We start from the raw sequence: 72,089 nt of genomic DNA, 5'->3' as shown, positions 1-72,089 counted from the left end.
TTGTTCAAAGCCCTGTCCAACCTGGCCTTGAACACTGCCAAGGATGGGGTGTCCATAACTTCCCTGGGCAACCTGTTCCAGTGCCTCACAACTCTCATAGTAAAGAAGTTCTTCCTTAATGTCTAATCTAAACCTACTCTCTGTCAGATTAAAGCCATTCCCCCTTGTCCTGTTTCTATGTGCCCTTGTAAAAAGTCCCTCTCCAGGTTTCTTGTTGGCCCCCTTTAGGTACTGGAAGGCTGCTATAAGGTCTCACCTGAGCCTTCTCTTCTCAAGGCTGAACAAGCTCATCTTACTCAGCCTGTCTTGATAGGAGAGGTGCTGCAGCCCTCTGATCGCCTTTGTGGCCCTCCTGGACTTTCTCCAGCAGGTCCATTTCCCTCTTATGCTGGAGGCCCCAGAGCTGAACACAGTACTGCAGGTGGGGTGTCATGGGATTGGAGCAAAGGGGCAGGATCACCTACTTCAGCCTGCTGGTCATGCTCCTTTTGAAGCAGCCCAACATACGGTTGGTTTTCTGGGCTGTAAGTGCACTGACAGGTCACGCTGAGCTTCTCATCCACCAACACCCTCCTCAGGGCTGCTCTGAAAACAATCTCCGCCCAGCCTGTATTTGTCCTTGGCTTGTACTTCATTTTCTGTGTGTGTGCTTGTACCTTTCCCCTTCCCCACTTCAGGGTCTGCTACATTAATTAACAAGAAATTAAATTTTCCCCAGGTCAAGTCCGGTTTGCTGGTGATGGTAATCGGTAAGAGATGTCCTTGCCTTCTCTTAACCTACAAGGTTTTTTTCCATCTTATTCTCCTCTTCAGTCCTGTGGAGGAGGGAGAGAGCAGCTAGGTGGGTGTAGAATATTTGTCAATTTTACTTTCCATCCAGATTCATTGAACTTAAAATTGACTGAGGGACTGGAAGCAAAACACCATATAGTGGCTAAATGTGGGGACCAATTTAAATTGTAATCTGAAAGTTCATTATTCCTTTCAGTAAAGATCTAAACAACCACATGCAAAATGTAGCTTTGTAATAACCCTGAGTCTAAATGTCAGTGCAAATAAATCTTCAGGTGATGGTAAATCAGAAAAAATGGACAAGCTATTGATTATTTTGTTTCTTGTGAGCGGGTGAAATTTGCAGTAACTGAAAATGCTTAAGTTTTATAGGTGAGTACTACAAGATACTTCCAAAAAAAAAAAAAAAAAACATTTGGAAAGACAGCAGCTATGCTCTGCCTGTAACGTGGATTCCCTTTTCTTCATTGAACTGTTATAAAGGAATTCTGAAAATGCATTTTTGTTTTTGTTTGTTTGTTTGTTTGTTTGTTTCCCATGAGGGAATAGACAATACAGGAAACACCCCTTACCAAAAGTTTGATGGAAGCTACTAAAAGCTATCACAAGTTCCTTTACAAGTTGAGAGATTCCTTGTTGACCTCAGAATGCATAAAATATTATGGCCTATAAAGCAGCAGTAATTGAGGCACAGCTGTTGGGGGTTTCTAAATTTTTGTGAACATACAAAATCATTAGTGGCACAGCTATGGTTCAGCTGGTTAATTCTTTGGATGCCTTTCTGTACAATTTGTTTTATAGAACGCAACATACAATCTCTAGTTAAGCAATAAAACATCTTGAATTGGATATTCTAACATCTTAGGTTGATACTAAATGTAATGATTACCAATATACAGCTTAGTACAGGCTCTGGTACTAATGAGGACACTAGATAAGTGCTTAATCAGCTGCACATAGATTAAAACCTTGATTGGCTGGTAAATTAATAGCTTTTTGCATGATCAGATAAAGAAGTGAGCTGTAAAAGCAGAATATGTTGAAGTTTAACTTAAAAAATAAACGCATGAACTGCAATAATAGCCTTGAGGTTTTCATGTACAGGAAGTCTTATATTACATGAAATTTCACATTTGCTTGGTTTAGTATTCATTTAGCAAAAGTACCACCAAATCTTTCAAATGAGATGAAGATGTTGGACTGTGTGTGAGGTATAATACCCCTGCCTCCAGCTTCAGCCGAGATCTCACCAGGCTAGCAGTCAGCTGTGCAATGATCAAACTTCTGGAAAAGACCACTCTTGTAGGATAGACAAAAAATCCTCTATTTTCTCTGACTCAAGGCTGTAACAGGCAACAGTGACCAATCAAGATGAAGCTGAAGAAAAGCAAGCTAAGAGCAACTCCACCTTTTTATTTTTTCCAGGGAACCAAAGGAATTATGATGGTTTTTGTTTCTCCAGAAATGAGACCGGAGTGAGCATTGCCTGGCCTGACTTCCAACACAATCGTGGAAAGAAGCAAAAATAACTCCTAGTAGCAAAGGTGAGGGCTGGTCAGAATTAGCAGGAAGAAGTGCTGTGAAGTTTTATTGAAGGTTAATTTGATGCTGGAAGGAAGAATTACATGCTTTCTGTACTGTTGCCTCTCTCCCAGGAGCAGTAGCTTACCTCTTGCTGACAGTAAATATGCTTCCTCTAGAGGAAGCATACAAGAGTAGAACGGCTGCTTCAGCCATACTCTCTATAAGCAACCCATACCATATGGGCCCCATACCATATGGGCAGCTTCTATTCATTGTGGGTTTTCAAGGGAGCTCTCCAGATCAGTCCCTGTTGTGTTGCGGTTAGTTACAGTAAGAAGAGGACTTAGTGATACCCACCCCTGCCAAAAGGAGTGGGAGGAAGAAGGTGACTGAGCCAGAAAAGAGTGGTAAACATGAGGAAATATCCACTCCAGTTGCAACAGCTGCAATTGCCCTCTCCATCTGGGCTGTGGAGACTGGAAAGGCAGTTTCCAGATCAATCACCTGTAGGAAAGTTGATTTTTTTTACTCTTTTTAACCAGAAGATGAATTCTTTTTTTTTTTTTTTTTTTTTTTTTTATATATATAATGATATTTCTCACAGTGTTTAGAAAATGTTCCAACTGTTGTCATGGAAGTAGCTTTAAAGAATGTATCTTATTAGTTTCTCCCTTATACACTTTGACAGCAGATATAACAATGTCCTCATTCGTGCTGCTTGCTTACTAAGAGTCTTCAAACTCAGCATGCAATGAGCCCTACTGATCTGAAACACTGAAAGGGGAAATTATTATTGGTGTTTGAAGTATCTGTTTAAATAGTGATCTTATTCACTAAGGATACTTTGGTTTTAGTTTCCTAATTAATACTGCCTTGGTCCTTTTACAACATTTATTTTTTGAATCAGGCCTGAAAACAGTTTTGTGTAAATGCAAATGGCTTCTAAGTAAAACAGGGTACTAAAATACTTCTTCTTAGTATCATAGAATCATAGAATAGTTAGGGTTGGAAAGGATCTTAAGATCATCAAGTTCCACCCCCCCTGCCATGGGCAGGGACACCTCATACTAAAACATGTCACCCAAGGCTCTGTCCAACCTGCCCTTGAACACCCCCAGGGATGGAGAATTCTTGAAAAAGTATGTATTTGATTTGCAGGGGTTTTATATGTAACTAGCATATTTCCTTTGGCATAGTTGTCATACGGTTGTTAGAGGAATAGAAAAGTAGAGGATAACTAAAAGAAAAAAAAGAGTTTTAACACTAGCCTACACTGATGTAAAAGATCCCTTTATTATGGAAAGATTTGTTCTACATCTTAAAGGGCCACCTCACTCAGTTGTTAGGCCAGTGGTATGAGGTTCAACAAGGCTAAATTCTAGGTACCCCCATGCAGTGCTACAGGCCTGGGGAAGAGTGACTGAAAAGCTGCCTGGTGGGAAAGGAGCTGTGGGTACTTTTCTGCAGGGGGCTAAACATGAGCCAGCTTGTGCTCAGGCATCCAAGAAGGCTAACAACATCCTGGCTTGTATCAGAAACAGCGTGGCCAGCAGGACCACGGAAGTGATCGTCCCTCTACACTTGGCACTGGTGAGGCCACACCTCAAATCATGTTGAGTTTGGAGTCCCTCACCACAAGAAAGACTTTGAGGACCTAGAGAGTGTCTAAAGAAGAGCAAGGACGCTTGTGAAGGGTCTAGAGAATCTCTTATGAGGAGTGGCTGAGGGACCAGCAGCTGTTCAGCTTGGAGAAAAAGAGGCTCAGGGGAGACTTCTGAAGTACCTGAAAGGAGGCTGTAGTGAGGTGGGTGTCGGTCTGTTCTCCCAAATGATGAAACAAAATGGCATCAAGTTGTGTAAGAAAAAATTTAGATAGGAAATTAGGAAAAATTTCTTTGCCAAAAGGTTTATCAAGCATTGGAACAGGCTGTCTAATGAAGTGGTTTGGTCATCAACCCTGGAGATATTTAAGACTTGTAGTTGTGGTGCTTGGAGGCATAGTTTAGTGGTGAACTATTCAGTGTTAGGTTTAAGTTTGGGCTCAATGGTATTAAAGGTCTTTTCCAACCTAAATAATTCTATTCTATTCAAATGTTTGTATTATTCTCACAAACTTATACTGAAACATTAACTGGAATTGTCATGACAGCAAAATCACTCTACTTGATAGACTCTCATACTGTTATTCATCCATGCAAGATCATTTATACTAATGGAAAAGATAGGTATATGTCTGATGGAATGAATTACTGCATGGAAATACTAACATGATCAGGTGATACAAGGACAAAACTTATTTAATGTGTTTTTTTATGAAATAAATAAACAAGCAAACTCCTTTTTGGAAGACTAATGAATATTTTTATTGGGATTGACCTTTTATAGCCCGCAGTATCATAATAAGAGAAAATATCTTGTATTTTATAATAATAGGTGTTGTGGTTTAAACCGAGCCACACAGCTCATTCACTCACTCCCCCCCCCACCTCCCCACTTCTGGAGGGATGGGGAGGAGAACTGAGAGAATGTAACTCCCACGGGTTGAAATAATAACAGCCCAGTAACTAAGGTATAGCACAAATCACTACTGCTGCCACCAGTGATAATAATGATAAGAGAATATAAGAAGGGAAGAGAATACAATACCACCTGCCAAACGAGTTCGACCCCCCCAAAGAGAGGCCATGCCCTTCCGGGTAACTCCCAGTTACCTCCCTGGGCATGATGTACTGTGGTATGGAATACCTCTTTGGCTAGCTTGGGTCAGGTGTCCTGTCTCTGCTTCCTCCCCGCCTCCCCTCGTCCCTGGCAGAGCATGTGTCATGGTTTAAACAAAGTAAGCCATAAATCACGCAGTCGCTGTCTCACTCCCCTCCCCCCTTCTTGCCCTCCCCCTACTCCCGGAAGGATGGAGAGGAGAATCAAAAAGAATGCAACTCCCACGGGTTGAGATAAGAACAGTTTAGTAACTAAGGTATAACACAAATCGCTACTGCTACCACCAGTAATGATAATGGTAAAGGAAATAACAAGAGGAAAGAATAGAACACCCCACCAGCAGCCGACCGATAACTTGCCCAACCCCACAGTCCTAGCCCTTCCAGGGTAACTCTCCATTACATCCTGGGCATGATGTGCTGTGGTATGGAATACCTTTTTGGCTAGTTGGGTCAGGTGTCCTGTCTGTGAGTCTTATGCTCTGTCAGGGAGGAGTGGAGGCTGGGAGGAAGCAAAGTCCTTGGTCAGACCAAATATTTGTGTTATCAGCTCTGTTACCAGGCCAAAAGTCAAAACACAGCGCTGCACCAGCTACTAAGAAGGAAAAAAAATGACTGCTACTGCTAAACCCAGGACAATAGGTTATGATACACCACTCTGGATACAGATACATCTTCTGCTCTGGGACTTTATACCTACTGTTTACCAACTAACCCATTTAAGTTAGAGAAGGACATTCGTAGCAGATAATGGAATGTGTCCAGGAATACTAGCCTCCAAGGCATTTGAAGTTAAAACATTGAGTATGAAATATTGGCTGTTTTCAGCAGAAAATACAGTACTCTGTTGTTGACATGCAGATTATTTTGCCTTTTCTAGGGTTTGGGATTTTAAATATTTTTGTATCATTTTCATATTAAGTATCCTTACACCTGGATGTGTGGCCTTTGGCTTGTAAGTAAATATTTTCCTTTACTGCTTTTATTCTAAACTTAAGATAGAGTATTAAGATAAAGAACAGAACATGATATTGGTTTTTTTGTTTGATTTCTTTTGGTTAAATCTTGGAGTTGGGTCATTTAAGGTGGTAAAATAATACAATAAGGATCAAGAGAATATAGCTTGCTGAAGTCCTGTATGTGGGTCTCAAACATCTTGTAAACCGTTCTTTAATGTTCCTCTAAGTAGCTGCTTCTGTAAGAAATTCATTATCAGCCCCTTTAAAATAAGAGCAACTTAAAGTAATAAATCTGTGGGATTTCCTAGCAGGAATCCTTGTGAATTATCAGTAGTCTTGTAATCCTGAATTCCAGAATAGTACTGCATATTCTTTGTAGGAGCTTAACTGCCTTCTCATTGATATGAAATGGCAGAAAGACTAGATTCAGAGGTCATAGGAATGATATTTGCAGAAATGTTTCTCTTACATTTCAAATACCTTTTTTTCCTTTTCTCCAGCCTTTCCCTCATTATAATAGGATAATTCGTGATGTGCATCTGGTACCTTTTTCTTTTCTTGAGAAGTCATTATAATGCTTCCATTTCTAACCTTCAATTTATGTTCCATTGTGTCCTACAGAAATAATTTCCTATTGCACACATTCCCCAGTTCAGATACTTTTATTATTGTGCCCTTTTCAATTCACTAAGGACACCTTTACATTCTGACAGAAACATAATTCTTCAAAACATAGGTGACCTAAATCTTAAGGAGAAATGTAGTATCATTTCCCAAGAAGATTTCTATTTCATTCTGTGATCCTGGAAGATCATTCTTAAGTATCACAGATATGAAATTGTTATGAAATGAATTTCCCATGAAAGTGACCTCTCGCCCAGGAGAGATTAAACTTTTGCTTTATATGTGTCATCCCTTCCAAGTGAGAATTATGTCACAGTGAGCTGGGAAATTATATTGGGACATATTATTTTATATTACACTGGGTTGGAAAAAGAACACTAAGACATACTTTAAAATGGATTAAATAATTTCTACTTCTGTTAGTGTTTATGAACATAATATATCTAAAAAAAAAATACAAGAAATGCTTGGAAATCATTTGACGTACAAATATTCCAGATTGCTAGGACTGCAATACCACTGCAGACAACAAAAAATAATAATAAGTAGAGTTTTGTTTCTTTAGTTGTTCATAATAATGAAGTTCAGTGATGTGATCATAGGATCTTATTTTTCCTGTGCATTTCTTTTTTGGAACACAGAACAAAGTCTTTTCTCAAAGTGGTTTATGTTCAAGTATGACCCTAAACTGCTTTCTGAACACCACTTGCCACTTGCACCCTGATTGAAAACTGAGTTGAATTTTTTTAGAGTTTTCTGTGATCGCAATGTCTGCTTCCAAACTAACTTGTTAGCAATTTCATTCCAAAGTCCAAGTCTTGCTATCCCTATGGTATAGGTTAGGATACAAGAGGAAATTTAGTTGGAAACACACCATAGGCATCTTTGTAGCCATCTTGATTCGGTCATTTTTCTACCTTGGTTGTTTGGGGTTTTTTTTCAGTATTATGGTGATTATACAGGTTCAGAACACTGCTTTCCCTTGAACTCAGCTGAAACAGGGAATGTTTAAAGACTAATGTATAAAAGCACTAAAGATTGGATCTCATACCAAGAAGAGGTAATACACAAAACAGACTGTTCTTGCTGCCCTTTGAACAGTCACTGAGAGCAATATCTGAGCTTGTTTTTTGCCTATGGGAATAGGGGTTTATTATGAGTTGATTAAGTTACTTAACCTACCTTGCAGGTAATCCAAATGATCTACTGCAGTATTTTCTTTCAGGAATTAACTGGTTTTTGTGCACTAAGTAAAATTTCTATTCTGGGTTCACTTTCCTTGTTCCCTTTCAGACTCCTTTCAAAGGTTTTGTTTTCTTGCTTAATTGCCTGCTCGTGTTTTAGCCTGACCCTGTAATAGTAGAAGTCAACTGATAGTGGAAAATATTTATGTACACAATGATTGTGAGAGATCTGACATGCTTTTCCTCTTCCGCTAGAAGATGTTAAGCCAAAATAATGTTGCTAAAATTGGTCCTGATCTTCAGACAGAATGTGTAAGTTTTTCATACATCTTTGTTTCTTCCTAATTCTTCGTTCCCCTAATTGTTCTGCTATAGTCATTTAATGATCCAACTGAAATAGTTTATCAGCATTGCAGTGGGGTATGAAAGTGTGTGTAAGAGCACAGGAATTAAGGCAACCCTACAGACAAAAAGAGACTTTCATTGGCCAAAGCTTTAGGCAAAGAAAAGTTGGTTATGTTAGAAAAATCTATTTCTTCTTGCTGTATTAATATAACGCTCTAATCACTTTTTGATAGTTTGACATGCATATTTTAAGCTAAAAAGATCCACTAGAAATAAGTGGAATTCAACAAAATTTGGAGACAGATTATGTATACCTGAAACTAATTGGGTTTCCTCCTATTTGCTTTTCTGTGTTTTACTTATTCCTCTTCTGTTTGCTAATATCAATAGTGTTAATCACTCTATTTGTATATCCATTATGAGGGAAAAATATTTGTACTGATCACCAAGATGTGAGACTATTGATTTACCAGTTTAGGTTGTTTCTCAAGAAAAAATCCTCACATGGTAAGAAACTGAGTGAAAGATATAGGTAAGTTAAGTTTAGATTTATAAACTTGTATGATTAATGTTGTCTTAATTTGCTTACTAAATATATGCAAAACATGCACATTTTATTACAAAGTAAAATTCCATATGGACTAAAGGTGCCATGCATTTGATTGAAGTGTTAGATGCAGACATTATTGGAGTATGATTTGGTGTATTCATAGTGTTCCAAAATGTTTGTAGATTGTGAAGAAATTGGAACAGCAATGTAATTACATTCATGCAGATTAAGTGGTCCATGCTTTCTGAATGCTTTATATGTAGCTCTAATATAGCAGAATTCAGAACTATACAATATTGGACATTGTTGTGCTTTAAGCCCAGGCGGTAACTCAGAACCACAGAGCTGCTCACTCACTCACTGCCCCTACTCCCAGAGGGATGGAGAGGAGAATTGAAAGAATGTAATTCGCACGGGTTGAGATAAGAACAGTCCAGTAACTAAGGTATAACACAAATCACTACTGCTACCACCAATAATAATAATGATAAGGGAAATAACAAGGGAAGAGAATACAACTGCTCACCACCCGCCGACTAATACCCAGCCTGACCCGAGCAGTGATCTGGGCCTTCCAGGTAAATCTCTCCAGTTTATTTACTGGTCATGACGTGCTGTGGTATGGAATACCCCTTTGGTTAGTTTGGGTCAGGTGTCCTGTCTCTGCTTCCTTGCGGCTTCCTCTCCTCCCTGGCAGAGCATGAGACTCAGAAAGTCCTTGGTCAGACTAAACATTACTGAGCAACAACTAAAAACATTGGTGTTATCAGCATTGTTCCCAGGCTAAAAGTCAAAAACACAGCACTGCACCAGCTACTAAGAAGGAGAAAAATGACTGCTACTGCTGAACCCAGGACAGTATCCACCCTTTATTCCATACCATTTACATCATGCTCAGATCCCACATTTTTCAATATGCCATAGATTTTGTCTCATATGTATATATATATATATATTATTTCCAAGACAGACACAATGAGTGCTACTTTACTTATGGTATTCTTTAGAAGTAAACCAGAATTGTTCTTCTCTGAAGTGCTCCCTGTTTCATTAGGGGGATTCTTGATGCAGTTGCTGAAGTAGAATTTAAGCCAGATGAAATTCATTAACTGTATAGATATATATGACATCTGAGGAAAAAAAGTATTCTCCTCTCTCATATTTTGGGCAAACTTATGGACTGTTAAAATGACCATGGAAAGAGGTGAACAAGAAATGGAGATGAATACTGACACTTGTGATGAGCAGCTGTGTAAGATTCTGCATCTGCCAGTGCATGTTTTGCTGAAGGAGGGGTTTTTAAAAACCAAACCAAACCAAACCAAATCAAACCCTACAGGCACAAACAAAAAAAAACCTAGCTCCTCTTACACATGTTTTCTTTTTCTGGATAAAGCCTCAATAATTTTACATCTTTTTGACTCTGCCTTTAAACATTGCTTTATTCTCTATAGCTGGTTAAGTAAAGGCGTTAAAAAGAGCTGTTGGTACCTTTTCACCAAGTTAGCTGGATCCCCTGACCCTGGACTCTTTCCAATTAGTCAACATTTTCTGTGTACTTTGACCCCAGTACTAAGCACTTTTATAGACATAAATTCATAAGCATCGAACAGATGAGATTCATGTCTGTTTTCTTGCTGTCCTTTATATGTCTAGTGTTTGGCTGCTATTAGGATGAGTTAGAGTTGCATTTGGCTGTCAACCTGTTTCTAGAGAGTTGTTGGCTAGCTGTTTTTTACTGATTACTATTCCCGGGCAGAGGACTTTGGCTTTGTTCATTAAATTCTTGTTCACACATATGTCCAGTGTGAGTGAATTTCACCTTTGCCCTTGAGCATATTAGTTGCTCCCCTATTTTGGTGTCATCTGCAAAATTGAAGAGAGTGTAATGAGGTAATTCATTCTGTCATCTGGGTTGTAGATGGCATTGATGAAGAGTACTGGTCCCTTGTTAGGGCAAGCATTGAAGCTTGAGGAACACCACTGAGCTGCCTGCTAGACAGAGGCTGAAATGGCTCTCTGAATCTTATGATGTCTCTCTGAACCTTATGATCTCTGTTTTCTCCGCACCTTGTAGTCTGCCTCTGCAATCCATATCTCCTCAGTCTGGCTAAAAAAACACTAAGAGATAACATTGAAATATTTTTTTTGTGTCAAAATAAGCAATATAAAGTAACTATCTGCCTTTCACTTATCCAGTTGATTGTCTTACAACATAAGGCAATAAGGTGAGTCAGATACAGGATTTGTTCATGGTAAATCTATGTGGCTGCTTCCATGTCCTTCATGTGCCTAGAAATGGCTTTGAGGCTGTCTGTAATCTTCTTGGGGATGGAGGTGTGGCTAAGTGATCATACATTCCAACATTGGAATTGTCTTTAGATTGGATATAAGGAGGAAATTCTTTCCTGTTAGGGTGGTGAGACACTGGAATGGGTTGCCCAGGGAGGTTGTGAGTGCTCCATCCCTGGCGGTGTTCAAGGCCAGGTTGGATGAAGCCTTGGGTGGGATGGTTTAGTGTGAGGTGTCCCTGCCCATGGCAGGGGGGTTGGAACTAGATGATGTTGAGGTCCTTTCCAACCCTAACTATTCTATGATTCTATTCTATTGTTCTTCTGGAGTCCAGGGTCTTTCTTGTCCTGTTAGTTTCCCTGTCTTTCCTCAAGATCTTATATTCTTCCATATGTATTTCATAACAGCATAGGTTGTCAGTGGCTATCACAACATCCCTTACCAGTTCTTTGCATGTAGTAGAGCACCTTCTTAGTTGGCTTACACCTACTTTCTTGTGGTGGGGGGTGAGGGGAAATGCAAAACTTCTGGATTGCTTCTGCTGCACAGTACTGGTTTCTTGGTAGATATCAGAGTGATTAAAGTCCCCTGTGAGAGCCAAGACATGTGACTGGAACATCTTCCAACTGTCTGAATAATGCTTTCCTAACTACTTTTTGGACAGCTGCCAGAGCCTTTCATTAACAACAGCTCCCTCTTTGACTTGTCACAGACCCTGTTTCAGATTTATCATGCCATAGGAGAACTCCACATATTTTTGTTTCCTTATATAGAATGCAATAATTTGTCTTCCCTTTTTTTTCAGAAAATTATGTACCCATCTGTCTCACAACTGCATTAATGAAAACTATCCTATTTTGTCTTTTTCATTTGCTGTCCCAATTTTGTCAGGTATCATATCTGATCCTTGCCAGCAGTCTGCTCTTTGAAGGCGATTGTGTATTTGTAGAAGCCAAAACCATTTGCCAGCTGCAAAGCCATGTGTTGAATGACAGAATATATCTGGTTCTGCTGTAGCCTTTCTCTTTGATTTAATTGAGACTCTCCCATAGACCCCTGTCCTCTTCAGCTGAGTCCTCAGTCATATAACTGCCCTTGACCTTAACCTTCCTGAGCAGGACTGTTCATGCCTATGTGGTTGTAATAGTGGGTAACAGAAAGCAGCAATTTCATAGCTAGCTGAGTTCCAGCAGTCTCTGCAAGGCTGAGGATATGGGCCTTGGACAAGTACTAAAACTCCTTGAAACAGAAAGTGTGATACGAAGATCGGCTTGTGTGCAAGGCTGCACCTCTTTCTGCATACTGACAAATGCTTACAGCCATAATTTTTTTTTTTTTTAATATGTACACATTCTTATCAAGCTAAACCAATTATTTCACTGACCCTAGTGACAATGAACCCATTTACAAGATCTGATTTTTCTTGCCATGCCTCCCCAAATAGAAAATGTATTTTCTCCCACTGTTCTCCTTCAGGAACTGAATGATGCCTTTCACATGACTGGAGACTTCTCTGACTAGAAATAACTTTATGAAAATTATTTTTGAGGACAGATGAGTTGCTTCTTACTGTTTACACTCTTTATATGCCAGTCTCGTAGACAAAATGACATCTTAGGTATTTTAGAGATTGTTGTTTCAATCCAGGACTCCTAAAATGCAGTGGCTGTTCTTCCTTGGAATCTTTTACCTTATTGCAGCTTGTACAACAGTATAAAAAGCATATCTAATTTCCTGACACTTCAGTAAAAGTGCAGCTTGGCCTAGAAGTTTGGATTAAAAGGTAACTGAGTTTCAGGCATAACAAGTATGAAAGGCCAGTTTTTGTGATTCATATTGGCCCAGACTTCTGTTTGATGTCGGTGGAAGCTTAGGGAGATAAAGGACTGAAATTTTAGACCTTGTGCTACTTAGCCATCTACATTTGAATATTTTCCTGTAAGTAAGAGGTCTTTCAATCTGTTTAGGTAGCAGAATAACTGGACTGAACTTGTCTGCCTATGGAGCTTTGAATTCTCTGCATTTAGGAAAATGTCTGGTTCTTTTAGCAGGTGAAGTAAAGATTTGGTTTCCTATAGTTAAGAATCAGCCTCAGAGTTTTAGCTCTTGATCCTAAGTAAGTGGCTTAAAAGCCAAGAAAGTAGGAAGTCTTTAAAAGTAAATTTTTAATGGGAAAGACTAGAATATTCAGACACTCTGTCCCCATTCTGCTGTCACTGAGTCTTGCTCAGGCTTTTGTGAGCTGAATTAGGAAAGGGAATCCTTCTGGGAATCGATTAAAAATCAGAGAATTAGTTATAAAAATAATTATTTCAATTTTTATTTATTTATATATTTTTTTTTTAATTAGGAAAGATGAGGAATAACTATGCTATGCTCCAAAACTGTACTTCTGTGTCTGAGACTGGAATTTGCCTCACTGTTTTTAAGCAGAAAATGACTACTTCTTTATCCAGCTCTACAAAACCACTCTGGTAGTCTTCAAACACTGACTTATATTCCAGCTACATAACATTCCCACTACAGCTTTGAAAGAAAACTACTCTTGTAAAAACTTTTTCTGTTTTTATACTTGGCTACCTCTGTCAGCTGAACCAAATACCCTGTAGATAAGCCAGATCATTTCTGCAGTCATGGTACAAGAATGTCTCCCCCACTGTTCACTTACAAATACTGTGAGAAAGAATTACCTATAAAAAGAAACCTGAAATCCACAGATTTTCAAATGAAAAGTGAGTGTCAGGACTGATATGTATGCAAAAGCTAACTGCTGTATGAGTCCTGTTAGCTACAGAAGTTGAAGGATGAGCTGGTTGCTCAGGAAATTTCCAGGAATTTTTTTTTCTACCCAAAGAATCAACAATCGGCATTTTCTTATAGTGTGCAATGTTTTTTTTTTAATTCTATGTGATTAAGAACTTCAGACCAGCAAGATGCTTACTTAATATCTGTAATGTTTTTCTTCTAGTTGACTTAGCTTTTCCCAGAAATATGGCAAACTTGATCCTGTTTGTTAGAACACTGTTGTCTATTAAAAACTCTATTCTGGAAACTGTAGGTCATTCTTGCAGTCAGTCACAAAAGTGAGATCTGAAAGACCTGATGGCCACTAGTGTGCAGGTAATAATTGGTCTTTAGTGAATAGTTGTCAATCTAATTGCTAAAAAGTGCATTAACTTTTATAGGCTAGGTAAGTTGTAGAGTTTATTCTTTACCCTGAAAAACTACAGATTACTTCATATGTGATTCTTCTGTTAAATTTTTTGGGGATAACATCTGTGTTCTCTTTGTCTATGAAGCTTTCATATTGTATATGCAAAGTTAAAACTTGATTGAATACTGGGGTTTATAGAAAGCCTCACTGTCAAGAAGTCCATTATATACAGTATAGCTAGTGGGACTGTATATTTCATGAGATAGTCTTCAGATGCTATATGTCAGTTCCATGATATTAAATATTTTTTAACTACTATTTTTAAAGTAATCACCAGGAAAGTTGGAAGTAAGCAGGTGTCTGTGTTCTGTGTGTGGTTGGAAGTAATTTGCAGGTATCCAGGAAGTGGGGAAAAAATATGCCTTTAGCAGTAAAAATGCCTTTATATGCCAGTTTATTAGGTTGGAGTGTTTCCAGAAGATTATAATGGCAACTTTCTTAACTATAATGAGGAAGTTTTGATACCTCATTTGTGAAGTTTGGTTATTTTGATATTAACTTATTGCCAACCTATGGAATTTTGCTAAAATACATTTAAGGGACTCTTCATTAGAGGCTGTAGCAATAGGACAAGGGGAAATGGGTTTAAATTTAAACAGGAGAAGTTCAGGTTATATATAAGGAAGACGTTCTTTACTGTGAGAGTGGTGAGACACTGGAATAGGTTGCCCAAGGAAGCTGTGAATGCTCCATCCCTGCCAAGGTTCAAGACCAGGTTGGACAGAGCCTTGGGTGACATGCTCTACGGGGATTGGAACTAGATGATCTGAAAGTCTTTTCCAACCCTAAGCATTCTATGTGACCGTAATATTGCAAATAGAAATTATTTGGATATGAGCAAATTGATTATTCAGTGGTGAAAGGCAATTAATGTGCTGTAATATATATGAATATGTAAGATAGATGACATAAGATATGAGTAGATTTAAGAAATAGGGGTTTTGACACTTTTGCATAGAGTGATACGCCTCCATACTTTTCTGCTGTTCTAAGGAGTTTTGTGTAAGTTTTGTTATAGAGAATGCTGTCTTGATTTTGGACATTTTCATTATAATGTCTCTTAGTCTATGACTTGACATTAGTTGTTAATAATTTTACAGTGTCACACATACTGAAAGTAACTGTAATGGAGTACTTAAGACTTATCTAATAAGGCTGTAGGGAAAAAACAGCAGACAAACCATAGGAATTCTATTTGCTAATCTATCTAATGCATGTACCTCTTGGATGCTAACGTTTTACCATTTGGTTAAATATGCTACCAGGTCTGAGAGTTCAGTCCTTCCTACAAGATCATTGCTTTGATCTTAAGCTTTGAGTGGTGAGTTTAAGATGATTTAAGATCCAAACACGACTTTTAGTGTTAAAAACTTTGTGAAAATCAAAGATTAAAGTGGACAGAATAGCTCCTGAATTTTGAAAAATTGCCTTCTGTTAGTTATTCTGGATTTTTTTATTTTAGCTGAATGGGCAGTAGAATTCCAGTCTTAATATAGAAAGGTGGAGATCCAGGAACCAAGAACAACAGCAGGACAGTGATTAAGGAGGAGAGAACTGTCTTGTTTTCTGGCAAATGTTTTCTAGATTCCACACACTCTGGAATGCAGTAGAATCAATGTTTCACAGAGTAAAAGCTTATATTGAAACTTGTATTTTTCTGTTGAAAACAGTGGAGGTGATGTCGCTTAATAAAGGACCAAAGTGTCTAGATGTGTTATAACTGGAGACAGGATGTCTGATTGGAATGACGAGCAAGGAAGCAGACAAAGAGAAGAAACCATTGAATCCCACTACGCCAATCATAACTGACAGGGCAAAAGCTCAGTTAGGTCTGCTGAGAAGTCTTTGTGTTTCTTAGGAATGGAAGGAAAATTTTTCCAGTTTGAATGCTAGAAAAAAATGTTTATTCAGGAAGTATGCTGTAAATTTAAGATGAATGATCTGATGTAAATGTATAATTTCTCTTAGGACTCTAAACAGACCAAAAATAAAAAATAAAAATCACAACCTAGGAATTTTCCATTTATACTGAATGAAGACACTTCTTGTGGTGCTCTTAATCATGCTAATACCTGAATGATGAATTGTCATGGAACTTGCATGAACATCAATATAAAAATATATTGAATTATCAAAGCAAAGTCCAAAATACATCTCCAAAGGGCAGTTAGTCTTTATCAATATCAAAGTAGATAATGTTTTTCTCCTTCCCATCTGAAGGTGAAAAAGGAACTAAGAATGTTTCCAAAACTATATCCAAGACTTAATCTTCCTTGACCTGCTCCCTCATCTTTTTTTATTTAGCTTTAGACAGAGGAGGAAGATGGCTTGAACTCTCACATTATAGCACTTGTGTGTGTGTTTTGGGGTTTCGGTTTTTGTTTTCAAATAAGAGAAAAGCTGAAGAATCACTGAGGAAACCTGTTTGAAATTGAAATTGCTAATGAGAAGTAACCATCTTAGGCACATGAGCAGGAACAGCTCTGAGACTGAATGAGTATGAGCATGGATGCAGAGAGGACAAAATGTTTCCTTATTCTTACAGCATACTGAAGTGAAATATATTTGGTCAAAATGAAGTCCAGTTGTATTGGAATCTTGGTTCATATACAGATTATAGAAGAGCAGCCCTCAGGTCAATTTGCAAGCTAATCAGGGTCAGAGAAATAATTGAAATGTGTGCATGAAATTAAGGAGCTGGGCAATAAAAATAGACATACTATAGTGAGATATCAAATCTCATATGAAAAGAATCATATATTTCTAAGGCAGTAGACAGACAAGAATTGATAGTATTTATAAGGCAGAATCCATGTGGGGGTAAAATAGTGTTGTTAAAATAAAATGAAGCTATGTTTGTAATTTTTTATGTGTGTGTTAGATCCCCAAAAGCAATCTCAGTTAAACATCTCTGTAGCATGAGACAACCTTATAATTGTAATTCCAGTTTCTTCAGTGTTCATAAGACTTTCTATTATATTTGAAAGACTCTCCTGTCAATCTACTGTATCCAGATGCCTTTTTGAGTTGCAGGAGAAAATAATGTGCAATGGAAACTGTAGATTGCTTTTTCATGAGAAAACAGTGTATTTAATTAAATTCTTAAGCTAACATTAATATATCTGTTTTATAGAAGTACCACAGAATTTATTCATAGCATTTGCATAGCTTTCAAAGAAAGAACTTGCTTCTTTTAAACTGCAGATTGGAAGGTCTACTTATGTTCAGTGCAGTGGTGTTGAAAGTTCTCTGAATTGCTATGAAATTAGTTTCATTTTGTGGATTCTAAAGAATCAGAGGTCAAGGAAGTTAGGCTGGTTTGGGAATTCATCTAAATTTCTCATGACTTGGTCAAGCTTTAGGGATCAATCCAGCTCGCAATATGCCTTCAAAGTCTCACTTAGAAGGACCAGGACATATAAAAATAACCGATGGACTTTGACTTGCAGAAAAATGTTTAAACATTTAGGTTTAGAAGTGATGTAATGTTGAACAACATTGTCTAATTATAAGTCCAGTGGGATCATCAGTGTTAAGAATTAATGAGATATGAAGGTAAAGAACAGGGAAAGAGAAGAAAATGTAAAAAAAAACCCACTAATTTGTGTCTTAAAAAGAAGAGCTTGAAATCAACCTGATTTCTAGCAGGATAAAAGCTAATAATTAAGAATAATTAATACTCTTCTCCTTGTAGGGTTCTCAAAGAAGAACTGTTGTCCTGGATGTGAAACCCAGTACGATGGGTCATATGTGGAGGGAGGGAAGTAGATCCCAAAATGCCTTGAAAATTGAAGGGCGTTTAATTTCCTAAAGGCATGTGAGACTCATAATAGGATGCAGAAGGAAGGCCATTTTTGGTTTGTGTAATAAGTATTGTAGAAAGCTTTAAGTGGATTGTGGGACTGTGAGAGACTTAACATGAGAAAGTAAAAGAAGCTGGAGAAAGGGAGAAATTTAGGGGAACTGGAGGAAGAAGCATGGGAAAATGGAGAGACAGGAGGAGGTAAGATAGGAAGGAAAAGAAGTTCAGTGTAAACATCTGGTCAATAAGTTTATCTGGCTAAGTACTGCATCTGATCGCCAGAGTCTGTCATATCTGCATGTTAGGAGTTATTCCTGTTTTCCACAGTGAGAGAACTGTCTATTCTTTTTATCTGTGCATTGAGGTCTATATTCCAGTAACTGTAAAGAGTGTGAAAGTTTCCTATGTATGTGTACTTCACTAGCTAATTTCAAGCCAATTTAGCTGCTGAATAGGATAAGAGGTCTTGGCAGAGAGGCACTGGAGAGATGGTAGGTTTAGGGGCCAGACAGTGGAGAGACGAGCAGAATAAGACTCAGCTATGTAGCTGGCCAGGTGGTCCTTTCAGTTTCTGGGGCAGACTGTCTGACAGCTTATGAAAAATCCATGTGTCTGGGCCAGCTATGGCAGGGTAAGAGAGGTGTGTAAGTATAAAGAGGAAGTCTGAGTAGCAGCAAGAGGAATGTGTCTGCAAACCCTGAGGGTTTCTACAGCCAGGTGTTAGCAAGTGGGGAGATCAGAGGATCTGGGGCTAGCTACTGAATAAATCTTGTTTCTAAGGCCACCTGCATATATCTATATATATGTGTGTATTATATATATATATATGTAGAGACAGGGTCATCTAGCAACATCCATCCTGATCTATAGAGGAGAAGCATGGCCAAGCATCTGCTCTATTTGTTTTTGAGTGCTGTCTGTTTTCAACTCATACTGATCTGTGGCTGGTTTTGTGCATGCACATGCCTGCTGGGTGGGATGTATATTCAGCTGCAGAAACTGATGTTACTGCTATAATCTTCCCGCTCATAAAATAGATAGTAATGACAATTAATAGTAGTAAAGAGTAACTGGAAATACAGGAGGAAAATAAAACCACAAACAACTATAGGTTACCATAGTTATTAAATGTAGGTGAATTTAATAGGTTGTGAATACATGTATATCAAATGGCAGAAAGTCTCCTGATAATGGCTTGTATTCAGAGGTAGTGATGCAACACTCTCCACTGCATAAGGGCTTCAGTTCAGTTATAATGTTCACAGGAACCTTGCATAGCTGGTCTGTAGTCAATTTAGAAAAGGGAGTTTATCAGTGTAAAACTTTATCTTCCAGATAAACTAATTTGGCCAGATAGATCCTGTGTGAGGTCAGCGATTTAGAAATTTTTTTTATTTCCTTCTTTAGTTGCAACTTTTACTTTGCAAACTCTGATATATTTATCCAGGCTTGTGTGAGAACAGAATAAGTCTTATGTTCTAGCTTCTCTCAATTGCTAGAGCACTTCTGGATGCATTTTGCCATGGCAAGGGTGCAAGTAGAATTATAAATCTGTTTCCAAACTATTTCTTTGCATCAAACTTGTGTTCATAATTACTGAAAGAAACTGATGCTGACGCTCCTGTAGCATGAAACTGAACAAATAGATGCATTATCTTCAGATGTCTAAAAAACCAACATAAAATTAACCTAACTTTTTGCAGTTTTTCTGCTTTACAGTTTTAATTATATCTTTGCTCTGTATCAAATGAACTCCAATCCAGGGAAGGTACCCATACTGTGAAGTAAAATTTTGGTTTAGTGAATGTTTCTACTAACAGGCAACAGAACTTAATAGCTGAAGGAACTGCTCAAGGCAGCCAACTGAAGTTAAAGTAGTGCCCCACATAAGCTTAGTTTTCTTTCTGTGTGAATGGAGCTCACACAAAAGACAATTGGGTTGTATCAACAGTGAGCAGACTAGAAAGAGAAAACAAGTTTTTATTTCCCTATTCTGTAATCTTTAAAGTTTCTGATTTACTGTTTGTGTACTGTTGAGCAGGATCTTGGAAGAACAAGGAAATGAATCGCTACAGCCACTATTTCTCTTCAAACAAACAGAAAATAATTTATTTAAATGTTCTGAACTGTACCCACACTCCTTCACAAAAAGCAATGCAAAAATGCTTTCTGATTTGCTACATATAACAGATGGTGTGAAAGAAGTCTGTTATACATAATATTCAGCTGCCAAGCCTCTTCTTATAAAAGGATTGAATAAATATCCAGTGCAGATGATATTTTATGAAACAGATAATCTCCTTAAAATAGAATTTTTTTAGAGCTTTCCATTTCCTGTAAGTATAGAAATGTAAACAAAGTAAGAAAAAAATATTTCAGCTCTGTTTTATGGAGGCAGCTATATGAGCTATTTTTTTAAGTGTTTTTAATTTTTTCTTTAAATTAAGTAGAAAACATGATGAAGATTTAGATGCAACATTAGAATGTTTGAGTTCTGTATTGTTCCTTTCATTACCTAACACTTTTTTTTTTTTTTTACTGTATCTCATAGAACACTGTTTAGGGTTTTTTTGGTTCCAGGGGGTTTTGTTTGTTTTTTGTTGTTGTTGTTTTTGTTTTCCTTCCTAGATTCTTACTGTCTTAAATACTTTTTAATGGGGGTTAAGAAGCTTGTCGGGATGACCAGATTTCTCCAACTGGAGAACGATGGTGCTAACATAGTTAGCATATGATGTTCAGGTTTAATTTGATTTTGGTTTGTTTGGGGTTTTTCTGTGTGTTCAGTTTGAGTTTTGTTGGGTTTTTTGGGGTGTTGGGATTTTTTTTCCCAAATACGAGAATAATTTTGGCACAGATTGTTGATAGCAAATAGTCACCTCATTCTCTTTTGTTTTAATGGTTCACAACTGTCATTCTGATTGCTGTGATCCATGTGTAAACTGTAGTGAGAATAATAGACCTATACATTCCCAGCAAAATTGTTGAGAGTTTAAACACTCAGCAGTTATCTGGTGTGTCATCTTCCATTGCTTCCACAATATCTGTCTCTTGAATGATAAATAAGAGGTTTCCTCAAATATTGTGATCAAAACTTCCAGGTTGTGGTTTTGTTGGGTTTGGGTGGTTTGTTGTTTTTTGTTTGGTTGGGGGTTGGTTGGTTGGTTGGTGGGTTTGGTTTGGTTTGATGATTTTTGGTGTGTTTTGTTTGTTTGGTTGTTGTGTTGGTTTTTTTTTTTTTTTGTTTGGTTGTTGTTTTGTTTTGTTTCCCTTAGTAGATGGGCTTTGTTTAAGTTACAAATTTAGGATCAGGATTATGTGATGGGGTTTGATAGGTTTTTGTTTGCAGCTGTTTTTTTGGTTGAGTTTTGTAAAAGCTAAACTGTCTTGCAGTTAGCACTTTAGTCTCATAGGTACACAATGAAAAAGTATTTTTGTGTCAGTGAGCTGAAAGAATTGTGCTGGACCAGAAGCAGGAATACTCATTTGTTTTTAAATGAGGAATTGTTTGGTGAAATTTGGCAACTGCTCTTTAATAATTATTTCACATCCACAGGTAATCTGAAAGTCCATTGGAGGCTCAAATGTCTAAAAAGATCCCTCTTGTCCAGATTTTAACTGTAACAATCTAAAAATAAGAAAAACTTAAACACAGTGCTTTCTCATACCTTGATGGAATATTTGTCACTAATAAAAGCTTGTTTATTAAATCTACCTCGTGCATCCCTGTGTGTCATTGGCAGTCCCAACTAGGCATATTTGGCACAAAGGGAATAAACAAATACTGAGAGCTAATAATAGCACTGCCGAAACCTGATCCTGCTTAACTGAGGATATCGAATGTGAGCACAGCTGGTTGCTGTAGATAGTACAATATACATTCCAAAAAGCTACTGAAGCAAAAGGTCTTATAAGCTTTTTACAGTTAGTCTTGCATATTGTACAGAGGATAACTGCAGGATGTGATTAGTGAAAAGGAACTACATATTCTTAAAAGAGCAATCATTTACCCCACAAGAGTCAGAAAGCTGTATCACAGCAAGTAATTCATTATCAGTTTTTCAAAATGCTTGTACTGAAATTATCTTAATGTTCGTACTCCATGTGTGTTTTTATGCTTCTTGTTATGGTGTGAGCATTCAAATGTACTCACCTGTAAACTGGATGACAAAACATATCTTTTTAATTCTGGACTAAATTATAATGCTCTTGAGGGTTAAAATCACATCTTTGTGCCTAGAGAAGCCACATCTTAGACTGTCCCTTTAACTAAAGCCTTCTATAGTTTCTTACAGCAAGTTTCTGCTTTAGCTAGATAAAGATAGTCATCAGGTAGGCTCTACTGCTCCCTGTTTGTCCCTTGAGTGTCCTCCCTTACAGTTTCACAGAGTTCTGTACCCTTTATTTTCCTTTTCCAGATTTAAAAGCCAGGTTTTGGAATTTCCAATGAGCTTCATTAGTACTTCCACTGGAGCCAGTGGAACTTCTCATTAAGTAACATAGCTCTTCCCTAATGAAGGAAATTAGAATTTGAATCTGTGAGAGGAAAAGCAAAAGTAGTTCTCTCGAATATGGTAAGTTCTTGTGTGTCTGTTGGGTGTGTTTGGTTGGTTGGTTTGTGATTTTTTTTTTTTTGTGGTTTTGTTTGGTTTTGGAGTTTGCCTTTTTTTTAGTGTATGGTTTTTGCTAGTTTGTTTTTTTTTTCTTAGAAAATTACAGTGAAGCTTTTCTTTATGTAAAAGGTAATGAAAATATTAAGAAAACTGAGGGTTTTTTTTTTTTTTATATATATAGTCTGTCATGGTTTAACCCCAGACAATAAATAAATATGCAGCAGCTATTTGCTCACCCCCACCTGCTCCCCTCCCCACATGGGATAGGGAGGAGAATAAAAGGAATGTAACAGCCTGTGGATTCAGATAAGAACAGTTTAATAATTGAAATAAGATACTAGATAATAATAATATTAACAACAACAATAATAATGACAGAAATATAAAACTAATATAAGCCCCAAACGATCAACATCAGTGATACACAGTACAATTGCTCACCACCTGCTGACTGATACCCAGCCCGACCAGAACAGCAATCAGTCTCTTCCAGGTAATTGCCTTCAGATTATGCACTGGGCATGATGTGCTGTAGTATGGAATACCCCCTTGGCTAGTTTGAGTCAGGTGGCCTGTCCTCTCCCTCCTGGCTTCTTGTATCTCTTCCCACTGATAGGGCATGAGACTGAAAAGTCCTTGATCAGGGTAAGCCCTGCTTAGCAATAGCTCAACTACTGGTGTGTTGTCAGCATTCTCAGACTAAAGCCAAAACACAGCAGTATACCAGCTACTAGGAAGAACATTAACTCTGCCCCAGCTGAAACCAGGACAAGTCTGAGTCAGTTTTTAATATTTTATCAATTAAACCTACTTTGAGGGAGAGAGAGCTGAGAAGTAGATATTTGCTAACTACTTTTGAAGGATGGAGTAGGGAGGATGTACAAAGCTATTTGAATTATTCAAACTTCTAAATAAGATGTGACTAATAATTCACTCATAGCTTCTAGATCAATAACTGGAGAGGAGGGAGAACGTCTTTGCTTTTCATGTAATATTATACATTTCATCTGCATAGATATTGGTAAAATAAAGTGGAAATAATAAAAGCACAGAAAACCTCCATCTAATCAAAGTATGTTGCTGTCATTTTTTATTAAGATCACAACCTTCACAGTACTAGTAAAATCTGTAAAACCAGCAGAACAATTCTTAAGTCTTTATCATTTAGTGAGCTTTTTTAGTATTAAGAGAAAAATGTTTATAGAAAATTATGAATTTAAAAAACCCCACATTATTTATGTTGGCAAGTGTGAGAGAGCAAGGAAATGTGCAGTGTCCTATTAATAGAGCATATATATTCTTCAGTCAACATATAAAGGAAAAATAACTTTTAGAGCCTTTACTCATAACTGTGGTAAAGCCAAGCTTTTTGAAAGACTGGTAAGGCCAGTTTGGATTTTGCAGGAACCTGTGAGATGTTGACTAATTAGAATAATGCAACCCTCATCTGTACTCCTCAAGGCTTTACTTGGAATTTTCCTTTTAGCCTGCCATCACTTGCTCTAGTTCTTTGCTCTTCATGTTTTCTAGAGAAATAAAAACCTGCCCATGTAGTAGCTCTCCAGAAATGCAGTGTTGCACGGTTTAGTGTTTTGTTTTATGTTGGTTTGGTTTTGGTTGGGTTTTTTTAAGTTCAGCAAGACTGCTGTATTTTTGAATGAGTGCAGTATTCTCATGAAAAGAGAAAATATGTGACTGTAATTTGGGACTGTAATATGTGACTTGGGACTGGCATAACTTCATACATGTGGTGCTTTGAGATTTGTCCCACTGAGCTTCTAAATGGGATTCCTCAGTAGGAAAGATCCTTCCGAGAATGGGTTGTCTGGCAGTGGAGGGCTGACAACTAAGCAGCAAGTAAACAGGTAAGACCTCACCTAGTCACTTGCTCTCTCCCTCTCAGCAGGATTTAGGAGAAAATTGGAAGGACAAAGACAAGAAAATCCAGGGGTTGAAATAAAGTTTAATAGGTGACATAAAGCTGTGTACATAAGCAAAGACAAATGCTGTAACCATATATGTTTCCATATTTTCCTCCTTTTTCTGAGCACTTATTGCTGAGCACAATGTCATACTTATGGAAGTCACATGGTATTGCCCCGTTTGGGTCAGCTGTCCTGGTTGTGTTCCCTGCCAGCTTCTTCATAGCTTTCCAACCTATCTGCTGGGGAGAAATAGTGGCAGGGGTAGAGGGACCCTTGGCACTGTGCATACACTGCTCAGCAGTAGGACAAACACTGGTGTGTTATCAGTGCTGAGCTTGTCACAAATCCAAACCGCACTACCATACAGGCTGCTATGAAGAATATTAACTTCCAGACAGATCTGGTATGCTGTCCTAAGATCAGAATGCTCTGCCACTGCTAAGTCATCCCTCATTTCATGCTCAGCTGATGCAGCATTTAGCAGTGATTCCTGAAGTCTGTATTTTTCTGTGAAGCTGAAGGATTCCTGCCTTTAAAATCTGAGACCAGAGATTCCAAAGTTGAGCATGCTGTTTAGTTCGGTTAGCTAGTTGAGCTACTTACCTATGTAGTTAGATAGATAGAACCATAGAAAGGTTTGGGTTGGAAGACATCTTTGAAGGTCACCTAGTCCAACCCTCCTGCAATGGACAGGGACATCTTCAACTAGATCGGGTTGCTCAGAGCCCTGTCCAGCTTGACCTTGAATATTTCCAAGGATGGGGTACCTACACCCTCTCTGGGCAACCTGTTCCAGTGTTTCAGCTGTAACTGAAGGTGATGTATTTGTTTTAGCTCACTTTTTTGTTTGTTTGCTTGCTTTTATTACGTTTTTTACTACTTTTTATAAATAGAATTATTTTACCACATCTATATAGGAAATTTTATAAAAACCTATTTTTAAGTACTACTAATGGATTTTGAGTTTGTCTTCTGAATAATTTTATCTCTTAATGCTGAAGAAAGAATTACTGATGAATACACATAACTTCCTATTTTGAAATTCATTCTTTTCTCCTTTATCATCTAACTTTCATCTTAGCTGAATCACTGAGTCAGTTCTAACGGTAGACTTCTTCCAGATATGAAAGGAATTACTCATACAGTTCCTCCTATTCCTTTTTGTTTTGAGGATGAGAATGCTGTGGACCAGAGTTGTTTGGAAAAAATAATCCCCAAAACCTACAAGCACAAGCTCTTGTATGAATTTTCCATTGCATTACTGCTGACACTACTTCATGACTTAATCTTGCTAAATACAGTGTTGAAGTCCAGTTCAATCCTGTTTCTAAATACTATGCTACACTATAAAGCAATATTAGTTAATTCCAAAACAACAATTATTTTAATTGGCATCTTATTTATGGTTTTGATTTTATGACTTACAGTTGTCTGTAGAAAGTTAATTTGAGTCTGTCACAAGTTAGATAAATTTCAAAGAGAATCTTTGTATCATTTTAAGTAAGTTTTATCTATGGTTTCCAGGTTGAAGAGGAATTTTGAATCCTTTTTTTATTTTGAACATTCTGTCTCGGCTTATTCAGATCAGATAAGTACATGTGTAAATATGAATGATCATGCCATATTTAAGCATGTATTGAGACAGAAACTTCACCTAGATCCTGCAAACTTTAGCAGCATCTGAGAAGTAGGGCCTTCTCTGATATGTCATTGGGGGTGTCAAATCAAATTTTCTGCCTGTTTGTTTCCTTTGTTAACTTTGTGTCACTGCTGCTTTGTATGTACAATAACTATTTTGGATCAATGTTTTCACATTTGATAAACAGGAAATGTGTTTTTATTAAGTAGACTTAATAATATACTCTTCAGCAGGTGCATCAAGCCATTGCATAAATAGTCACCCTGAAGCTTTCCACTAGGTGATGACGTAAGAGAGCAGACCTGGTCCATGAAGACTGAGGCAATGAAGGCTCTGATCACCTAACTTCACCTTGTTGTGTCCTTCACTGGGCTACCTACCCTGTTCTGATGCAGGACTGTGCTTTCTGTGGTCTCCTTGGTAACTCACATGCTCGAGGAAGCCCTTTTTGTTGCCAGATGTATGCTGTTTGCAGTTTTCAAGTTGAGCCAACCTGTGGCATCTGCTCCCAAGGAACAAAGGACAGAACAAGAGGAAATGGCCTCAAGCTGTGCAGGGGGAGGTTTAGACTGGAGATTAGGACCAATTCCTTTCCCAAAGGATGGTCAGGCATTGGAATAAGCAGTGGTGGAGTCACTATCCCTGGAAGCGTTCACAAATCGTGTAGAAGAGGCCCTCAGTGACATGTGTTAGTGACTTTGCCAGTGCTGGGGAATGGTTGGACTTGTTGACCTTAAAGGTCTTTTCCAAGCCAGTTGATATTATTCTATGATATGTGAAGACTGGCCAGCTCCTTGAGACATCTTTGTCCTTTAGGACAGATTTGAACATCATCCATCCTTCCAGTATCTGAGCAGGCTGGAGGACATTTTCCCGAAGCTCAGTGTCTGCCTCCTGCTCCTGCCCTTCCTTTCAGCTCTCTGGGTCTTTAACCTGCATCAGTTTCTGGTCCCTGCAGCACATCCCTGTACCAATGCCGAGTGGATGCAGAACAGAACATGTGGGTAGCACTGGCTAACTGAAGCCATGTTCTTGTTGACTCCAGTCAATGAGTTAGTTCACTATAAGCATCAGTTATTCTGTGGTTTTGATTTACTGGACAATATGTTTGTTTGTAAATGGCCCAAATTTTCACTGTAAAATCATACAACAGAAACAGTTTGTGCGCATGTAAGTTCTAACACTTTTGTATTTCAGACAAAGGAGAAATCTTGTTAATTTCACATCTCTTGATAGTTTCATCTGCTTTCATTCAGAAAATGTCATTCCTACAGTTCTGGACTCTATTTATTATTATTATTATTATTATTTTTCTTTAGTAGTCTTACACATTTTTTTTACAAAATGAGTTTTCCTAAAATTATTTTTTTTTGTAGAAGGAGTTAGAGTAGGTGTGGGTGTTTGCTTTATTTTTAAACTTAAATGGCAAAGAATGCTCTTGCATTAAGGGAAAATAAAATTCATAAAACTAGGCATGGTTAGAAGATTCAGTTATCCGGGTAAGGGAAGTCCAGACCTTAAAAGTGTTAAATAAGTATAACCCATGTAGTTTATGTAGGATTATATGTGCCATTCTTCCAGTTGTCTTGCCTAACATTTGATAGAATTCTGAAATTAAAATTCCTAGTGCCCTTACAAAGAGAGAAAACAGGAGCTAGAGAAAGCTAAATTCATGTTTAATAATAGCTATGCTGTTCATTGTGAGACACACCCTGAAGCTAAAAAAGGAAGAGTTGAACATATTTAGCAAAATAAAAACTCAGACTAAAAATATCATGAAACTGGCTTGCACTATGTCCTAACAATACAGTACAGTTAAGACATATTTTTGATGATACAGTCTTCAATATAATCTCTTTAAGGTATTTTAACCTTTTAGTGCTTTCTATGAGAATTCCACCGAGACTCAAACTACTTCCTGCTTCTCCTTGGTTTAGTCCTTACATATATATTGAGACTGAAACATATGAAATGCAGCATTACTTTTCTGATACCAAGCATGCGCTTATTTTTTTATCCTTGTCAATTTCTGTGTTATTGATTTTTTTATTATTTTTAGTGCAATGTTTGGACTGTGAGATATTGTCTTTATTTCCTTTTCAGAAAATGTGTGAAATGTATGGTATCTTTGTGAGAAAAGAAATTTGTGGCACATGAGAGGTCAGATTGGTGATAACAAACATGCTTTAATGGCAGTATTGTAGTGTGGTCACACTTGATTTGGGAGAGTTATAAACTAGGCCACATTTCTAGCTAGTGTCAGTCTGAAACCATGCTTTGTCTTGTTCCTATGTTACCAACTATGGATTGTCAGGTACAAATGATAATACTTTACCTCCTGTCCTGGGTTTACCAGGAGCCATTTTGCTCCTTCTTAGTAACTGGTGCAAGCTCTGTGTTTTGAGTAATAATGAGTAATTAAGTGTAATGCTTCTGTATGGTATCACCCTTTCATCACCATTGTTTTTATGATAAGTTAATGCTGCTTCTGTTTCCTTTCGTTGTTCATTCCTGTGGTACCTTGTAACTCTATTGTGCCTCTGGGGAAGATGAAGATGCTGTCTTCTTCCAGCAGCGGAGGACTTGACACATAAATGAGTGACCTTAAGACCAGGAAGAGTCTCAGAAACTTAATTCTATTTAGAATTGAAGTCCAGTATTTTATCCAACAGCTCTAAGGAGCAGTCCTACTGAATAGCACCAGATATCCATCTAACATAGATCTCCTTCCCCCTGCTCAACAGGAATCCAATTTAAACACGACTTTGAAGCAGATCCACATAGAACTGCAGTGGACTCCCAAATGAGACTGAAAAACTTTTAATTCAGCCATTTTTCATTCATATAGAACCTGGAATATTTCTTTTTGCTTGTTTGTTTGCTACTGAAATCTCAAACGGGAGAAGACTAACTTTAAAAACAAATTTTCTAAAATTCAAACCTATCTCTGCCACCATGCAGCCTGGTACTTTGTTTAGTTCTCCTTTCGTTCTATGATATTATTTTCTTCATCTGAGTCTGCAGTGTGTTGTGTGCAGCTTGCTGCAGTCCCAGTCTGAGTAGACTTACTCTCCAAGGTCCTTGATGTTGATTGTCAGCAGAAGTTATACCAGTATTTAGCCATAGGAAGTGGCATATCTTGCATGATCAGCTAACTCATTGGGAAAGTCATGGCTTTGATGGAAAAAAATAAATTATTGCTGAATTTTTATAAACAGTCATTTTATAATTGTCATGGTTTAAGCCCTGCCGGCAAGTCAGCCACACAGTTTCTACCCCTGACACACCTCTTTCTTCCCTTCCCCTACCCCGCCCCGCTCCCGAAGGGATGGGGAGGAGAATCAAAAGAATGCAACTCCCAAAGGTTGAGATAAGAACAGTTTAGTAACTAAGGTATAATACAAACCACTCCTGCTAACACCAATGATAATAATGATAAGAGAAATAACAAGGGAAGAGAATACGATACCACCTGCCAAAATGAGCCCAAAATGCGTAATGTGGGATGTACATTCTCCAGAACCCCACAGCACCCAAGAAAACTTGTGTTTCTTTCTTACTAGTTGGTGGAGACATTGCTGTTATCTTGTTGATCATATCTGTGGGGATCTGTCTGCATCCATCTTGCCATTTTATTCCCAAAAATTGAATCTCCTGTGCAGGCCCCTTGACCTTACTCCGTTTTATGGCAAATCCGGCTTTCAGTGGGATTTGGATTATTTTCCTCCCTTTCTCAAAGACTTCTTCAGCTCTATCACCCCACACAATAATGTCATCAATGTATTGCAGGTGTTCTGGAGCTTGCCCCTGTTCCAGTGCAGTCTGGATCTGTCCATGGCAGATGGTAGGTCTGTGTTTCCACCCCTGGGGCAGTGGGTTCCAAGTGAACTGGACATCCCTCCAAGTAAAAGCAAACTGTGGCCTGTACTCTGTTGCCAAAGGAGTTGAGAAAAATGCATTGGCAATATCAATCGTGGCATACCACTTGTCTGCCTTTGACTCTAATTCATACTGAAGTTCTAGCATGTCCGGCCGGTACGGCAGCACTCAATGGTGGTGTGACTCCATTCAGGCCACGATAGTCTACTGTTAGTCTCCACTCTCCGTTAGACTTTCGCACTGGCCATATGGGGCTATTAAAGGGTGAGCGGGTCCTGCTGATCACTCCCTGACTCTCCAGCCTATGAATCAGCTGTTGGATAGGAATCAGGGAGTCTTGGTGCAATATTGCCACCGGTGCACTGTTGTGGTTGCGATTGGCACTTGTTCTTCAACTTTCAGAAACCACAGAACAGAAGGATCCTCTGAGAGACCAGGCAAGGTGGACAGCTGCTCAATTTCCTCAGTCTCCAAAGCAGCAATACCAAAAGCCCATTGGTATCCTTTTGGGTCTTTGAAATACCCACTCCTGAAGTAGTCTATGCTGAAGATGCATGGAGCCTCTGGAGCAGTCACAATGGGGTGCTTTTGCCATTTCTTCCCAGTCAGGCTGATTTCAGCCTCCAGTACAGTCAACTCTTGGGATCCTCCTGTCACTCCAGAAATATAGATGGGTTCCACCCCTTGACAGCTTGATGGCATCAGGGTACACTGTGAACTGGTACCTACTAGAGCCATATACTTCTGTGGGACTGATGTGCCAGGGGATCTGGTCCACACAGTCCAGTAAATCTGATTGTCCCCTACCTCCACCTGGCTGGAGGCAGGGCCCCTCTAATAGTCATCACAACGTTGAACACTTAAGTCATGTTGAAAGGGATTTTGCACTTGTTCAGTGGTGAAATTCCAAAGTACTGGAGGAGCCCACTGACCTAGATACTTGCCCATACTATCCCACACACCCTGCCACTCATGGCTGTCCAGCTTCAGGGAAAATCTCTTGGTCCTCCTATATCATCATTTAATCCCAGACAAGACCCAAACCTGACTGACTCTGCTTAACTCTTGAAATCAGATTAAATGGTCATGGGCAAAATACACTCTGTATGCGTGTCAACATGGTGATCCCCATCACAATCAGCAAACAGGTCTCAACAGTATTTAAAGGCCATTCAAAAACTTCAAAATGGCGGGGGGGGGGGGGGGTGGGGCGAGGCTGGGAGGGTGAGAGAATGTCTCCTTCACAGGCTGACCACCCGAGATGGAGATAAAAGATGTGTAATTGCAAAGTACTTCCATTATATACCTCCCAAAGTATAAAGGTGGTGACCACACTGGGAACATAAGCCAGATCAGTTTCATGATCAATGATTCTATTGTATTACAGGTCATTACCATAAAGTACAATGAGACAAGAACCTTAGCCCAAGCCCCACACTTGAAAAACACTAACACAGCAAATACCGGCTCTAAGTAAGGTATGACATGCTGAAACTGTGAGATCAAGAGAAACAACTTTGAGAGCCAATAAATCAGCATTGTGCCGAGTGACTATTAATCCAAAACAATGAATGCTTATGCCAAATACTGTTAGACACACTCCAGTCAGATCTGTCATTATCTCAACCCTTCATGCCCCACGCTGGGAGCCAAAAAGAACTGTTGTGGTTTAAGCCCTGTCAGCAAGTCAGCCACGCAGTTTCTACCTCCCACACATCTCTTTCTTCCCTCCCCTGCCCCCCTACCCCCCACTCCCAGAGGGATGGGAAGGAGAATCAAAAGAATGTAACTCCCACTGGTTTAGATAAGAACAGTCCAGTAACTAAGGTATAACACAAATCACTACTGCTAACACCAATAACAATAATGATAAGGGAAATAACAAGGGAAGAGAATGAGATACCACCCGCTGAAACAAGCCCGACCGAACAGAAAGTGCCTTCCGGGTCACTCCCATTTACATCCTGGGCATGACGCTTTGTGGTATGGAATAGCTCTTTGGCTAGTTTGGGTCAGGTGTCCTGCCTCTGCTTCTTCCCGGCTTCCCCTCCTCCCTGGCAGAGCATGAGACTCACAAAGTCCTTGGTGAGTCTAAACATTGGAGCAGTAACTAAAAACACCAGTGTTATCAGCGCTGTTCCCAGGCCGAAAGTTAAAAACACAGTGGCACCAGCTACTAAGAAGGAGAAAAAATGACTGCTATTGGTGAACCCAGGACAATAATATTTTGACTCATGGTCAAAATTCAAATGTGCTTAGGCCTATAAAAACATCAGTTGAGGAAAAATAACCAGCAAGATTCACTTTCTATTTGGACAAAGTGGCGAGGTTTTAATCTCTGTGTAGGTCAGGCTGGTCACAGGAAAGGTGCATGTTACAGTGCTCTTCTCTAGTACCCTGTATTTAGCTGCCCTTTTGGAGATGAAGATACACCACACAGGATTAACCTGCTTTTCCTTATAAAAGCAGAATGTTTTAAAAGGGATGTTAGTTACATCTTTTCTGAATAGTAACCTGTTTCCCCTTTTTGTTAATGGTACCAGCAAATCTGGAGGAAGTGAGATTAGCAAAGAATTCAGGTAGCCAAACTGTAGTTAAAAGAAAGTATGCATGTGTCCTCTAAATCTCATTCTATGTTGCTAATTTAAGATCCTGTCAAACCTTACATTTTGGGGGGGTTGTGGGGTGAGGCATGATCTACATGGGGAAAAAAACGACCAACCAAAAATAAGGAACAGAAATGGCCTCAGTAAATTGACATTTGCTGTAGTGTCAAAGGAATCACAGAATCACAGAATCCCAAGGGTTGGAAGGGACCTAAAAGGATCATCTAGTCCAACCCCCCAATTGGCAGATATGCCGAGCATCATTACCTAAACTTTTTGCATGTACAAGGAGTCAGGAGGGATGATCCAAAATTCATAAAACACCTTTCAGTAACAGCAAGGCTGAGGCACAGAGCCAATTTTAAAAGCTATTTGGGTCCATAATGAAAACTAAATCAAAATTATTATTTCTTATTATGGTATGAAAAATTCAGTGTAGGCGCAAAGAAGGTGAACACCGTAAGAAATGTAGACTTTTTGTATGGGTGAAGAAATTTCTGTGAACTTCTGCATCAGCAGTAAATCACCTGGCAAGATCTGAGGTTCCAGGCCTGCTGAAAGTGGATACCAAAGGTTAGGAATGATCACATACCACCTGAGTGATTTTGGTGAAAACTGAACAAGAGTTTGGCAGGGCACCATTGTGCAGGAATTAACAGCTTCAATTGAATCTGCCTTGGGGTTTTCGTTACAGCTGTAGCAAGATAAACTGCAAGGATATGCTTTCAAAATAAGGTTACTTTTCAAATCCTGTCTACGACTGTGACTTAATTACTGATGGTAATAATGTCTAACGTTCACTGATTACTTACCTTCTGTTTTAATTCTGAAAAAAAAAATAAAAAGAAAATTAGAGTCCAATGCATCTCACTTATCCAAGTAATCTGTACTCTCAGTGTTTGAAAATTCAGACATCCTCCCTTTCTTGACCTCAAGAAATCTAACTGGCTTTAAGACGAGGTAACACTTGTTTAAGAATATATAAAAAAAATTTTTGGAAAGTGAAAACTTGGTCAATTCACAAAAAGGAAGTTAAAGTGAAAAAGAGTTAAAGTGATAATTCTATTTATTTTTTTTTATGTGTCTGTCTATATTGCATCTAGCAATCTAGATTTAAATGGTCAGAGTAGAATGTCATTAAGAAAAAAATCAGTCTTTTTCATGAATCATAGGAAAAATGAGATTATAACAGTATTTGCTGCTGTAGTACAAGTTGCTTGCCATTTTCATCATAACTTGGGTACAGAGGTTTATAACTTTGGTTATATTAGAACTTCTTTCAGTTAAGCTTGAGATAGAAGGACAGATTTAAACTCTCTTAAGAATATTTGTGATGAGCTATTTTTTTTTTAATATACACATTTAGAACATGAATCAGTATCACGTGTATTTATATCTCATCCCTATTTCACACTTAATGGCTTTTAGAGCAGATTTTATAAGAGAAGCTCCATAGGAACATCTAGTTGGAAATGTCTGTGTGTATTCTTTTTTTTTTTCTTGCTGTCCTTGCAAGAAATCTCTTCATATTTAAAATCATAGCTGATTCATGGAAAGCTATTTCTCCTGGTGAGGATCTCCACAATATTTTTGATACTCTGAAACTCATCTGGGCTGCTAGTATTTTGGTTTTAATAAAGTCTTACAAGGAGTCCATTGGTTCTCTCTGTCCTTAAATTTTAGTGGATGAATTCATAAACCTTTATATGTGTGGGAATGGATTAACAATTACAAATAATCTCAGTAGATATTAGGATAATGGACCTTGTCTGGAACCAGGCAGGATCTACTCCAACTTATACTGCTTGCTAGCAGATTAGTTCCTCCAGAGTCTGCGGTTTAAGTAAGTAAGTTATGATTTCGTTTGGATAGATTGAAATGTAGTTCTTCTTGTGGGTTTCAGTTTCATGTAAAGATTTCAAGGGCATACTGAATAGATATTCAGTAATTTGGCAGTCCTGCACTTGATGTAGCTGGACCTCAGCCCAAATTAATAAATTCCATTTACTGCATACGGTGGCCTCACTGTGCTTTAATGGAGACAGAATTTACTAATCTAGTAATGGATATTTACTTTTGGAGAAGATAACAGATGTCATATTTTATAGAACATAATGGAGGCCATGCTCAGCAACAGTAGTTCTTTGCAAGTCCTTGCAATCTGGACATTGCTGTCTTTTTGGGGTTTGAGTTTCATTCTGCTTTTCCTAATTAAGCAACTGCTAGTTATGGTTTTTCCTGTCTAATAAACTTAATTTAATTTTAGGAGGCAAATGCACTGATTGCTTTTTTTTCTGTGTCAGACCACAGACTTGTGATTTTGGCAATGATAGTAATCAAAAAGTAATGAAACTTTCACTTGTATTAAAGTCTCCATATGCTGTTTTGGCAATATAAGGGGTTCTTCAAACATATTTGTTGTCTTGAGGCTTCAGCCTATCGTTAGCATACTGGAGTATGACTTTACCAAAAAAACACAAAGCTTTTCATTTGTGGTTTATTGCTGCTATCAGATTGCTAATTCTGTAACAGAGCAGCAACCTGTAGAACTCCTTCTGCCAGAAGAGTAGTATCCTGGCAATTGTTTGTCTTTGAAGGCAGCTCTCTGTATATCATTTTTGTGCTTCTCTCTACTCAACTAACAAAGCTTTTTCAACCTCTCAGCAGTTATGAAGCAATCCACTGTAATTTACATGCATCAAGAGTATGAGTAACTGTTGTTAGGAGATTCATAGAACTTCAGCAGTGGTGAAGGAGTTTGGAAGAGTGAAGGAAACCCTGTTTGCTATCTCACAGATTGGCTGTGTTCGAAGGTCTTCCCTTGGAAGTTGATTGAAAGCAGCTTGAAGTTGAAGGCACATGTGCATGTACTGCTAAGATAAGCAGGCAAATGACTAGGCTCTGGCCATGAGGGTTAGGTAAATGAATGGACTGTGGGAAACTACTGGGTGTGATGTGAGACTGCATAACACTGAAAAGCTGACATAGCTACTGGTATGAGGAATTACATGATTTCGGTTACATAGGGAATGTCTGAGTTTTGGAGATGGTTGGAGGGGAGTATTATGGGACCTTGTGGGAGCACTGTCCTGCAAGAACATCAGTAAGTAGCTTTACCAGTATTGCCATGAAGACCAAGGCGACCTAGGGAATAGTGTCAGAAATACCACATCTGAGTATGGGTGAAGGCAAACTGGGACTGATGCAGGGGGAAGTAGTTAAGTCCAGGTTGGTTGTCTGAGAAGAGACCAAGGCAGAGAAAGGGAAGGATAGGAGTTGGCAAGGAATGGATGTACAAGCATGAGAAAATGGAAAGAAAATATAACATGTCAGTAAAGTGTAAGAAGCTGCCAGTCAGTACATTTGGCTGACAAAGACCTCAGGACCTGGTCACTTCAGTCTATTCTCCCTTCTTAATAAACCATGTTCTTCACTGTTTTTCTATGTCAGGTGTTCTGTACATGTGATGAAAAGTCTAAATACAGCACATGGAGGGACTGCAAGTCTGTGTTGTAAAAAGGTTTAGCACTGGAGAAGTGGCTGTGAGTCACAGGATGGGCAGATCTACAGCCAGCAACCAATTCAAATTTCCCTAGTGAATTGCAATTCTGTGTGCATATGTATGTATAACATGCTAGCAGATGTCAAATTGGGCTCAGGATGATCTGCATCTGGAAAGACTGAAGGTCTGAAGGATGAATATGGAGTCTGTGCTGGTATTTGGGACTGTTGTGGGTTAACCCTGGTAGGCAGCTGAGCCTCACACAGGCACTTCCTCACTGCCCTGCAGTGGGATAGAATCATAGAATAGCTAGGGTTGGAAAAGACCTCAAGATCATCTATTTTCACCCCCCCTGCCATGGGCACAGACGCCTCACACTAAACCATCTCATCCAAGGCTACGTCCAACCTGGCCTTGAACACCGCCAGGGATGGAGCACTCACAATCTCCCTGGGCAACCTATTCCAGTGCCTCACCACCCAAACAGGAAAGAATTTCTTCCTTATATCCAATCTAAACTTCCCCTGTTTAAGTTTGAACCCGTTACCCCTTGTCCTGTCACTACAGTCCCTGACAAAGAGTCCCTCCCCAGCATCGTTATAGGCCCCCTTCAGGTACTGGAAGGCTGCTATGAGGTCTCCACACAGCCTTCTCTTCTCCAGGCTGAACAGCCCCAACTTTCTCAGCCTATCTTCATACGGGAGGTGCTCCAGTCCCCTGATCATCCTCATGGCCTTCCTCTGCACTTGTTCCAAAACCAGAACTGCACACAATACTCCAGGTGAGGTCTCCGAGAGCAGAGTAGAGGGCAGGATCACCTCCTTAGACCTGCTGGTCACACTCCTTTTGATGCAGCCCAGGATACAGTTGACTTTCTGGGCTGTGAGTGCACACTGCCGGCTCATGTTCATTTTCTCATTGACCGGCACCGCCAAGTCCTTCTCCGCAGGGCTGCTCTGAATCTCTTCTTTGCCCAGCCTGTAGCTGTGCCTGGGATTGTTCCGAGCCAGGTGTAGGACCTTGCACTTGTCATGGTTGAACTTCATGAGGTTGGTATCAGCCCACCTCACAAGCGTGTCAAGGTCCCTCTAGATGGCATTCCTTCCCTCCAGAGTATCAACTGAACCGCACAGCTTGGATGGGGAAGAGAATTGAAAGGTTAAAAGTGAGAAAACTTATGGGCTGTGATAAAGACAGTTTAATATTGAAATCTAAATAAGGAGTTAATTCACTATTCCTCATTGACAGGCAGATATTAAGCATATCCAGGGAAGCAGAGCTCCATGATAAGTAACATTTGCAGGAAGAAAAATGACATAACTCAGTGTTGTCCCTCATCTTCCTTCCCTTCAGCTTTATATGCTGATCATGACGCCATATGGTATGGAATATCTCTTTAGTTGGTCGGGGTCAGCTGTCCCAGCTGTGTTCCCTCTGAGCCTCTTCTGCACCCTTAGGCTACACACTAGTGGGACATTTTGAAAAACAGAAAAGACCTGGATGCGGTAGGTATTATTCAGCAGTAAATAAAACTTCCCTATGTTGTCAACATTGGCTTGGTCACAAACCCAAAACATAACACTATACAAGCTACTATGAAAAAAACTAACTCTATCCCAGCAAAAACCAGTACAGATACACCACAAATGTAGCTATACTCATAAATCAGTGGGGGGGGGAGAAGGGTGTCTGTGGGGGACTGTTTGTATTTTTTCACAGATGGACTTCAACCCCAACAGCTGAAAAGGAAAAAGACTTAGTGGTTTTGATTGAAGTACATATTGTTGATGTTTAAGCAGGTGTGGTAAAGGTACTGTCTGTGTTGCTGTCTATGTCAGAACTTTGAGCATGCTAGAACTCTTTGTTTGAGTGTCTCTTTGAAATAAGTCCTGCTTCTGGCAAGGAGCAAGGGCAGCCACACAGGAACAGGAGAGGCCTTCCAGGCCTGAGATTTTGTCATATGAAATGTCAGTAGCTGGGATGAAGGAATAGTCTGGGTTCTGGCATCCACTGGATTCAGATTTTATTGTTCTGCAACACCCTCAAGTGACACTACTTTTTTTTTTTTTCCCCACATTCAATATTCTGAAATAGGAATTTGGTATTTAGGAAAAACAATACTACTGCTGTTAGTTGTGCTTCTGCTGGGGGATGGCATATCATGGCCCAGAGGAACAAATTGTTCAACCTATTCTGCTCGGTATGCTAAAGCAATATTAGCGTCAGTGGTTTACAGAGTGGGAAGAAACCTCTTCCTGAGCTTGTATTTTACTGCATGCCTACTTTCAACAGATTTCTAATCTAAAAAAAAGCCTTTTTTGTTGATCCTGTGAACAGGTGATCCAGTCTTCTTTAAGTATTTACTATCTTTCAGATAAACTTTCTGCTATGACTTTGACAACAGCCACTGAAAATCTGGGAGTATTATTGCATGTTATAAAAGAAAACCATTGCTTGCCGTACCAGATTTAGTAGTTGTGTATGAAATAAATTTAGCTTATCCAAACAAAACCTGCTGTACAAAATAAGGAACTGTAAAAGTTAAATTCAGACCTGCCAAATTCAGAACAATGAAAAGTAATTTAGAAAACATTCCAGAAGCTTTAGATAAGGTGCTATCATTGCTGAAAGTCTTGCAGGAATAGAAAATCCATCAATTAACAACTCCAGATTGTTTTACAGGGTGGTTTTCACTTCTAGAGAAGGGCCATTCAACTGACCTGAAATAAAATCATTTTCACACATTAAAATTTTGTTCTTGCTCTCTTTTTAAGCATGTGAACAAACATTTCTTCCTGCCTCAGCTACACTAAGGCAATGGTACTTGAGTCACAAGCTTGTCCTTGGTTTGGTAGTACCTATACAAATCGCAGTAATGGTCATGTAACAGTGCAGATAGTGTAAGCATTCCCATCTTAGTATCTTAGAAAGCTCCATTAGAAGAGTAACTAGTAATAAACCAAGCTAGGTTAGCAGAAAACAAAATGTCTTTACAAGTACAAAGGATATGATTGCTAATATGAAAGAATTCTTACTGGAGGAAAGAAAGAAGTCTAGGGAAATAGCTGTTCCAAATACCTGCAGAGGTTTGTCTTCGTTATTCTTTACAGTTTGTCTGATTTCAAGATAGGCTTCTAAATAGCTTACAAACTGAGCTCTAGAGCTTTCTTTCCCTTATGTTGATGTGCCTCAGGTGCTTATAGAAATGGGAATGTTTCATAGTACAAGATGGAATATGCTTTCAGAATTCAATTAATTCAAGATATCAAACATTATTTCTCTCTTGCTTTTTTGACTTTATGCTCTTTCTACCAAGTGTAGTCTTTATGGGTTGATGTTATAGAAGTATGTATGGAATTTTTCTACTGTGGATTTTGGACTCATGTTATTTTCTGATCTTTTTAGCATACGTCTGCACTGTGTTGAAGCACTGTTGCCTCTGGAAATAAGATGTGCCTTTTTGGGAGGTGGATAAAGCAGACAAATGTCAAAATAATAAGAATTAATATGTTAGCAATATAATCCAAAAGATCTGAGTGTATGAAATAGACTTTAGATTTTAAAGGCTTTAAAAAGAAAGAATATTTTATTTCTATATTAAAAGTAGACTTGAAATAACTATTATTAGTCAAAATGTCATCTTAATAGCAAGAGACGTTACTAACTAATAATTTTTTTGCTGTCCTTAACATCTTCAGAAAATCTGTCTAAACATCTATGTAATTATTTATGCTACTAATGATTTTTATTTTCACTCTGTTCTTATAAATTGGCTTAATCACATTAACTTATGTAATGATATTTTAATGCTCAATGTTTTTGACAATTAGAGGTCATACCCTTAGCCCATCATGTACTTTAAGAACTGGTTTGTATTTAATGAAAACAAAACCTCCTTCATTTGTTGTTCCTATGGTGGAGACCTCTTTTTAAAAAATCTGTTATATGTTAGATAGTAACCTCCTTAATCTGTACTGAAGGGGTGTGTAACATTCATAAAAGCAATATCTGAAATATTGTAAATATCCAGAATCATTGTTTATTTTATAATCTTGTAACAGCAACAAAAAATCCCACCCAGAACATATATTTAGTATATGTATAAAATCATACTTTCAGTCTAGATCTGAATAGTATAAAATAATGGTTTCCTCATAGTTGACACTTATGTTCAAAACCACATCCCAGTGATATTCTGATGTAACACTGTAATTTATTTGCCCTTGAAATTATTTTTATAGTATAATTTGAAAAGCTTCAATCCAAAATCTAATTTATGTAAATTTTGAGAGAGCTAGAGCTAAATATGAGGTCCTGAAGTAAAATAAAACTGAGGCTTTGCCAAAAAATAATGACAGATAAAAAAGCAAGAATGAGTTGAGAGATTAACAATGGAAAACATTCCTGCCTTCAGCCATGTTCCTATAGTTTGAGTTTATAGGCTTTGAATGCAAGCATGAGCGTCTCAGACATCAAAGTTCTCAGAGAAATGTTTTGTTTAATTAGTGGTGTGTGAAGAACTTGTTATTTTTTGTCATATTTGTGCTGACAGTAGCCCTTAAATGGATATCCTACATCTGTGTACTTACAGTCAGAAAGCTAGTCTCATTGACTTGATCAACTTAAGAATGGCTTCATGAAGAAGAATTGCAGAGGAGGTACAAAACAGGAAATTAGAAAGGGTGGCAAATTGAGGAAGATGAAAAACTGTGGGAAAAAATGAAAAGACCATAGCTAATTGCCTTTAGGAAACCAGTTCTGTTAAGCAGTGAGCTTAAATTGGTTTATGTTTGTTAATAAAAATGTGTTTTGGTTTGCTCTACTGCTGGTTTTGAAAGTTTTCTAGGTTAGAGGAATTTCTGGAGCTCTTTTTTCTAACTTTATTAGTGCTGCTTTCTTCCAGAAACCTCCCTGCTTCAATTTGTCTAGCTACAAATGTGAATATGTCTCTATTGAGCTTTTGGGTTGAATTAATTTAAGATTTCTTTTTAATGTACTTCTTCAGTAAGGTTTTAACTCAAGGTTATAGCTAAATTAACTTCCGTTGAAGGACTTCATTCAACTAACTTTCTACTTCAATGAGTTATTGGCAAGATTGCCTGTGCAGCACCCCAAATGCTTCTCTAGGGCTCTGTCAGTGGATTCCCTGTTAGGAACAGGACCATAAGCTCTTCTGTGTAACAGCACAGAAGGCTAAAAGACTCTTAATGGCAAAACCAGTTATCTAGTTTAATGGCAATATAAAGTACTATAACTATTATAGTCCTTTAGGGAACTAATCTTATCATTAGAGAAAGACATGAATATTGATGTAGGCAGAGTGGACAGTGGGGAGGCACTCGTGGGAGGAATAAATATCTGAATAGCAAAACTATGGAAAAAGACAGCTTAAAAAAATAAATTAAACAGCTTTTAATAAGAAAGTGCCATGTTGACAAAATGAATATATTTTTATGGAGTTATGTGGATATATATGGACATACACATATATAAGGATGTATGTACCTATATATGCAAATATATTATGCATATGTAAATATGCAGACAACATGTTTTCTAGTAATGTCAAAGCAATATTAATATTTTATCTGTGTGTACTGTGCAATGGTAACTATTTAATATCATTCTACATTAAGCCGTGAGTTGTACATTGCACAATGGCAATGTTTTTAAACTATCAAAATATGTCAGTAACATATAGTAATTTTAAAACTTTGCAGTGGAGCTTTTCATGGAATCATGTGGAGAAAATCATTCTTCTGCATTTTTAGGTTGATTTGAAGCAGACAAATTTTCAAATGTCAGAGGTCTTCTGCAAAATGAGCTTGTGCTTTCCAACCACAGTTAAATGAGTTTTGAGTGCTCTGATTTTATTGTCTGTGTTTGTTCTGATGATTTATTCACAGATTATTTGAAGGGGTCCAGGTGTATGACTATATTCTTTTCAGAAAGATATCTGGAAGTATTTCTGAAAGAAGTGACTTGCAATTGAACCAGGGACGGGAAGAAAATGATTTTTTTGCCATTAGTAATAAATGACTTCTTTATGTCTTGTTGATTAATATTTTGTTTGCTTGTTTTATCCCATTGAAATCTTATGGTTTGTGGTTTTGGTTGTTTTTTTTGTTGTTGTTTGTTTTTTGTGTTTTTTTTTTTAACATTTAACTGGCAGATACAGTTTTAAAAGGTAGCACATTTGCCGCAATACTAACAAGTTGAGTATTTTAGCTGTTAATGACTGAATTATTTTCTGTGCATTAAAAATGGGTTACAGAAAGGAATGGAAACTTTGCAAAGGTATGCTTTTGATCTCATGCTCATTGCAGTGTTCAGAATTTGGATTAATGTGACTTGAATGTTAATTGTTTCTCAGTAACATGAGCAGAGTGAACTGGAAAAGTAGTGCTAAGACAATGGATTGACTTTGTAATTTGTTATTAATAAGTAATAATAAATAATAATAGGTATTTCTGCTTGGGCTGTCCAAACACTCAAAGCAAATGTTTGGATTACCCAGAAATCTCCAGTACTTTACCTTGGAACATCTTTTCCCTTGGCATAACAAGGTGGAGACCCAGAACCAAATTGTGGATGGAGTTTTGGATGATTTAGACATGATGATGCAAGAGTTACTCATTAAAGATTGCTTTTATCATAGGATGTTTTTAATAGCAATAAAATATTTAGTAAGATATGGACTTTGTATCACAGAGAAAATTACTTGCACATAGAGATCTAGCCACTGTGATTGTGCACTTTACCTGAGCTCTGTAAATTGACAATTATACTTGTGCACAGCCTTCTCAAAACTGGAAGGTTATCCTGCAGATTTCACAAGATCTCAACAGATGCATGAAAACACTCCAAAGTATGAGTTCACTTCTGTAGTAGCGCAAAGTATGGAAAACTTGAACCTGCCTACCACAAAACTAGATATCTGTTTATTACTAAGGCCCATCTGCTGCAATGCTGTGTTAACATAACTATTCTGTCTTTGCGTCTTGGGTTCAGCAGTAGCAATCATTTTTCTCCTTCTTAGTAGCTGGGGCAGCGCTGTGGTTTTGACCCTAAGCCTAGGAACAGCACTGATAACACCGATGGTTTTAGTTGTTGCTCAGTAATGTTTACTCTGACCAAGGACTTTGTGAGTCTCATGCTCTGCCAGGGAGCAGGGGAAGCCAGGAGGAAGCAGAGACAGGACACCTGACCCAAACTAGCCAAAGAAGTGTTCCATACCATAGCATGTCATGGCCAGTATATAAACTGGGGGCAGTTACCTGGAAGGGCTAGATCACTGCTCGGGTCAGGCTGGGTATTGGTCGGCGGGTAGTGAGCAGTTGTATTCTCTTCCCTTGTTATTTCCTTATCATTATTATTATTGGTGGTAGCACAGTGGTTTGTGTTATACCTTAGTTACTGGAATGTTCTTATCTCAGCCCATGGGAGTTAAATTCTTTCAGTTCTCCTCCCCGTCCCTCTGGGAGCAGGGGGAGGAAAGGTGGGGGAGTGAGTGAGCAGCTGTGTGGTTCTGGGTTGCTGGCTGGTCTTAAACCATGACGCTTTGGACCAAAACTAGTATATATGAGTTCTTTTGGAGTTTTGGACAGTTCTTGGTCTGTTACCAGTGACAGGTATTCCCTGAGTTTATAAGGCAATCAAGCACTTTTAGCCCCCCTTGACAGTGTAGTGCTTTCAGTGTTCAGAAGTAGTGATTATGTTTTCTTTTATTAAAAATTATAGTCTCTCTTTCTTATCAATGGTTCTTGACGTCAGTTGTTGATAACCTTTTCTATCACCAGCCGATGCACAAGGATGTGCTTTTCCAGTAATGTTCTTTTAAGAAACTCTGAAATTACATGTCTTTTAACAATGCAACTTAATCTATTTTTTTTTTTTTAAATATACTATTAAAGAGGCATAGAATGAGCATAGAGGCACAGGAAACTGTGTCTGTATCTATGAAATGCACGTTTAAACTGTAACCTTCTTATGCTAAATTGTCCAAACAATGTGCAGAGATGGCTATTTCAGTACAAAATTATCTGTATATAAAGAGATATACGTGAGTATGTGTGTATATATATATTTAGACCAAATCTTCCTCCTCCCATTGAAAAAAATGCTCCTCTACATAGCAAAGCTGTTAAGGAAAGTAGAAAATTAATCTATAACACTGAAAACAAGTACTGTGCTACTTAAAATAGCCGAGTAAAAACTTTTAAATTTGCAACTATGTTAAGTTTTTTTAAATCCTTCTCTGTGCTAACAAATACTGAAAGGTGGACATTAATGGAGGATTTTTGTTCAAGAAAAAGTTATTTCATTAGAAGCGAAGCTCTTTGAGAAAGTTATTATGTATGTTGAGGGCTTTATTTTTTATTTTTTTCAGACACTTTTAGAGCAATTTGAAGAAAACCTGAAGCCTACTAAAAAGCTGCTGCTGGTGTTTTGCAGTCAGTGCTTTCCGGAGTTACGCTGATATTCTCTAGAATGAAGCAACATGAGGCTTTTGCAGAGCTCAAAAACATTAGTACACTTTCCTGGTACCTAAAAAAGTGGCATTTCTGAACTGAAGTACATATGAGATTTGATGACCCTTAGATATTAGCTGAGAACAACAGTGGAATGAATCGTCTCCATAAAAGCCTAAGCATTTGTCAAATCTGTTGAGAAGAATCTCTTAATCTAAGCAGTTGGTACAGTGAATAGAAGATGTGAAATGCAAATGATGTGACGAATTAGTGTGGAAATGGTGTGAACTGTGTGCAAGTGATTATATGACTGGTGAATGACAGAATAAATGTAAACTGAAAAATATGTACTTTAAGTGGGGGAAAAAGTATTAAGAGGTTAGTGGAGAATTAACGTGCTAGAACAAAAAGCTTATTTTATCTGATCTCTAAATCTGTTCTCATGAGGTTTGAGTGCTGTTATACAGATGTCTCTGAATAGAAAGGGGTAAACTCTTTACTTCCTTACAAAATGTCTGAATATAATTGGATATCACTGTATAGGTATGGTGTTTATTGATTGCTTTACAGTCAGGCTCTTCCTTCTGATCTTTCCCCTGTAGAAAATCCTAGTAGTTTGTCTCATGTCCCAGATTTAGTTAGGGTAATCAGGAATCAGGGGGCCAGGAACTGTGTTCTTAGGTATGCATGAAAGTTAACAATAGTTAACAGTCAACTCCTTTTCTGGCAAAGTTTCACCTTTGGATTACATTTGGGATAAAATATGTATTGTGTTTTAGTGGCAAGGGTTTAGTAGTGGAGGGGACTATAGAGGGGGCTTCTGTAAGTAGCTACTAGAAGCTTCCCCTGTGTGCAATAGAGCCAATGCCAGCCAACTCCAAGATTGACATGTCACTGGCCAAGGCCATCAGGAACAGAGTAGTGCCTCTGGGATAATGTATTTAAGAAGGGGTGGGGGGGAAACAACCTTGTGAAAAACAACAGGAGAGAGAGGAGTGAGAATATGTGAGAGGAGGAACTCTGAAGACAGCAATGTCAGTGAAGAACGAGAAGTGCTCAAGGTACTGGAGCAGACATTCCTGGTGAGGCAGGCTGCCCCCAGCAGCCCATGAAGGTCCACAGAGGATCAGACACCCACCTGCAGCCTGTGGAGCAGACTCCCAGCAGGAGCTGTAGGCCCTTGGAGACAGGAGCCCATGCTGCAGCAGGTTTCCTGGCAAGACTGCTGACAATGACCCTATTGAAAGGACCCATGCCAGAGCAGTCTGTTCCTAAAGGACTGCAGCCATGGAAGGCGCCCGTGCTGGAGCAGTTTGTTCCGGAAGGACTGCACCCTGTAGAAGGGATCCATGCTAGAGCAGTTTGCGAGGAATGCAGCTCATGGGAAGAACTCACATTGGAAAAGTTCATGAAGAACTGTCTTCTACAGGAGAGACCCCATCTGGAGCAGAGGCAGAGTGTGGGGAGTGCTTCTCCTGAGGAAAAAGAGCAGCAAAGACAATGTGTGATGAACTGACAGCAACAGCCGTTCCATATACCCCTATGCCACTGAGGGGGTGGAGGAAGGGAAAATCAAGAGTGAAGTCCAGAAAGAACAGAGGGGTAGGAAGAACATGTTTTAAGCTTTAGCTTTTATTTTCTTATTATCTTACTCTGATTACACTTGCAATAAATTAACTTTCCCAAGTCAAGTCTGTTTCACCCACAATGACTGATCTCTCCCTGTCCTTATCTTTATACATGAACCTTTTGTTTATTTTTTCTCTCCCCTGTCCAGCTGAGGTCAGGGAGTGATAGAGTGGCTTTAGTGAGCACCTGGTATCAACTGTTGTGTTTTGCTTTTTGTTTTTGTTTTGGGTTTTTTTTTTTTGTTTTTTTTTCTGGAAGGGGGGTGGGGTGTTTGTTTGTGTTTTTCTTTTTTTTTTTTTCCTTCCAGCTCTGTGATCTGGGGCTGGCACAGTTTTATAGTAGATGAATGCTTTATTGATGTTATCTTTAACTTTGAGCAAGCTATGTGGTTTCATTTGACAGTCTGGAAACTCTGCATCTGTTTTGGGGTTTTATTTTTCTTTCTGCTGGAGATGTGAGAAGAAGAATCCAGACCAAATTATAAAAAATGGGTAGGTAATAGGAGACTGCATATGTACTTCATTTCCCAGCCTGCAAGGCTTTCTCACAGAATTACCTTGTGTATCTGGAAGGCACGTAGGATTGTACTGAAGAATCACAATACTGTGAATTGAAGAAGTGCTCGCTGTTTCCACGACTGTTATAACTTCAGGTTTCACTGTTCTTGAGACCACTTTCATCCCTCTTTCCCTGATACAGGGCACTTGTGTGAACATATTCAGAGTCTACCAAGGCCAGTAGCATCTGGTCTTTGGTGTCAGAGGTATTGATAAGGTGCTAAAGTGACAGGCTGTCCCATCTGCCTATCTATAGTGGAAGATGTTTAGGTTATGTCAAGATCATCATTTTCCCTCCCTAACTCATCTGCTAAGCATGCAAATCTCAACTGTATAACGCTATGAAGAAAAGCGCTCTGAATTAAAATCTCCTTAAGAGGGTGAAAGGCTGAGAGAACATGGTGCCATTTTGCTAACTGCAGGGGCTTTTCCATGAATATGTGGAAAAACTTTGCAAACAAAACACTGTATTAGCAATGACTGAATTTAACTAGCACCGTTTTATCAATTGTTCATTTTTATTTCAGTGGCTGGTTATAACATTTTTTTCCCTAACAAAGTTAAGGAACAACAGCAGTAAAAATTCATATATAAAACTTAAAAATTAAAAAAATAACCAAACGTCTGTAATACTATGTGCATGTTAATTTGGTTATATCTGGAGAAAGACTTACCATAGAATAAGATTTTTTTCATATGCAGCTGTTGATTCAAGTTTTTTAATGTTGTTGTCTAGTTGTTAATTTTTTGAGCTGCCTGTCAACAGTGAAAAGCTTGCAGAAACCCCAAACAAAGAAAACCCCCAAACAAACAAAAGTTGGTTTGCATATAGTGGAGTTATCACATGAACTTGCTTTAAACTTTATTTGACAGTGTTTCATTCTTGACATTAAATTTGTTTCTCCAGCAGAAATTTCTGTTACCCAAGGAAGAGAATAGAATCATAGAATCATAGAATAGTTAGGGTTGGAAAGGACCTCAAGATCATCTAGTTCCAACCCCCCTGCCATGGGCAGGGACACCCCACACAAGGCCTCAAACACAATTGTCAGAAGTGGGATTCAAACCCACGCCTCCAGGAGGAGACTGCGACCTGAACGCAGTGCCTTAGACGGCTCGGCCATCCTAATAGAAGTCCCTATTAAATTGTAACCAAACATTTGTTGGGGAGCATGGCCTCTGGTCTCCCTATGGTTTTGACAGTTGAGCACCTCTTTCTTGACCCTGTCTCTTTATCAACATTTAATCTCAGATATCCAAAAGGCCATGCCAGCTAAATAGTAGAGTGGTCCAGGGACAAAAGAAGCCGTTGTGCTTGAGTCTGCCTGAGAAAGTGAGGCATGTAGGTTCATTTTCTGGCTCTGCTGATTTTCTGTGTGAAGTAGGGAATAGGTGTTCTGTCTGTCTTACCTTTCAATCAAAAAAAAAAAAAAAAGGAGAAAAAAAGTTCTGTGCCTTTTTGCTACTCTGTAAATTAATATTTATGAAGTGCCTAAAGTGATATACTGAGAAAGGGAGGTATGTGAGGTAGTTCTAACAAATGTCTGCAGCAAGTGAATGTAGGGTTTGTTGCTGGCTTCTTTTTTTTTTCTCTTGGAATGAAACTCAATGTTTAAACCAAAAACCAGACTCTTGAGAATATGCATAATCACGTAGCTTCAAAGCTTCATATACTTCGGAACCGCAGCAGTTCTGACCCTGAGCTGAAGTGCTTGTAAATTCTTCTATTTCAGAGAAGGTAGATATTTAAACCAGGCAAATTTGTCTTCAGAAATTTGACACTTCTCTGTGTACATTTCCTAAAGGGCTTTAACTGAAGTTTTCAAAGTAGGCTTGATAGTCAGGGACACTACAAAAAACAGTGGCAGTCTTAAAACTTCCAGGGCAGAGAAAGCAGGATACTTCTTTGCTCTACTTTCACGAGCTAAAAATGTTGAAGTTTCAGTTTGTATTTAAAAATGCTTTGATATGTTTTATACAATGACTATGTCTTTTTCCTGTCTGGTGAGGAAACAAGGAAGTTGTACTTTACCTGTTGGCTGAAATAAAGTACAAATACAGGTCTGACAATTCCTAACAGGGTTGCTTGTTTCCAAATTACAGACAGTTCTGAATCTAGGAAAAAAACAGGGCTCAGTTCAAGCTGCTGTCTGCCTATATGTTTTTCAAAGATATTGTAAATCAATTTTAGCTCCCTGTGCAGTGCAACTATGTCTACACAGATGGTCTCACACTGATCTGATTATTATACAAGTCATATGTGATTTTGGCACTATTAACAGTGTTCCTGTGGATTTTAGAGTAGCTCAGAAAACTCTGAATCTTACAGCTTCATGTTATTGCTATACTTGCTTTTGTTGAATTGTGTGTTACAGGCAGCTCAGGCAAGCAAACCTTCTTTCATTATTCCTTAAGCAAGGATTAGCAGTCTTTGAGGAGAGAAAAAACTAATTTAACTGTTGTTCTTAGCTACCTTTCTTTCAACAGTGGTGTTTTTGTATGAGTAATTGACAATTTTATTCTTAATTCTTTTATTCTTTATTTTATTCTTTTTATTAATTAACAATGTTGAATTTTCAACCAAAAATTGTAGAGACTGAAAACTGAAGCGTGCAAATAACTCTTCTTCCACAAGTTTCAACCGTCTGGTTGCTTTAAAGAAAACAGGAAAAGAAGTGCCTTAGGGGGTGAGAAATTACAATAAAAATATTTTTGAAAGAAAAATATCAACACTTTAAAATTCAACTTTTATCTTTTCCTCAGTGTTAAGACACCTGGACTTGTAAGGCCTTTATTTTCTGCTTGCATCTGAACTGAATATTATCTGTGTAGTATGCAGTAAATAGCATAGTGTGGCACAGGCGAAAATTCACAGCAATGACTTTATCCTCTGTGCAGTCTCCAGGTTTTATTAATTTTCTGCCTCTTCTACAACTTGCTGCAGTGATTCTGCAAAATCGTTACAGTCAGAACACAAAACAAGAAAAAACATTATTTTTTTTTATCTCTATTCATTGGGTACTAATTTCATTTCACTGCAACATTAAAACCTACACTGACAACAGAGGAATTCATTCTTCGTTTAGCAAAATGCTGAAAGTATATTAGCATTTGATGTCTGCACCACACTGTTTTCTGTAGTTTTTGTCTTGCAGCTTATATCTCTGAAAGCTTTTTTTTTTTTTTTTTTCCCCTTATAGCAATAGAAGCCAAATAATGAATAACCTGATTGGGTTTTGAGATTTACTTTTAAACAATATGTGCATGTGAATGGCATTTTTTAGTATATACCCACATTTGTGAAACTTAATGCTTAAAACCATTGGTCTAATGCAATTAGTGCACACAAAAATCAGCCAGTATACTAACGTGTTGTAAATCACAAGCTAGATGGCTTTGCAGTATCTGAAGACCACACATAGCTTTCACATGTAGAAAATGGATTTCCGTGTGAAGGGTAGTATATCTCTGTCAATTTCCTAGTCATTCTGAGTAAACTAAAACCAAAATATCCTCCTGTTATGGTGCTAATGAACTAATCTGAAATATCTTTATTTCCTATCAGTCTATTAGCACATTTCATATTGGCAGAACTTTATCAGGTTTCAGTAAAGTATGTGGTTTGACAACACCATTTTCAGCATATGCATTTGTATTTAAGCATGTACTGGCAAAGCAGCCTGACATATCCTAAATACAAGCCAATTAAATCAATTTCTGTATAGTTCCACACATCCAAAATATCCCAAATGTAGGAAATGTAAAACAGAAGCTATCTATATAAACTGTTAGTTTCGTTTATGAGGAGCCATAGATAAACTTATGATTATGTAATATGTATAATAATTGGTCATAAGCAGCCATTTCATATTCTAAATAAAGATGCTTCTAGTGTTTTCATCTATTACTACTTTTCTGTTTCCTACAATGAAGGAAGAAAACCAGGACATAAAGAACAGCATATTATTTCAAGATGTTGCATAGAGGAAAGCAGTTTTTTTCAGTGGTGATAAATGTGTCTGAAAGTAAGCTAGAATAATAGGCAAAGAAACAGTTATTCACCGGGTATATATATTTCTTCCATCTGGTGCATTATTTTCCAAGCTCTCTTCATTTGGCTTTCAAATGTTAGTTAACAGCTCGTCTAAAATTTTTGTATTTGTATATTCTTTACAGACATTCATAATGCATATGATTTTCAATATTCTCTCTAACATTTAGTTGGTGATTTTTGTTTCAGTTTGCTCATCCTGATTTTCCAAAACAATGAATTTTTTAAATAACTTATTTCTTTTCAAGATAAGTACATGATGGAATAGAACTTACGTCAGGAACTAGTCAAAAAAACCCTGATCTGTGCAGACTGAGGTTGCAATAAAAGTAGAACAGATAAGTCTTAGGAAAAGTTCTGTTATCTGACGCTGGCGCTTTGTAGAATACACAGATAAACTATGCAAGCTAGAACATAACGATAGGATCCAAGAATAAATTAGTTTCGAAGGAACTTTTTGTGGTTCAAATTTATTCTTTTCTGGCTAAGAACTTGGATATAAGTTAAATAGTGGTGCTGTCCAGTCAGGTTTTTGAGTGTCACTTAGAGAGATAATTCCACAACACCTCTGAACACCCAACCAATAGTTTGACTGCTCCTTCAGTGGAGTTGGTTTTCGTTTTGTTTTTCTCCTCAGATGAAATTGGAATTTCTCTTGCTGTAATTTCTGGTGGTTGACTTTTTTTTTTTTTTTTTCCTCTTCCTGATCTTTACCCCTTTGGAAGCTTAAGCTTTGTTGTGGAGGATTGGCTTGTCGAAAAAGGTCAAAAGGTCACGCTCCCATCACCGAGCTGAAACAAGACATCTGTGTAGAAGATGGTGCAAACCTCTCACGCCAGATAATGAGGAAATGAAGGACACCGGCAAACAGCAACATACTATGACCAATCACAGCCAAGGCCACTAAGTGATAAGTGCATGAGAAGGAGGATGGTGGGGGGGTGCACGGTGTAGCTGCAAAAATGTAGAAGCTATAAACCAATGATCTTGTAACATGTAGAAGCTATGAGCCAATAATCTCTCTGTAACCAAACTATAAACATGCAAGCAAGGTATATAAGTATCCATCTGCTTAGCAATAAACGAGACTTGTCGGTCATCATCTGGTGAGCTCGTCTCCCGGCGATTCCCACACTTTGTCTTCTCTGTAATCCTTTTCTGCCTTTCTGCACCCCCAACCCCACAGTCATTAGTGGTAGAAGTCTGCAGCTGTTTTTCCCCTTCAGCTTCTGTGTTTGAAGCTAAACAAACCAAGTTGCCTTAGCCTGTCCTTTTGTTTGATACTCCGACCTCCAGTCACCTTGACGTGTCTTCTGAACTCTCTGCTTTTAGCTGTCATGGCTCTTGAAAGGGGAAAAAGGGGCATTTGCTCCTAAAAACCTAAATAACTAAAAAGTACCACTGCCAGTGACTGTATGCCTATTGTCTGGCAAACGAAGCCTGGTGTGCAGTTACCTTTTATCACTACAAGGCACATTTCTCAGCTTCTTTACCACAACCCCCAAGTCTTTTTTCTGTAGTCTGAAGTGTTGCAAAAGCTTATTCTCTCTCACATGCAGGGAGAGAATAACCCTTACATTTGCACCTGGAAGTCTGTAAGATTTCTCTTGGTCCATTCTCCCAGTGTATCCACATCCTTCTGCAGAGCTGCTCTCCTCTCCAGTCTGTCAGCTGCTCCCCTAATTTGATACTATCTACAAACCTAGTGAGGGTTTATCCCTTTGGCTGGGTCACTGATACAGGAATGAAACTGTATATGGCCAAGTATTGACCCAAGTGCAAGTTTGACTGAGTTGCTGGCTGTTGGTCCAGCAAGCCTTTCCTATGCTGTGTAGCCCATACATTGAGTCTGTATTTCCATGACATGGCTATGAGGCTGCTCTGGAACACTTCTTTGAAAGCCTTGCTAAAGTTTGGGTAAGCAACAGTCACTGCTCTCTTCCACGCTACTCTTCCACTCTTTGTATCTTCTTGTGAGTTACCTGTTTTGTATAATTATGAATTTTTTGAACTTTATTCAAGTTGTTCACAACTATGCTTAGGCAACCTAAGTTGTATCTGATTGCTAATTAATCAAGTCAAATTGTTAAATTGTGAAATAGCTAACTGGTGTAAATTGATACAGGCTAATACAATCCAGAAAATCATTGGATAAAAAAGGTGGCTGGATTGTGGTACATAAAATATATATACTTTTTATCATAATACCCAAACAAAAATTCTGTAGGTGTCTGAACTGAAGGAAATGGAATAAAGGCCCTAAATACTTCTCTGCCAGTTAGTATGTGATTCAGCTTACTGTGTTTTATCAGAAATACTTGTATGTGCAGTCTGGCATATGAAAACATTTTTGGCATATGAAAATATCCAAACTTTTTTTTTCTTTTACCTTAGCTCTCAGGCATGCAAGATGGGATTTTTTTTAAGTATGGGAAATAACACTTCGTATGAAGTATTTCTTATGCCAAACACAGATGACCCTTAATATCCCTTTAGAGGAAGGCAAGATAGTTGTTCCTGTATTTTATTTCTTTAAAGTTTTCCTTTCAAACACAATTATTACGTATGACATTTACAATTTCAGATCACAAAGCCACCAAAGATATATAACTTTGGATAAAGGTTTCAAAATTTGTAGAAATAAATGCCTAATATATAATAGTGACATTTTATGTATGGTGACGATGCCGTATTCAAGAACCCGATCTTTATAATAATTGAATATATATACACACCACATTAATGCAATCTTTAACACAGTGCAGTGATATGCATAATATAGGGATGAGTGTCAAGTTCATCTTTTCTCTAAAAACCTTTTTTATTTCCTGTGACTGTATTAAACCAGCAGGTCTTTATTTGCATGTTATTTCTGAGCCCTTTCTGTATATTTATAATTTAGCAGTATTGATGCTTTCTATTTCTGGCATTTTATTCTGCTGCTCACCACTCCCTCTTACTTAAGAGCACTGCACACCATGAACCCCACCCCTGCTGATGCAGCTCTGAAGTACCTTAATGTGCAACACAATTCCATCTCTAATGCAGTACTTTGTGTATTAACTAAATTATGTATATTACATTCTTCATCTGAAAAGAAGTAAAAGAACCCTGGTTTTGGTAAGCAAGCCAGTACTGTAGATAATTCCTGTTTTTGTCAGAGCTTCAGATGTGGGAGCTTATCTAAAATGTAGAAGAAATTTTGAATATGTAAGTGATCAGGAGTCTGCTTATTTGCTCTGTCTAGTACTTCCACACTTTCTGGAAATTCCCTGTTTAGGTTTTAAGGAAGAGGTATTCTTGTTTCCCTGTGGAATTTATTCCACTTGCTAGGAATTCTTCAGCTTTCTATTAACATGTACAAGCATACCTTGTTTTCTTGTTCCACAGCTTTCTGTGCTGCTACTTTCTCAATGCCCTGACAGCAGGGGAGTGCTGAAGAAAACACTTTACAATTATATTAGGATTATTTTATAGAACAAAGGGTACTCTTTGTTGCTGGTGACCACTGATTTCTGCAGGGCTTTATTTTTGCATTATGGCAATGCTATATAGCAATCATCAAGACAAGTGGTGGTGTGCTACCAGTAGGCAGTGGGAAGCACATTTCAGAGATACTAAATACTTGGTCTAGCCTCCCACAGGAAAATTGTAGACTTGGTCTAGCCTCACACAGGAAAACTGTGGACTTGGCTTTTGCTCAGTGTTTATTCATTTTCCCTTCCCCTTGAAAATTATCTACCTTTTGTAGTAGTAGTGCCAGAAAAGTAGTCTTTCGAAGATGATAGCAGCCTCCAAGCAATGCTGTTTCTTAATACTCATGAGTCAAATGCTGTCCTACAGACTTGATATTTCCCATCTGATCAACTGATTGTCTTCTCTGTCTTGATTTTGTTTTGTGGGTAATAATTCACTTTATCACTGAGACTGCCACTAAGTTCCGTAACAAGAGTACTGAGAGTAAGATCCCACCTGTAAAAGCTAAGACAAGAGGGAATTCAGTAAAAAAGCTTGTTTGTGTTCTTCCTTCCACACTTGATCTCCTACCTTGATTAGCAGCAAAGGGTTTTCCTTCTTCTTGCTTTGTTTCTGGAGTTGTCATAGGAACCTTTCTTGTTTGCAATCACATTCCACACCTAGCTTGCTCCCACTGATCTTTACTTTCCTGATGTTGATCAGGTTTGTTCGATATTGCTGTGTAATTGCAGAGTGTTTGCATGATGCAAGATTTTCTTTCTCTACAGTTGGATTTATTCTTCCATGTTCCCACATCATAGATGAGTGCTTATACCTGGGAAGAGGATGGTTTATCGTATGTTGTAACCTTTTACAGACAGAGGTTAGGCACCCTTCTGTAATTTTATTTCATAAAAAGACTTCAATGCTGAATTCTTCTACTAGTGTTGGGAAAAAAAAAAAAAAAAGAAGAAGAAAAGAAAAAAGGATATGATAAGAATCAGGATTAAAAGTATAAGAGCAAGCAGGAAAATGTGCCCGTTCAGTTCAGAGCTAGAGATCAAGACTGAAGACAAGAAAATCTCTCTCATATTGGAGTAATCGCTGTACTGCTGAATGGCAAAATCTACTTAAGACCCCTTCCAATATGTTGCAGTCTGCAGTTCCCAGACCTCTAGACTCATTCACTGACAGAAATCCAGCATGTAATATGTCTCTATATGGTAATTTCAATCTCTTATTTTTTTATTTAAGAATGTGAGCTACTGCAGTTGATACAGAAACACATGCAGCTTTGTAGTGTACTTGATGGCCTAAACAAACAGTTCAGAAGCTTGTAATCTCAAAACACTTTCACACACTTTTTAGACAAGTACTGCAAGAAGCTAAAATCATAGGCAATGGCAAGTTTCAAGCATGCTGAGTAGAAAAATGAGCATCATGAATTCTCCCTGGATGTAAGTTCTGAACATTTTAATCTCAATTCTGCTTCTTTTTTTCTAGTGCAAGCATTTCATTCCAGTTACTTTCATTAGAAAGATGATCTGACCATGTGACCAGGTGTTTGTTTTTGTTTTTACTTTTGTCAGGGTTTTTTTGGTTTTTGTTTGTTTGTTTGTTTGTTTGTTTGTTTGTTTTGTTTTGTTTTGTTTGTTTTTTTTCCAAATATCCCTTTGGTTACTGCATGAGTCACCTCTTGCTCTTTTTGTCAATATCTTTGTCATTACAGAGAACTAATGTCAAATGTTTTTATTTTGGTTTTATGTGAACTAGCTTAACTTGGTAGTCACTGAAAATCTTTATTTTTTAAAATTTTAAAATATAGTAAAGGCATGATAGTTTCATAGAACTCAAAAGGCAACATTTCTGCTTTTGCCTTTTTTATACTTTATCTCCCATACTATAATTCTTTTACTCGACTGTCTTGTTTCTGGTGTATTTTTACCTTTATTAATAGAGGTTGTAACTTCAGCAAATTTAATAGTCTAAAACTTCTTTAGCTGTATCTGTCATTCTAAATTTGAAAACAAATGATATTTGGGTAGATTGCATAAGCACACAGTTTACGGGAATAGATGTCATATACCAGTGTCTTATCTTTATTCATTTTGGAAGAATTCAGAAAGATTGTCACTGCAACGTGTGATGTAACTAGTGTGTCCCTATGGAGGTAGTGTCAGCTATTTGCTATTACACTTCCTATTTCTGCTAATGATATTGACCTGCTATTAAAGTTAAGCTGAATAAGGTAGAAACTTAGTTATATCAACTGCAAGGTTCAATCTAACAAAGTTAATAGAATTTTCTGCAGATTTTACAGAACTCAGCATCCCAGAATTTTCTGAATTGTGGTTTGAGAAAAGGCATTAAAGCAAAATAGTATGTAGTTTCATCAGAGTTTCTAGAAAAACTGCCTTCTCCAAACAATATTTAGAGAATTAAAGTAGACTTGCTTTAACCAGTCATACTGCAAACGGATGTTTGTGGTGCTGTACAAAGAACATACTTGTGCTCTTACAGAGCAAATTATGGCTCTAACCTATCAAATTTGAATTTCATGTTTTTTCAGTGAAGTGCTGTTCAAGGTGATTAAGGATGTGTAATCTTTCTCAGTATGATGTATAAACTCATTCTGCTTTCACTTCATGTCTCACTTTTTATGCTTATACGCCAGTAGTGGAACATTAACTTCCATTTTAATTCTAAAATGTTAACACGTAGCTGTGTGTAGTAAAGACGGTTAAGAAAAACAAACCATATGCTGAGGAATTGAGACACTGGTCTGCAAGTGGGTCAGAAAGACTTCCCAGCTGCAAACAAGGACATACAACAGATGAATCTTGAAGATGCCTTGTCTCTTTTTATGAAGCACCAGTAGCTGCTGTAGCTGGACATAGGATCAATTGGTAGCAATCAGATACATTCAGAAGGTTTCAAACTAAAATATAATCGCTGCCTAATCATATCAGAGAAAAACAATTGTAGTCTTCCCCTCTTTTTCCTCTGCAATGAGAGATTGATTTACTAATCATCTAATCAAGTGCAGGACATGGTGTTTGAAATGCCAGTAAGACATTTGTATTTCTGAAGACATGGTGAGATTTAGGAATATACTGTGGGTAGTGTCAAAACTGACTTGCACATTAAGTAAAAAAAAAAAAAAAAAGTATAATCTTTGGAAAGTTCTACATCTGAATGGGATTTCTGAGACCTTCTAAGACACTGTCCTGTGTTCAGCAGTAGCAGTCATTTTTTTTCCTTCTTAGTAGCTGGTGCAGTGCTGTGGTTTTGACTTTTGGCCTGGGAACAGAGCTGATAACACAAATGTTTTTAGTTGCTGCTCACTAATGTTTAGTCTGACCAAGGACTTTCTGAGTCTCATGCTCTGCCAGGGAGGAGGGGAAGCTGGGAGGAAGCAGAGACAGAACACCTGACCCAAACTGACCAAAGAGGTATTCCATACCACAGCATGTCATGAGGAAGATGTAAACTGAGAGTTACCTGGAAGGCCTATTTCACTCTGCTCGGTCAGGCTAGTTATCGGTCAGTGGGTGGTCTTGTATTCTCTTCCCTTGTTATCTCCTTTATCACTATTATTACTGTTGGTAGCAGTAGTGGTTTGTGTTATACTTTAGTACTGGACTGTTCATATCTCAACCCGTGGGAGGTACATTCTTTCAATTCTCCTCCCCATTCCTCTGGGAGTGGGGGGTGGGGAATAAGGGGGGGGGGGAGTGAGTGAGCGAGACTGCGTGGCTGACTGAGTTTGTACCAAGACAGACACAGAATACAAAAATAAACAAACAAAAAGTCTTCTATGGGTACAAGTGGAAATGCAATCTAAGACCTAAATATATGTACAGAGATTAGATCCATGGTCTTCTGCATGTCAGTAGTAAGTGATCAAGATGCTAGTAGAAAGTGACTGGCATTTGAAAAAATATAGTAAACCTGATTTTTTTTTTTTTTTTTTTTTTTTTCTCTCTTCAAACCTTGATTCTTCTGGTTTAGATTTTTCTTCAAATATTCTTTCTAAAGATTTAAATTAAAAATAATTTCCAGTACTGCAACTGGTTAAAGTTAAAAGGGTTCTGATGGTATTTTGTAGTCTTTTCATGTGTGTTATAGAACCACTATGATCAGGACTCCACAAGCTGTAATGTATCCAAGCATCAGCATTTTTTCCACTTTAGCTTTGAAAATTTAACCACGTTAAAGATTGGTGCTGAAAAGTTTCTCATTGACCTCTGTGATATACAGCAGGATGCTGTCTTCCGAAAAACACCCAAAAATCTTCATATTCTAAAATATTGGAAGTTTATATGCTATTTCAAAAGAGACACACACAAATATTTAATAACTGTAACTTCTATAACTTTAATTTTTCTTAAAAATGTAAGAAGCTTTTAACTACATGATCACATACTAGGTTTTAATAGTCTTTTTTCAGTCTGTAGCTGGGACAGTTTTAAATTAGTAAACATGAAGTATCCTTATTGCTCAAGTAGTGGCCACTGATGATTTTCACACAATTCCGATATGATAACAAAGTTATTCCCTTTCATGCATAGATTCCGACTCCCGCTTTATCTCATTAATCTAAGACTGAAGATTTAGTTTAGTCTTCACAACAGTCCTGTGAAGTAAGGCGAGTCTTGTTTCTCTGTTCAGCCTTTTTAAAGCAAGGACAACAAATGCGTTTTAAATTTAGATTTAGACATGAGGTTGGAGGTGATTTTTTTTTTCTCTCTGAGTACTTAGCATTGTATAGAATGGGTTTTTTTTAAGCATAGTTCAAATTAAAAAAAAAATCAGTTTTGAACTTTGAAAACACAGATAATTAAGAATCCTAGTGGTGTCTAAATGGTAATGGTTGTAAGAGTTTGAATGTAAGCACAATTTGCTATAAAGTAGTTAAAGGTCTGATGTTATAGGAAGCCAGCTACTTTGAAGGTATTGTCTTTCTATAGTGAATGTGATATATAATTATATTTCAGGAATACTTCTGTGAAATAGTGATAACACTGTCATAGGTATGTTGCTCCCAGAAACTGATAGCTGTGTTAGACAAATTTATAAAAATCCAAGCATAAAATAATATTTACTATGTTTATTATTTTTTGCATAAATTTTGTACTTTTTTATAGTTAAGGTTTCAGTTCTGCTTTAAATAGTAAAAATTGTAATATAAAAATTATCATTATTTGAACTGTGCATTTTTGTGAATTTATGCTAAATGAATGGGTGGGGAGTGCTTGGGGTTTTTTATTTGGTTTGAGTTTGGGGTTTTGTTTTTTTTTTAATTGATAAAAATATTACTATGGATGGGAGAAAGAAGGAACTCTCCAAAGCTATGGAAATATAACTGTCTGGCTTAATATGCATTTTACAAACATTGCTATTTCTAACTTTTTACTTGAAATTATGGATGCCTTGGGCTGTGCAGTATTGTTATTGTTTTGTGGGGTTTGTTTGGTTTTTTGTTTTTTTTTTTTTTTGTTGGATTTAGGTTGGGGTTATTTTTCTCCAACTAGCCCCAGAAATTTCATTTGTAACATTTTGATGGTGTGAACACATGCTAGCTAGCAGGAAACTGTGGTGTGAATTACTGGTCCTTTGGGAATCTGGCAGCTCATTCTCTTACCTAATAAAATTAGTAAGTTGTTCTGACTGTTCAGATACGGACTGCACTGGATGTGCCAAGAAAGAGGAGAAATACACCCTCCACTGAAGGCTCTGGAGAGGTGAAAGAATTAGAAGAATTGAAGATAGTCTTTGCATGTTTATACTGTGAATTCTATTAGTGAATAATAATAGAAGCGATAATGGCCACTTACTGCCTGGACGGCAGCCTCATTTACATCCATATTGCTTTGCTGGCTGCAGTGTCCCATTCACATCAATCTGTAAATGGCAACTCTTAAAAATAACAGTTTAACTGGCCGTTCTGATGTAGACAGGTTATGAATATTTTCCTCCTCTTATTTTAGATTGGTATAGAATGTCACTGAAAATGGTTTTTGCTGTTACAGATATTTGAATGAGGTCATAAAAAAATAAAAATAAAAATCTGTCTTGTGATCAGCTGCAGAGGGTAATGCAACTGTAATGATATCCCTTCTTGAAAATAACTTTCTATTTGCCATCTAGCTTTTGCTGTGCTAGCTAGCTCCTATCTGCACTACTGAGAGTGTTCTAGGAGCCAATTTAACACAGTTTGTATACTTTTCTGCTGGTGTTAACATATGGTTAATAGGTTTATTGAAATTTACTATGAAGATTTGCATACTGGAAACCATTTTTAATACTAGCAGAGATTATTGCTTAGTAGCATCCTTGGAGTGAGATCACAGTGACTCCCACTGCCTTCAGCTATTTAAGGGGGCAAAAGTGCTGAAAGGGACACGCAAACTATTCACGGGATGGATTACTGTGTAGTCTATGTGAGACTTAATCCTGTCTTTTCTGCAAATCAGCTGAGACCTAAAGAGAGAAGGTTTTGCATTACTCCCTACATTTAATTCACCTGGTAGCATATTAAAATCTGCTGGGGAAATGAACTAGGTTTAACAGCTCCTGAATCAGGGAACCAAGCTGTTGCATTCTGGGTGATATAGCTACCTAGAGTCAACAACCAGGGACTAGAGGAAAAGTTCAGGCTGTATATAGACTCTATGGGAGTAATTGTATTTCAGCCAGAAGGCTAGACTTTCCTAGTCACAGGCAGTTCGTTGTAATGATTTCCATTTATTCATAATTAAGTAAAAAGTTTATTTTACTGAACTGGGAAGAATACCACGGGCAATTCTGCCTGCTTTTTACATGCCCAGCATGTAAAAGTATATGGAGTTTTCCCTGGACTAGCTTCTTTTGACTTGGATGAAAATCTAAGGAGTTACTTCCTAATTCCTTTACTTCCCTTTTTCATCCAGAGGTTTGATTCTAACTTCTTTTCATGTACATTGGTGGCTACTCTCTAGGAAGACTTCCACTGAGGACACTACGCTGTGTTTGCTGGAGCTGGAAACTCTTCCTACCATGTTTATGTTTTATAAAACATAACTCTAAAATCGATTGGCTTCCTGGTGATATAAATCAGCATAAAATCAATTTAAATTAATAGAACTTGTTGGTCATTAATAATTGATCTGGTCCAATGGGTCAAGTGTTCAGAAAGTGTTTTCTTTTTTTGTGACCTTGCTCTTGCAGTTGACAAACTGCGCGTGTGTGTGTGTCGGAATCTATGTACATATTTACTAGGAGGTGACTGAGGAAAAGAGTAGATTGATATCTGTGAATAGACTCTCTGTGTTGCATGAGACTGTGCTGTCACAGCAGTTGTCCAGATGAAATCCTATAAGTTGCAGATTTATAAGTATGTAAATCCATGCTTTGCTGTCTTCAGTATTTATTCTGAAGAATGTTGAAGTTGTGCATGTAGTATGGATGGTTAGATTTATGATTTCTGAATTTAAGTGGCAAAAGATTGTTCATGAGGAAAATTCTAATTACAAGTGAAAAGGGCTGTTTTTACAAGCATTAAATATTAGTAGGGGAGGAAAAAAGGGAGAAGACCTTGTTTGGTATGTATTTGTTTCCTGTAATAGATCTGTTCATGGCTTTTTGATCCTACAGTGCTCTCACATCATCTGCATCATATTTGTATTGCCAAATTTTGTCTTAGGAATCTATGTAATTTTGGATGTAGCATCCCATCTCTTGTATAAATCCATTATTAGAAATGGATTGAAGAAACAGTGATTTTCAGAGCATCAAGAATTTTCTTGGTGTTATTTCAGATTAATGAAGTATATACAACTTCAGCGTGTTTTTCAGTATCCATATGAAGACTTTCTCCTTCCCAAGCAAATGCTAAAATGGACATTACAAACTTACAAAATTAGTACAATTCTATCATTCACCATTTTTCTTAAAGGACAAAAGAATCAAACCCTTTTCTAAACCCAACATACTTTCCTATCTTCTAACTGGTATTTGCTAATTTTATAAATATACTAATATGCATTATATACAAATACTTTTTTGTTTTTATTAAATGAACTGTTTTTTTAATAGTGTATTCTGGGGGTGAGAGGAGAAGTTTAGTGGATTTTGTTTGAAGGGTTATTTTTCAGTTTGGTTTGTCGGTTGGGTTTTTTTTTTCTCCCTCACAAATCCCTGAAATGCTGACAAGGCACAGTTCCAGAGACAGTTCCTTTGTTCATAACATACACGCATAATGTTAGCTGCCACATTCCTTTTAAAAGTTTTGAATGAAGAGGATAATTTCTGCTGTTTAAATTTCAGTGAACAAGAATTGGATCAATATGACACTGAAAACTGACATTGATACAGCAAACAGACTGCTAACACTCGGCAGATGTGATACTAGCTTACCTCTAAAAGTTTCATCTGGCATTTTTTTGTCAGTGTGAAGTCTGCTTAAATGCACAATTTCATGGCTGGCCAGTTACCATCCTTGGCAGAATTTGTTTTCAATGGTGGTGAAAAAAAAATATTGGTTTTTAAGCTGATGCTCAGAGATTATAACTCTTGACAGAATATACATATTCCATCAGATTCTTAAATTTTCAGTCCAGTGTCTGTGTTACTGATAGAGGTTAAATAATGCTACTGGATCAACAGGTAGCTAATTGTGCTTCTGAGATGATTAATTATGTGAGAATGAATTGCAAAAGTTTCTCTTACTTCTTTTTTTCCTTAAGTGAACAGCCAAGAGTTTTTTTTTTTCCTTATATTTCCCTATGTATATAACGTATATATAAGAAAACTCACTAACGGTTCTTAAATAGCTAATAAAGATGAAAAATTGAGATCGATTTATTGAAGAGTAGTATTTCATCCTTGTGTCCATTGACCTAATGTGATATTAGTGACTGCTAATAGCCTTACTGGCTTTATGAGAAGTTCCTGTGGCTATCATTTGGGGTTTTGCTGTCTTTTAATCTAAGCTTTTATTCTTGTGAATGTGGCAGAGGATCATGAATCCTCCTGTTAGGTGTTTGTTTTAGACAAATTTTCCTTGCCACGGAAAGTAGTTTATGGAAAATCTGATTCCTTAAGTTTGTTCTGAACAGATTTTTTTTTTTTCATTTTACTGTGAAGATGTAGTAGACATGGTCTTCATGAAACTAATTAGTGATGACACTGATCTAAGATATTATCTGTTAACTGTATTGAAGATAGGTTTCCATTTTAGTGTTGTCGTGTGTCAGACTCACCGTTGGAGAGGAAAGGATACAGGTAATGGAGGACATAAAAAGAGAAACCTTGTCTAGTACAGAAGATCTCTCTCTCCTTCCCTGTGTAATGCTCCTCCCCTTTTCCCCCCTCCCCATCAGATAACTGCTGAATTGGTCTGAGGAAAAAAGAGCTCTCTCAGAAATTAGGGAAAACTGTCACAGATGTTGAATCCCCATAATCTGCCTGGCTCAGGCGCTGAACAAAATTGCAGATTTTGTGCTGTGTTAACAATGATACAAAACCTGGGGAAAGATCCACTGTCTCTGGAATTTTAAGTCTTACCCTAAAGACTTGCAGTTGAATTTGGATTTGGGCAGCTCTAGAGAATCACAGAACTTTGTTATATCCTATTATTAATATGTTCTTTATGCATTCTATTATGAGCTGGTTTTGGTTCTGATTTTTATTCTTTATATTAGCTTCGGGAAGGATAGTCTATTTTCTTGTCACAGTTACATTTCAGACCCTTTAAGGAAGGATATCAGTGTGACTAACAGGATGTGTGTTTCCAATAGCATTTATTAGGATTTGAAATATTGGTAAAGGCTTGGCTAATCCTAAATGCTTAGAAAAATCTTATTTGTAGAATCCTACAATGGTTTGGGTTGGAAGGAACCTTAAAGATCATCTAGTTCCAATCCCTCTGACACAGACAAGGACACCTTCCATTACACAAGGTTGCCCAAAGCCTGGCCTTGAACACTTCCAGGGATGGGGCAGCCACAATTTTTCTGGGCAACTTTTTCCAGTGTCTCACCGTCTTCATAGTAAAGAAGTTCTTCCCTCTGTCAGCTAAAGAGATTACCCCTTGCCCTGTCACTACATGCCCTTGTAAAAAGTCCCTCTCCAGATTTCTCATAGGCTCCCTTTAGGTACTGGAAAACTGTTATGAGGTCTCTCTTCAAACTTCTCTTCTCCAGGCTGAACAACCCAAACTCTCTCAGCCTGTCTAAAGTTTGTTCAGCCAATTACATTTTATTGCTACAAGTCCATTTGAATGCCAGGAACAGCCAGAAAAAAAACAACCTTTAAAGAATGGAAGCTTTTATCTGATGTGAATCTCTGTTCCTTCTGTTAAAACTTGAATGGGAGAAGATTAATGTAGATTTTTCCTCCACATTTTGAGACAGATTGGATGATGAGTAGCTTTTATAGCTTATACTTGAATTAATTGAACCTTTGAAATGAAAATTGAAAGCAAAACTGTATACTATTTAGGAAATACTAATTCTGTTTTAAAATTAAGAATATTCCTTTAAGAATATTGGAATACCTCAGAGTTACAGAATGAGGGAAATAGCAATGTATCAAAACATGTACCAGGGAAATAAGCATTCCAACTGCACTACAAATGAGCTATTACAATTTGTCTTGGATGGCTGTGGTATACAGGAAGATTCACTGCATTGTTCAATTCCCAGAGGTAACTAAGCCCATGGGCGTAGGATTCTCCTCTTAGTGTGCAGTGGGAAAGCAGCCAGCTTCAAGTACATATCCTGATTGCACAGTGATTTTTTTATTATGTTTTTTAGTAGGAATAAGACCCAGTTCTTCACCAGCCACAGTCATTTTCTCCTGATGATGTTCTGATCACAGCAGAAAGGATGGCAGGGCACCTGTCCCAGCTGGTTGAAGGACCAGTACCTCATATGTTCCAGTAGAGTGCTAGCAGCTGACTTAACACTATCATTTCATCTTCTATCCTTAGCTGTTGCAGTTCCCTTCTGCTGCTAGTTTGGATCTTCTCCCTTCTAATTTTCAAATGAATTGTTTTGTCTTTGGTGTAGCTTATTGTGCCACTGCTGCAATCCTGAGACTTTGAAAAGAAGGGGAAAAAATAAAGGTTTGGAGGTTAAATATGATATAATGTAGGATTTTTTTTTTCCCTCAGGTGAAAGCAAGTTAGATTTCCTTTATTTAACTTTCAGTAGAAAATGTTACACGATTGTGTCTTAAACTAGAAGTTGCAAGAAGCAATGGAGGTTATTAAGAAGTAGGATAAATATTTGATTAATGCAACTCTTTACTCTGAAATAAAAAATATCAACCAAAGGGAAAGCATTAGTGTTTCTCAAGGGTTAGCACTGGGAGTAATTTTCTTAAATGTTTTCATTAATGACCCTTACATTAATAAGGGAAACATTTTCAGCATCAAAATGAAGTTGGAGAACACAAAAGGCAGGCTGATATATTACAGAGAAAATGTTTGGCTATTAGATTCTGGATGTCTGTCATTAGCTTTTTGTTTTCTTTTCATTGCTCTTATTCCTGTTGTCATTCAGGGTTTTTTCCTTCAGAGTTCCTAGAAATGAGGGACAACAAGGTCTTAGAATACCTGTGCAGTGATTAACTGCCATTGTGATGCATCTGCAAAAAGGGCAAAATGCAATCCCTTTGATGTATTGATGTATTAGAAGAGCTATATTACTCTTTTTTTTTTTTTTTTCCTTAAAAAAGGAAAAAGGAACAACTGATGTTATTAAGTTCTTGATGAAACAAATTTTGAAACATTATGTTCAAGGAGAAAGAGGAAAACCAAAATCAAGCTGAGCAGCTTCAAGTGTAAAACACAGGCAGAAGAGTGGTGAACCAGCAAATTACCTTGGACTGAAAATTCTTGACTTGTTTAATAAACTAAAGGCCAAGGAGATGTGAGTGAAAGTCACAAGTATATCAGGCATAAATACTGTGAATAAAACAACTAGTGACTATTTAGTTGAAGAGACATGCTGACACCCAATAAACAGGTAATGGTTTACTCTGAATAAATGTAATTCAGAAATGGGAACATTGATAGTTCTTTGAGCAAAGAAAATCTATAGTCGTCCCCTACCCAAAGCGATTGTTGGGAGGGAAGCCATAGGTTTGTTTTTTTTTTCCATCACTTTTTTTTTTAACCCAAGGTGGATTAGATTATGAAAGGGATTTATATGGCACAGTGTGTTCCATAGCAAGAGACTGATTAGGAGCATGAAAGGTCCTTTACGACTTAGAGATCTCATGATGGTGGTCTTGCTCTTAGTTTCACTAGTGTGAGTAGACCAAAGAACAACTGTATAGGAAGGTTCAGGCAGAATGTAGAAAGGCATATTAATTGAAATGTTTAAGTGTCTTAAATACCTGGCAACAGCAATAACAATTCAGACAATATTAATTGGAACGTTTATGTGTCTTAAGTATCTGGGAACAGACAATAACAATTCAAGTCTTACAGACTGACAATTTTAGAAATACACAAGCCAATTCTGAAAAGAAAATTTAACTTCTTCAATTACTTATGTTACTTTTGAAAATGTTTTCATCATGACATTCCTGCTCCGTACAGCAGCAGTGGTTAATGATGGGCTACAGTATGCTTTAAGTTATAAGCTGCAAAAAAAGTTAAAATGTTTCAAACATTCCAAGCTTCATTGCTAACAACTGTATGTGTGCTCCCTAATTGCACATGTACTGCTAGCTACTTATCGCTGTTGGTCGGTAGTGTGATTTCAGAATAACAGCTCCCTTTTTATCAAAGGAGGAGATTGTGATGCTTTTGATTAAAGAGAAATGTTAGAGAATGTTGGACCTAACTTTGTCCCAGATTTTGTCTGAAGTCACAGGACAGAGGTTGTATGTGTCTGGATATTGAAAGGGATAGAAATAAGTGTTGGTTGTGTATTTCATTGGTACTTTTCTCCTAAGGGACTCAAGGAACCACCTAAAAATAGAAATGAAGCCTCCAGAGCCACTTGTGAGACTCTTCTCCAGGACTTTAGAGATTCTTTCCTTCCATTATTATTGCCAGTGTTTTCGTCTCTCACTGGGCAGGTTTTCTTCCATTCAGCTCATACCACTGTGCTCCTCACTGCTTCTCCTGTGTGTGTCACTTTGGTGCTTCTTTCTTCTTTGTCATTATTTTGTTATTCCCTTTGCCCATCTTTATAGACAGCACTGGATGGGCTGAAATTGAAAGCATCCTCAGACTTCCTTTATTTTATACTAATTATTGGTTATGCTGCAGGCTATTGTCCCAGGCTAAAATTCTGTTTCCAGCTATCTAAGGAGTTTCATGTAACATGTTTTAAAGAAATTCCCACAAGTTCTCCAAGCATGTTGCCTTCCCCACAAAGTATAACATAGTATGTAATATTGTTATTATAATGTTTTTTATCTTAAAAGATATCTATTGCTACTTTCTGGGAAAAATAATGTTTCTGGATAAGTGCTAGATACTTATGACTAGCTCACTGCTTCCTGTGGCCTTCTCAGTGCTACCTATCCTAGGATCCTAGGTGTTTTCTGAAGCCCTGAATTGTTAAAGCTCTTAAGTAAAAACACTTTGCCCATGTACTGGGGGCAAAGGTGGTTGTGTTCTGTTTTTTTTTCCCCTGTATCCATGATGAAGTATGTACTTAACTTTAAATGGATGTCTAATTCCATTTAGCTCAGTTAAACTCATGTTCAGAGTTAAACATCTACTTGTGTGTCTTTCTGGATTAGGGTACAAGGTGGTATTTAAAGTGTTAATGCTACTTCCAAACGTACAATCTGTCATTTAAATGCTAAAATACAGTGCAAGACCTGCAGAAGTGCATATGGGAACATCATGAATAGCAAATGAACCTATTTTGATCCTTAATGGATGTTTCAATGAATAACAAATGAGTTCACAGTGATTGGACACAGAAAGTAATGTGTTTTTTTTTCCCTGGCATAATAAAGGAATAATCTTAAAGTGATGGTATGAGACAGTCTGTGTTTAGTTGCCTTCATACTGCCTGTTGGGCTATTGCCTTTTCTTTAACTGTGCTTCATGCTATTCTTTTAAAGAAAAAAATCCTCCATGTTCTATAATGCTTTTCTTTCATTAAGGTTTTTTTCTGTTATGAAGAAATTAACCAGTAGACATTAAATATGGGCGTATTATACTACTTTCCAAAGCACTCAATTCCATCAAACCTTATCAGATCTTAAATTATATGTTCAGACCTTTCTTTTGAAGAAGTAGGCAGTAATTCTTTTACTATTGATCCCCTGCATAAAGCAAGATGTTTTTTAGTTTTCAGAAGAGAGATAGAGGGTAAATAGCATGATTTTGTTCTTGGAACTCAAAGTGTTTCATTACTATAGCAGAAATATAGCTTGGAGTAGTGTCTGAACATCCTACAGTCTGGCAGTCAGGTATTTAAGTAAAGCACAGAAGTCTGTGATGGATATGTAATGATTCTTATCAGAAAGTGTAGCGTTAATTTTTTTGTTCTCTCCTTGTTGCCAAATTAATTACTTGGCTAACTAGTGCATGTGCTTGCTGACTGATTTACTCATACAAATCTTTCTTTACAGACTTCGTAAGTTGCATATGGAAGATGGTTAGCATATGAGTTTGAGTAGTTGATGCTTTATACACTCACAGTGATTCAAGGTTAGTACATTACTTTGAACACAGTTCTAGTGTTAATTTCAAATGATTCTATGATTGTTTGATCTAAGAGACAACTTTTGTAGTCAAAGTTTTCACAAAAATATATTGGTCATTTTGCTGTCCAGGTGCAAAATCCAGCTGCAGCAGTTTCCTTTATTGCCAAGCAACCAAGAGGGAAATATCTGCTAGTTATGAATATGTTCTAAATTGATAATTGCAACAAAATAATGCTATGCCTGTTCAGCTGAGAAGTAAGTCAGAAGGCTAAAGGCTGTTGCATGTCACTCATGTTCACTGCTGATTTACTACTGCCTGTAAATTCAGGTTACCCATTCTTCCTCAGTAAGACAATATATAAAATCATTAAAAGGATATAAATTTAAATGTTAGCAGTTGTAACAAAAGCATATGGATATATTTGTGCACTCTTTTTATGAGATCATGAATTGACATGCACAAAATGACCTTTTCCTACAATTAGATAGCAAATGTAGTACAATGCGTGTTGCATATACATTAAACACTCCTGACCTTTCCAGAGGAGTCAATTCTGCCTTATTAGATCTATTGAATTTTGCTTTTGCAAATACAGAGACTGATTATCCTCCTGTTATCTTTATAACAAATTAGCTGTATTTCCAAAGTACTCAAAATAATCAACATGCTGGAGGGAAAAGATGCCATCCAGAGGCTCCATAAGGAGCTTGACCAACAGGTTGAGGGAGGAGATTCTTCCCCTCTACTCTGCCCTTGTTAGACTCCACCATGAGTACTACATTCATTTCTGAGGCTCCCAGTATAGGAAGGACGTGGACCTGCTGGAGCAAGTCCAGAGGAGGGCCATGAAGATTATTAGAGGGCTGGAGCACCTTTCTTATGAAGACAGGATGAGAGAATTGGGCTTGTTCAGCCTGGAGAAGGCTCAAGGGAGCCCTCATAGCAGCCTTTCAGTACAAGGGTGCCTACAAGAAATCTTCACAAGGGCATCTAGTAATAGTACAACGGGGAATGGTTTTAAACTGAAAAAGTATAGATTTAGATTAGGTATAAGGAAGAAATTATTTACTGTGAGGGTGGTGAAGCACTGGAACAGGTTCCCCAGAAAAGTTGTGACGACCCCATCCCTGGAAATGTTCAAGGCCGAGTTGGATGGGGCTTTGAGCAAACTAGTCTAGTGGAAGGTGTTTCTGCCCATGGCAGGTGGTTGGAATTAGCTGATCTTTAAGCTCCCTTCCAACCTAAACCATTCTACGATTCTAAAATTGATCTGAAACTATTGAGTATAAGAACAGATAGCATCAGGATGCATTTACTAAACCTTTAGACCTTTCTTCTATTATGAGAAGACAGATTATGTAATTCCAGTATTCTGAGACCCCCTTGTTATCCCACATATTCTAAACCCATAGACTGACCATGCTATACTGCACAAATGTAGCATATGCTGTGTAGCTGGGGTTTTGCGTGTGTCTCCTTTGTACGGAGGGTATGTACAGACTCAATGTAGCTTTGATAACAGTTACCTGGAAGGGTGAGATTGCAGTTCGGTTGGGCTGGGTATCGGTTGGCAGGTGGTAAGCGGTTGTATTCTCTTCCCTTGTTATTTCATTTAGCATTATTATTATTGGTGGTGGTAGCAGTAGTGGGTTTGTGTTATACCTGAGTTACTGGACTGTTCTTATCTCAACCTGTGGGAGGTAAATTCTTTCAAGTCTCCTCCCCATCCCTCTGGGAGCTGGGAGAGGAAGGGTATGGGGGAGTGAGAGAGAGTCTGTGTGGTTCTGAGTTATGGCTGGGCTTAAACCATGACACAAGTGCTTCTGCTTCCTTCTACGGTTTAATTACCAGGATTGGCTATATTGCTGCTGCTGTGCTAACCTGCAGGTTTCATATTTTCCTGCTTGGAATCCAGAATTTGTATAAGAGAGGTGTTCCAGTTTAACATAGATCAGTGTCAAGAGACTTTATTATGACAGTCTTACATAAACAAAAGCAGTAAAGATAGGAACTTGTTTCTGGTTGGTAACACCTTATTAAGTGGTTGTCTATATGGCACTATAAATGTTTGCTATACTTTCAGTAAGCCTAGGTGAAATATGAGAGCATTTGTTCCACTAAGGTGATCAGATCAAGGATGATTCTAGTGGCCAGACAGCCATAAAGAAGAGGGAAATCTATAAGCAAAATGCAGACACACACAAATGTGGATGGCATTTTCTCTATTAGCCCTTGTCTCAGACGAAAAATCTCCAGCCACTAACTGAAAAACCACTAAGAAACTCCAGATGTAGTCTTGGAGAGGGCCAATCTGGCCCTTGTAAATGGTAAATTACATTGATAGCAGGCAAGAGAGCCCAGAATCAGAGCTGTTAGAGAGGCAGAGGGCCCTTGCTGGTGTCTGAGACATCTGCAAATGGGAGTATGCCTGTAAATCTAGAGAGTGAGGGCATGTGTTTTCTATAGTGAGCTTCAGTCTCAATAGTCAGAGAGGAGGAAGAAGACTTGGCTGTCTGTGCTTTTATGTGAGTTCTGGTGATGTAATATGTGGATATCGTTAAAATGCAGTGCCCTGTGCAACCATCTGTGCTAGTGTCTTCTGTGTATGTGTGTTCAGGATACACGAGCAGCCTTGCTCCTGACTGAACTGTGCAAAGCAGAAAGCATCAGCTGCATTGTTTTGCCTAGGAAAGAGAGACCTCTGGATGCTCCTGGCTAGGCTCTGGTAGAGGCATGTGCCTACCACGTGCCTGAACTCACTCTGATAAATTCTGCACCAGGTTACTTGCATGTAGTTGTAATTCAAGTTCCTGTCACCATGTACAGCTTAATTGAAAATATTTACAGTCTTGTGGATGATGTTATGTTATAATGTCAGGAAAACTGAAATATTTGATGAGTGAAATGAAAAAAGTAAAAGATAATGAGATACAATAAAACACAGTTGCATTGATATTTCTGTGGAAAAGACAAAATTATCTAATTTAAGTTGATGATTGACACATTTGATAAAATAAGCAGTGCTGCTATATCCTAATGTGTGCAAGATAAGGAATAGCCAGATGCTCCAGAAATTCAAGATCTTGTAAAATTATT

This window comes from Lathamus discolor, chromosome 2 (genome assembly GCF_037157495.1).
Source record: "Lathamus discolor isolate bLatDis1 chromosome 2, bLatDis1.hap1, whole genome shotgun sequence".
Taxonomy (NCBI): domain Eukaryota; kingdom Metazoa; phylum Chordata; class Aves; order Psittaciformes; family Psittacidae; genus Lathamus; species Lathamus discolor.
Note: the sequence above shows the minus strand (reverse complement) of the source record.